The following is a 72,089-nucleotide window of genomic DNA, read 5'->3' as shown; positions in this document are numbered from 1 at the left end:
GTAGCTGCCTGCAAAGAGCACGGCTGTCTCATCCTCCTGGCCATAGTGGGGTTCTAATCTTTTCCCCCCATTAGAATGGCACATTTTTGAAAACACCTTGGAAACTGTAAAATGATGTCTTGGGTTTTGGTTTGCTTATCTGATACTTTTTTTAAAGAATTTTCTTTGCAGAAAATTATCAAATTCTCCCTGGGGCCGCAACACTAGAGTTTTACTGGGTTTCTGTCATTCTGTTCCAAAGTTTCACAGTTTATGTCAGGTCTCCTACTTAAAAGTCATGAAGTTTAATTGAAAACCTATTTTTTGCATAGAAAAATCAGCCAATCTTCATAAGCCTAAACACACTTGACCAGGCTTTGTAATGAAAGGGATTCTAATTTGTCACTTTAAGTTTAAAGGGTTCTTCAAAACTCCCTAAGTTTTCTTACAACTGTGTACAATCCTAAAATATATCCAGCTAGAATTGTCTTAAATCCAGATACGTCAGGCTTTGAAGTAATCTTTTTCTCTGCCCTTTTTAATAGCTATATTTTCTAAACATTGATCCAATCACCTGAACAGCATTTCCTGAACAATAATCATTTGCTGTTCTGCTCTACCTTAACTTGACAATAGAATCTCCAGTTCCACAGTGAAATGCCTGTGGGGAAGATGAACCACGCAGGGCACAAGCCATGTACCTGACTTTAATTTGTGGTGGCACATGGCCATGGCAATCCTCCACCACTGAACACCACAGCCATGGCTCAGCCGTGGGCTCTGCCTGGACCCAATCTCGCAAAAGACCCTCTGCAAAGCTTTCATTTCTCCCTCTCTCCACAGGTTTTGAGGCAGGAGAATTTTATGGTTTTAGCACCAGGAGGGGTGAGGTTGTACCATATTTGGTACAGCTGGGTAACATGTAGGTAAGGGCACTGGAAGTGGGGCAGGAATTTCTGGGGATATGGTGCTGCAACAGTCAAAGCCAGATGCTTGGTGGATTTTGGATGAATTTGCAGGTAAGTGGAGAAGCTGCACTTTCAGACTGGTGTGACTGCAACAGAGAGGTCTGATTCCATTTCAGAGAGAAACACTACAGACTCTTGTTGCATTATGGGATAGTTGAATTTCCTAAATACTGGCTAAAAAATGACACTATCAATACCAGCACCATGGATATATTACCTAGTACATTTTCTTCATCACAGTTACAAGCAGTCAATGAGATGTAACACTGTTGGATTTCTGCAAGTGTAAAGGACATTAAAAAAGAGATGGCTAATGAACAGAATAATAGAAAGTAACTGCAGGATGATCAAAAATTGATTCGTTTTACATTTAAAATCAAAGAACAAATAGGAATAGTCTTTAGCTAAAGATTTGGACTTCAGAAAAGCAAATTTAGGCAAGTTAAGAAAACTGATTAGCAAAATCTGTTGGACTGAGATGATACAGCAGCTTGCTTATGGAAGGAGAAAGGAATTGATTGCTATCCGAAGAGCTGAAATAAGAGAAATCTTTAACCTCAGTTGAAATAAAATTTCCGGAAATGGATTCCGCACTTATGTAAATAAATATCCACCCTTAAAAAGATATTTTAAAATATAATATACTACCTACTATAAGGATAAAATTAAAAAACTTACAAGACCTAGAAAGGCAATAAAGACAGATATGTAAATAAAGCCAAATTTCACAGGTTAAGACATACAAGGCTATAAAACAGTAGCTGACAAAAAGTAACCTGAGCTGGATCCTGTAAGGGGTAAAAATCTGAACAAAAAAATTTGCTATTTGGAAATCTATAGCAGAAGGAAACAAGGAAAATAAATTTCATCTGAGTCCTGATGATTGGGTAACCTGTAGATTATAGATCAGTTAGGTACGATCCCAAAATAAACAAACAATTTACCCAGATTTCCAATAACCAAGGATGCACAGACAGCAAAGGCAGTAGATAGACTGGGAATGGCAATATGATATATAAACTTAGTTCCCAGGAGAGGAGAGAAAATTTAAGGAGGATCACAAATGAGTGTAGGAGGGGAAGAAGTGGGAGTAGTCTCCACATCAGAAATAAGATCTCATGCACCATGTAGGTGTGTTTGTGAGCTGCTTTTAGGAAATATTCCAAATGCTCAAATCAAATCTGGTACTTTCTAATTGAATCTGCTTACCAAAAAAAAAAAAAAAAGAAAGAAAAAAAAAGAGACAGAGGATGGGACATAAGATGAGAAAACTTCTCCACTAGGGATCCAAACAATTATCATTCTTTGACTTCAGTTATATGGCTTTGCAACACCTTTGGAAGGAAAGGAGAACACAGACATGGAGATAAGCACAAAGTGTCTTGCCCATACCCTAATCTCAAAAGGGAATACCTGCTAAACGTAAGTTTCTCCCACAGGTATTCTTGCTGCTCCTAGCTTTGCTCAAGTCCAGCTAACTCAGTGAAAAACCCAAAAACAAGGAGAGCACAGGAATCTAAAGCATTTGATCATGTAAAACACACAGTTTCTATTTGTATTTATAAAATAAAAACACACAGCACAATCAGCAATTTTTTCTCCATTTCATTAATCATTTTCTGTTCTCCTAAAGAGTATCTTGCTCTCTGGCTAGTTGGCCAGAATTTTTTAACATCTTCTGGGTTCCATTCATTTTTCTTGAACTGATGACAAAACTCTTGACTGCTGTATTTTGGAGGAGGGCTTGTCAGGTCATTGCCCAGTGATATTTAAACTTCTTGAACTTGGAAATATCTTTCCTAAAGAATTCTAGGGGTATGTCTGTCTGTCTTATATGTGACAAGTGGTAAGACACCTGCCATTGACAAGCACATTCAGGTCTACCTTAGTCACTTCTCCATGATCAGATTACAGTGTAAGTTTATAACGGAGACTTTCTTGTCCTAAAGGTCTCTTTTAATGTCCTGTACTCAAATATTTTTCAGCCACCTCCACCATCCTTCTCCTGTGCTGGTATACTCATTCTCTTCTGCAAGATGATGCTTCTCAAATCTGTCAGTGCTGCAGTCATCCTGTTTGTGTGAAGGTCATTAATGGAAATGAACAGGATCTGATCTTCTAGGAACATCCTGTTACCTCATCTTTAAAGCTGACTGTTTCCTGTCCAGCGAGTTCCTGGGTGTGCTCTAGTTCCCTATAGAAATTTCCACATCTGAAATAGACCGTGGTACACGAATCTAAAATGAATAGCAGTCAAAAGAGATACGGAGCATCTAAACTCCATTGAAACTATCAGATTAATTGTAGCCTTTATCAGGATTTGTATCTTTATCTGTTTCTAGCCCACATGAAAATCTATCGTATAAACTAATAGTGTTGTCACCATCAGAAGGGGAATGTCATCATAAAGTAAGTGTTGTCATCATTGAAAGAGGAATGAGGAAGATGTTTAAAGCAGAGACACCTGGCTGTTTTGTAAAGGAAATCTTCAACGTAAAGAGCAGTACACCTTAGTAAAGGTTTCAGAAATATGTCATATGCAGGCAAGCATGTAAAGAATAGGAAGAAATGCAGGGCCTTTCACTATTTTTCTGTTGCTTTTTATGTCCCAGTTTCCTGAAAATATTACCGCTTTCAGAAAAAAAAAAAAAGAAAGAAAAAAACGCCAACACATAAGTGCTTGGAGAAGAGTTATGTGCAAGAGTCTCTCTGGCAATATGCCTGGATAGAGGCCTGAGCATCCTGGTCTGACCTTGGCTGGCCCTGCTTTAAGCATGTGAACTCTTCTGATGCCTCTTCCAATCTGAATTATCCAATGACCCAGTGAAGCTAAGTTGCCTCTCTGCAGCCCTCTTGTACAGCAGGGTTGTGTTGGCTGCTCAAGGGCACAAAGTGTCTCAGGCATTCCTGTCTACTTTCCACCTCTCCAGGGAAGGATGCCTACCAGGTTTCTAAGGGGCTCCACCACAGCCCTGTGAGACCCAACCACAACGCTCTGTGGGGGCTTTAAGTTACACAAAGTGAGAAGTAAGAGCCATGACACCAAACAAAGCCAACATCTGTCACACACCTGCTCTTTGAGTAGAGCACACTGTCCCCCACAGGAAAAGCAACCTTCAGGATATTATGACTGCTATGCAGTCCCCTGGCAGGCAAAAAATAGACATGGAAAAGCAACTTGCAGTCATTCTTCTCACTGCAGATGTGTGCTCCCACCCCAGCACAGAAAGGATGATGATGAATGGTATACAGCCTGTCTCCTGCCTGAAACTGCCTTGCTGGGCCTGCTTTAGAAACCAGGAAAAGAAAAGGAATCACATAAACTTCAGATCACAATCTTACTGACCCCTGGCAAACAAACCTGAGAGGACTGCAGCCATCCTTGCCTGCTGCTTCTCCAGGTTGGCTGCAAGTGACCTCATGAAACAATGAAAAGAGGAAACATCACTTGGGTCTGTGCAACTCCCCTCCAGCCAGTAACCCTGCGTCTGAAGCATCCTCTAACAATTCACAAGTGTACATCCCCTTGATGCTGAAAGAAGGCTGAAGAAATACTACAATACACTCAAAAGGTTTAAAAAACCTGTATTCTGAAAGAGACAGTAAATTCTGCCTCGTTCCTTAGAAAGCCTTTAGTGCATGCATTCAATGAAAGCTCTCTTGGCTCCAGGGTGATGTCAAAGATTTATAAAGTCCCAAGGCTGTGTCCAAGGAATTGGGGAAAAAACCAAAGACTAAGATCTGTCTGATAAAGAAGTCCCTGACTATCTGTTATGGGGTCTGAGTCCTGGCACAGCCAGTGTTTGTTTGCCTTTTGAGGGTGGGCTGAAGCATGAGGGAGACTTTGTTCTCCTGAAGCATGACAAAGAAAAGGGTAACCTGCTTCTTAACTGAACAGGAAAAAAAAGATTCAAGCTAATTGCTTTTCCAGTGACACCTGCCTTCCACTGAGTTGAAAACTTCCTTAACAAAATTCTGGGTTTGATTTAGTATTTAAATTAGAAATAAAAATAGTTTATTTTATTCTTCCTATACCAGAAGATCCAAACAAAATAATTTGTCTGCATGGCTTCAGCATTAATATCTGTGGGGTTTTTTTTCAGCTGTTCTGTGCTTTGTGGCTGCTGTTGTCATCTACTTGAGATTCCCATGGTTTCTGGACATACTGCTCAAACTATATACCTGATGGCAGTGATAGCCCTCATTGCTCCAAAACTGCTCAGTTTATTTAATTTCATATCACCTTTGTGATTAAAGTTTCTATTTCACCTTTTAATATTCCCAAAGGTAAATACCAAACACCAAAATACTGGAAATTCCTTCCAGGTAAAAAATCCATTTTCCCATCATCTCTATTTTCAGTTGGATAAACAGAAAATTAAAATATCTCTTACTTTGGCACAAAGGCAGGATTGAAGGCATGCTCGCTTTGAGTTTATTTTATTCTTCTGTGGGAGACACTGCAGAACAACACAAGTCTCTTCAGGTTCTGTTCCTCAGTGGGGCTCCTCATTACCGTGTCAAGCAGCACCTACAGCCCTCAGGGCAGCAGGGTTAGCCATGACTGGTGGCAGCTGTTGGGATGTCTGAAAACAAACAAGCTGTATAAAAAGAACTATCAAGGAAAAAAAACATAAATAAAAGAAATAGCTTGGCACCACGGCAGCAGGCCAGAGCTCATCCCTACCCACTTTGATTAAACTGTCAATACATATTTTTTGTGGTGTCCCAATGCCACAGTGTTTGTCTAGGGCTCAGTGACACTGGGAGGAAAGGATTTAGCTGTCTGCAAAACAAACACAGAAACAGAATCACAAAGCTAGAGCAGGTGAGACCAAAGGCACAAAACTCTCTTTTTCAATCAATAGCTTCCCAGCACTCTCAGACCTGAGCCAGGAGCCAGGCTATAAAACAGATGATGCCTGTGCTACCAACAACACCCTGGATACGAGAATCATTCCCCTCTTGTCGACAGAAGGGTAAATCAACCCCACTGATTTCCACAGAGGGTTATTCCTATTTATGCCTCTATTCATCAGGAGGCCCTTGGGCTCTTGATGTGCCCTGGACATCTTCTGCTGCCTGTTCCTCTCACTGAGTGTACCATGGCTATTCTCACATGAAGGAGGGGGTTTTTTTGGTGAAAAAATTACAAGAAATTGAATTAGAGGTACAGTTCTGACCCTTGGCATACCCCCACACTCTCCCCAGCCAGCAAGCACCCTGATCTTGAGGCTGGCATTGGAAGGCACAGCAGTGCTGAGGGCAGTCTTGCTATATCACACAGCCATGGGGACCAGGAAAGGGGCTGAAATTGCTAGTCAGGCTGGAGTAGCTGAAGTGGAGCCCAGCCAGGACACAAGGGCTGAAACTAAGCCCATAGGAAATGTCATCAGACCTTTAGTTATTGAAGCTGGGCAGCACCTTGATCCTTTGTTGTTCTGAAAAGCAGACAACACGTATGCTTGCAGAAATGGTGGATTTACCTCTGTGCACAGTTCAGTTGAATTCACAATAAATTTTAGAACACTGCCATCTGCTCACCACATTGCCCTCCTAGAGCCCCTAATTGTGTCAAGTTAAGAGATTTAGAGAGGGCATTGGGCAATTATATTCCAAATTCAAGCCTTATTTCTTTTTAAAATTTACAGGCTTGCCTTAATACAAAAATATTCCCTTTAGGGCTTCTTGGCAGAATTAGAAACATATAAAATTATTTCATAGCTGCAGGAAGGCATGCTTTCTGAGATAATACTGGTTTATGTAAAGAGATTATTCAAATACAGTGGCAGTCTCTTTCGTTATACTGGAAGGTTACATTCAGGAAAGATCCTAAGATTGCTTAACATGAATTTTGGCGAAGTCATGAAGTAAAGACTGTGACAAGTGGTAATTCTGATTTGGAAGAAATTTAGCTGAGAGGATAAAACCATGGATGGGAGAAACGCACAAAAAAATCTCAGGATGGGGCAAAACCCACAGAAACTCTTGGAGAAAAAGAGCCTGAGGTGATTGTCATGGAACCAGAGCTAACCTGGGAAGGCTATGCTCCACTAGTGTCAAACTGGTACAGCACGCCATGAGCAGGATTTTAATTTTTAAAACTCTTCACCAGGCCCACTCTCCTTACTCCACTTAGCAGAGCAGATCTGGGCTTTTTTCAGATTCTTCCATTACTTCCAACAAAGAAGTAATGGGTCCATTTTCCCAAAGTGCTTGTTCTGTTGTGGGAAAACTACAGCATTTAAGGCAATGACATGAAGTCTTATTTAGCAGAAAAGTAGAAAAAGTACAAATTTCTCCCAGTCGTGTCCTGAAAAGCTACCTTTTGTTTAAGAGAAGGGACAGTGCTTCAAGGGATGATAGCTCACTAAATCATTCGTGTGCTCTGGCCTGCTCTGCCAATGGCTTTCTAAGTGATGTCTTTTAACTGGTCCAAAGATTTCCTCACCTGCTAACCTGGCATACATTCAAGCAGATTGGTCTCCCACTCCTGGTTTTGGTGTGCACTATCCTTAAACCAAAGGATGCCTCAGTTTGCACATCAGCTGTGGTTTTGCAGATGGCAAATGACATGTCTGAAACTGTAGAAAGCGTTGCTTTATGCCTTGGAGAGATTCATAATGGAAAGCACCAAAATACAGTACATCAGGCACATAATCTTTGTTTTCCTTCTGCTGGACCAGTTTGTCAACATCCCTACATGAGCAAGTGCTGTTTGTTTAGAGCACATACCCAGAAATATTAGTTTCTGCATCCCTGTTTTGAAAACCCTTACCCTTCTGCAGTGAGCAGCCTCCTGCCCTGATGTTTACAGCAAAGCCATGCTCTTTCCAAGCTTTTTGAAATGGTTTTATGGCATAATCCAGAGTGAGCAAGCACAGTGCTGACAGTATATGTGCAAACCAGAATGGAACAGCAGCAAATGGACTCATTATCATCCTTCAGCCCTTTGCTTCCTTTTACTTAAGTGATGCCTTGGACATGTTAAGTATGGAAATGAAGGATTGCAGGTAGTCTGATTCAATTTTATTAAGTATTAAGTACATACTTAAGGCAAGCCCTTGTGATGTTAAAACATCTTTTGACAGAGATCCTTCAATAACTGAGAGCAGATTGATCAAGTCACTAGATGAGTGAACTAAAAATTGTATGATTATAAGGAAAAAGACATGGTCTTTTGTCTCAGTTTAATGAAATCATAGTACTTCTTGTGGGTGTCTCTATGAAAGCTTTTTTCTTCCTGATCTTCTAGTTTTACCACTAAAATGTGACCCCTTCTTTTTATGTATGGGCTTCCATTCATGTACTTCTTCTGCAGCCTTAGTAGCATTCACTGTTGTTGTTATTTATTCAAAAGTAAGCTTGTGCAATTCAGGACATGAAGTGTTTTTGTGGTGCAACAGGACTTTTAAATAAGTGATGCAATGTTTAAAAACATACTTAGCTACGCTGTCGAAAATATTTATTACGCATTTGTCATTATTTTTAAAGGAGGTTAAGGTGACTTTGTATTAAAATCTGGGGGATTTAGAATTATGAGAATAGCACATTTAAATGATAAAGAGTTGTGTAAGTTTATCTAGTACCTACATTTGCAATCTAAGCTTTCTTCCTGGGGGAATGAGAGGAATACAAATATTTTTGGTATGAACTTCCTCTATAATTTTTCTTTTACTTCTAGACCTTCCTGTTGCTATCATCACCTTCCACATACAAATAGATGCAGAAGTTAATATGTCTGGAAGTAAGCAATTAACCTAAGGTGTTTTTTCTTAATTAGAGTTGTAAAGATAATTTGTTTTAAAGTTTGATGCTAGTCATCCATGTGACCTTAGAAAAGCAGATAACACTCTAATTCTTCATTTCTCTGAAGTCTCCCAGGAAAATGAATTTCATGACTGAGTGCCAAGATCAAAGCTTATCTGAAAGCATCTGAGTTACAAAGATGCCAAGTTCATCCACATCTTCCCTAAATCAGTTTCCAACAAATATCTGGCCCAGCATTCCCCTTTCTTGAAAGTATAGCCAAATGCTTAATTCCTGGAGTGAAAAATATTTCTACAGATTTGAACAGTATCAAGAGATATGGCTATCTTGCTGCTTGTCAGAGGCTGGTGTTGACTTTGGATGGATAGATAATCTTGGTCTGCAAAGGAAATCACAAGATATCTTGCTTAGCATACAGAAGAAAGATGTTGAACTTGGAGAGACACCAAGGCTTCCATGTGGGGGTCAAATGCATCCCAAGGAAGCTAAGGGAGGTGAATCACCTGGAAATACTCAGGGATGCAGTCTCATTATAAACTACTAAACACTACAAAGCTCAGCAACACCCCTGCTTTATGCTGCCTTCAGGCCTTGATAAAATAGCTTTTCTTCTGCTCACATCCCTCTTTTTATTTCCTCTTGCCAATCACTTTCTCAAAGGCAGTAAATAGTAGATTCTCTTTTCTGAGTTGCATGCTGATCTGCTTACCTGCCTACATTTGTTTTTTGAAAAGGAGAATCACTATGTTTGAATGGAGTGCAAATTCCCAGGCTGTATGTATATGCTGTGTGTAATCCCATTGATTACATTCAGTGCTCTTTACATAGGCAGTAAAACATGAAAACAGTAGGTCTCTTTGGACTTATAGGTGTGGGAAGAAAGTGTTAGGATGCCTGATAAGAATTCTCAAAATGCAGCCAAACCACATTTTTTATAGGGCCATCTGATGGGAAAGCAACACCACCAAAGCATTTTCAGCTGGTGTTGAGATATCCAAGTGACTGGTACTGAACAGTTCAGAAGGAGAGGTTTTTCTTTTCTGTACTGGAGAACATCAGAATAGACAGATATCCAATACCGGAGTTTGCCTTGGTCATTGTGGTCATCAACCAAAGTTGTTTATGAAAAATGTGTGTTCAGGGGACAGATCATTCCTATTAAATTTGAGCTCAATCATGCAAGACTGAGGAGAAGCCAAGTCCCTTTTGATGATTAAGGACATTGTGGCCGACAGTTCAGCCCCTACCTTGGTAGTGCCTTTTCACACTTCCTATGAGAAGTCAAGGCTCTAACATGGGAATTTAACAGGTTTGGTAAATGATTAAAAAACTTATATTAACTAAGGGGTATGTAAAAGGCTAAGGCTATTAACTAAGGGATATGGAAAAATTTGCTTCAATATTTTTAATGTAACTATCAAAAGATTGAAGTGGCTTTTGAGTTTAGGTTGGACTAAAATTAACCATTGACTCTCCCTTTAAACACAGCATAAAATGCAGAGTTCACTTAGTGGACTATCCCAGATCCCGTGGTGAAAGGGCAAATGAGGCAAGAACCTTCCCCCTGCAGCTCTTCCAAACCTCTCTTGCAGAGTTTGTATCCAGTCCTTTATTTGGGATACAGCTGGTCAAGCCAGACCCCAAAGTTTTGCTGCTCTTGATGTGTCACATCCACACAGCAGCACAGCCCAGTTTTGAAGGCTCCTCTTTGCAACTCAGTGCTGTTCATTGTTCCCTTATTGTCTGCCCATACACAAACTGCAAATAAATAATGAGACAAAAAGATGAATTCTGGGACAAAAAAGTACTTCTTTTCTCAGAACTTATGGATTCAATCCTACAGCAAGCTCTGAGGCTGCATGATCATTTCTCCCTTCAAACAGCAACACACAGTTCTTCACACTCTGCCTGATTTATTGCCCACAAATATAAGCCTGTGTGCAGGTCTTGTCATCTGATACACTTGTTTTAGTAGTCCATATAATATGAATTGACTAACAGAAAATGCATATTTGTTTCACAGCCAAGATGAAATACAGAATGTATTTCCAACTCCACCATTTCCCCCCCTGTTTATTGATATATAAAGCCAAATGCTATTACTCTTACTGAAGTCAGTGGGATTAGTTGGACTAAGGAATGCTTTCATTTACGTGAGGTTTCCATTGTGCACTTTTGTGACCAGACTAAATTTAAAAGAGAGAATTTAGCAGCAGACAGAGCAAAGCAAGAAGTCAAAGATGCCAGGAGAAAGTGGTGCTGCTGGGTGGCACAGCAGCAGGAGGGGCAGAAAGCATGAGAGAGCCAGAGACCCTTGAAAACTGGCCTTCAGGTGTCTCCTTAGGCCCACCATCACTCAGGATTTAATGATCCCCTGTTATTCTGGTCACTTCAGCTATGTTTTGCTTCAGTATCCCAGCTGTAAATCAAGCATGACAACAGCAGTCCATTTTACCTGGTTGTCATGACATCAAATGAAAGATGCATTCAAATTATAAGATGAGCAACCCAAGAAGTCCATGAGGAAAACAACACTTCTGCCTTTAACCCAGCACTTAAGTGGGGTGCAGGAAAAAGCAGAAAAATACTGAGACCTTTCCTTTGGAAAATGGAGCCAGAGACAGGAATGCAGGAGGATGTTGTGTATGTCTCAGGGAAATTGATCTTCACAGGAACTATCACACCATGGCTGTCAGAAAACACCTAAAAATGTCAGCTGAGGGCTGCTCAGAGCTTGGGAACTAGTCTAGTCTAAAATTAAACTGGTCAGAGAACTGAACCCCACTCAAGCATGCCAAGAGAGATTACAGTTTGGAGTTACACCTTACTGAAGAGATTACAACAAATACAACAACACAGAGAAAACTGGTTATAATCCCCAGTGTCAGAGTTCAACCTGGCACCTGTTGTTCAGAGTCATGGTACAGTCCTGGGAAAATTCTGATCCTCCTCTGGATCTGTCAAATGGTGCTGTCCCCATCCCCAAGCCAAAGATTTACGCATACTAAGGTTCAGGTGGGAATGCTCAGTACCTCCCCCAGGGCAGGTAGTTTCACAAAGGACTATGTAACACTGTGAATCATGAGATATTTTGGGAGTCCTTGATGGTCTCAGCCATTGCAGCTGCCTGTTCTGCTGGTGCCACTGAGTCCACCACGGCCCATGAGCAGAGATGACCCCTCAGGCTGGGTGTAACTGTGCTGGAGCTTCCCCACCAGGGAGTTATCACAGCTGAGTGATTTGTGAAGAAAAAGAAACATTAGCCTGCCTTGCAGGGTTTGCCTCTTTATCTCATTTAACATCCAGCTTGTAGCCTGAGGTGTCGGGTGTGCATTGGGCAGCTCCTGCAAAGGACCCATCCTTTCCAGTTCCTCAGAAATGGTGTGGAGGGGAGACAAATACACGGTTTGGTTACAGCCACAGAGGGCTAAACTGGCACCCTTGCCCTGTAACCAGGACAGACTGCCGCCCTCCGCACAGACTGGCTCCCAGGGTGTCAGTGTTGTCCACCGAGCCAACAGTGCCACGTGCACATTTAGGTCATGCAGGAATCAGAGAGATGATGGGGACAAGATGGCTTTAACACGGAATACTGGTGGTGCTGACACTTGATGGTGCTTGGATTAGACATGAGTTCTCCATGATGGTGAACCAGCAACTAGGAAGAGACAAACAGGCTGCCAGCATAGTTCTTGAGTGTATTAATGCTAAAGAGATCTTTGTTTCAAAAACTTTGGCATGCACAAAAGCAAGAGGAGTAAATAACAACACCAAATCACCTGCTGCTCAGTTCCAATGAAGTTAAAAGCCTGTAGCTAAAATTTTTAAATCATTTCCACCAACATCTCATTAGCAAATAACTCCAAGCCATTGATATGAATAGCAATTTTAACTTCAAATACCAAGCAACTTTTCTACTGTTTGATTTCTGGATGATGTAAAAGCCTGCCAGAGAGAGACCACCTGGTAACATAGGTGAACCAAGGTGCTGCTACAGCTCTGAGAACCTGAGGCTGAGATTAAGAAAAGAAAAAGAATAAGCACACACGAAAGTGAGAACAAATAGGAAAACAAGAAAAGTATCCTCCAGTTTTAAAGAACACAAGCCTTGTTTCTGGCCCCAGAATCTTTTCTTTCTTTTCTGGGACACCCAGAGTTAGCCCTGACACAGGAAAATTTCTCTTAATTCTAGGAGTTGCCTTGTACAAGATTAAAATTTGTAAGAGGTCTAAAACTTTAAACACTATTTGTGCAAAATTTATTGTCTCTTGGGATCTCACTGAGGAAAAGAACTGCCTCAGCAATCAGGAAGGATCTGTTCCAAGATATGTTTAAAGACATTGCTGGGTTGATTTTTTTGTGTTGTATTTTTTTGTTTGTTTGTTTATTAATGCCAGATATCATTGACAAAATAGCAAATAACAATAGGAATCTCCTCCTTGATTTTTGTCTTCTCAGGTTTCCCTGTTTTAGGAGACCAGAGGAACCTTTTATCTCCAGGAGCCCTGTGCCCTGCCACTTATGGTTCTAGTGACTGTAGTTAAGTAACCTAGTGATGCAGAACAAGTTATTGTGCTGGTTTGAACAAATGGGTAAATTCAAAGTAATTGCAAAGTACTTTTACTAAGAGAATTATTGCATAGAGTAAGGAATTACATCATCCACTAGCAACAAGTAAAAATTCGGGTGTAAATATATAGAAAATATGGGTTTGAATATATATACATATTTATATTTAACAAGGAAAGTGTTATACATGTAGCAGGGAAATTACACTACTATTTTTGAATAAGAGAGCCAAGCTCAGAGCCTACAAGAAGTTTTTTTTGTGTAGAGTTTTCATACTGTTAAATACACTGTGACAATAGAAGAACAATCACATTTCACAGGAGGGGACCAAGCCAACAGGTTGGTTGTGTGTTTACATCACCCAAGTCTCTATAGCTGGGGCATGCAAATGTTATAAAAATTTGCCAAAGTTTTAAATGCCTTTCTAAATGAAAATTTAAAAAGCTACGGAAAATCAAGCTCAACCTGCAAATGTTTCCCATAAACTTGTTGAAGAGAGCCATTTTCTGGCAAAGCTGAAAAAAATGTTTCTGCCTGGTTTAGGCAATCCATGGAGAATTCAACAGTGAAACGGAACTTGTATTTATTTGGGGTCCTATATTAGCACAGAAGCAGCAGTAGAAAATATTTGAATTTCAAATTGTATTTGAAGCACCTAAAATGTTGTCTTGATATCTGGGTGACGGACATAGCTGTCACTCTGGTGAGCTGGGAGAGATGAAGGACCACATTGCACTGGCAAAAGTCAGGGTGATCATCTGTAGGACAAGTATTGGGAGCCAGGGAGCTTGGACAATTAGTTGTCCTTCTCATGGATCCTGGCATCATCCCTCAATACACACACAAAGCAATCTGACTGCAAGGATACCCAAACTATTAACATTCAGGTAGTTTTCAAAATCTCAGGTTCACCATCAATCCCTCTTGCATTTTATTTCTATTGAATTTAAGGGGTTTTTTTCTGCCTTAGCCTTTTCCTTTTGTGTTTTTCTTTTTCCTATTTCAAACTTAACAAAGACAGGCCAATTATTCATGATACCTGATTAATACAAGCGTTCACTTGGAAAGATCCTGCTGCAGCCTCATAGAAAAGGTGTGATGAATTAAGAGCATATCTTTTGAAAAACTTCACAGAATCTGAAACTAGAGAGAAAACTTTTTCCAAAGAAATCTTACTTTTTTATTTTGTCTGTTTAACTTTCACCAGTATTTATATAGGTCTCTGGCAACAGAGGAGGGTGAGAGGTGGTTGATGTCCCTGTGACAGGATGCCCAGATCCACAAGAACCTTTGGATCTGATCCTGCATTGATCAAATTGACCCCTTTCTTGAGGTTAGGGGACAGGATCTTATTTTGTGTTCTATTTTCCTTTTTTCACTTTCCTAATTTTCTGGCCCAAAGAATATAATGTAATCTTTCCACATTCCTGAGAAGTTTCCTTCTTTTTAGGTGTTCCTATTTGCTCCAGCATTACGTACTTACCTAGGTGAACTTGCAATACCATTTTTAATTGTGGTTTCAGTTCAATGAGACACTCAAGAGTTGAAATGCTTTCCCACACAGCAATACCTTAATGTGCTAATGGCCAGCCCCTCGTGTTAGGACTTCCTTCACTGAACGCTAGTAGTCAAACCAACCAACCCAGAAAAGCAATTTTTGCTAAGGCAATAAATTGCTTTTCACCTTGCTATTAAAATACAGCTAAAAAGCAGTGGTGAAGAATGGTAATAAAATTACATTTTCCATAGTATTTCAGGAGATTTATGCTGATAAATTTTAACTCCGAAATTTGAAGTTGCCTGAAATTTTTCATTAAAGGTTAGGAGACTGTCAGTAACGTCTTTTCACTTGGAATGGCCCAAATCAGAAAATTATCCTGAAAGGTACTATTTAATTTATTTTCTTCTCTTCTAAAATCCCAGATATTCTCATTTCTATGGAAAGGACTTCAATTAAAAGTTTATCTTCTTTCCTAATAATAAAAATAAACCATCAAGAGCACAGGAAAATGCAGCCCTGAAACCTCTTGCTCAGTGGTGAGATAGATGTCTTTTATTTGCCTAACATTCTCACCATGAATGGCTGAAGTCATTTAAAGATGGTGATCAATGACATACTGCTATCCACTTGTTGTTGGAAGGAATTGGGACGTGGAAAATAGAATTTACCAGAAATTTAAAATGAGAACAAAAACAAAGCCAGAGAAATTCCAAGTTCTGTATCTCAAACTCACAAGCCCAGACAGAAAGAAAAGCATTCACTAGGAAATCACCATGCAAAGTCCCATTGTCTTGGTTTTACTCTGTGAGACTGAGAAAATCAATTGCTCTCTGTTTCCAGCACACTTCCTCTCTTTCTACATTGCCCCTTCTCCAGTCTGTATCTCCTACCAGATGCCACCCAAATAACATCCTCCATCTTCTTTGGCAACTTCCTTCGGGAAATAGAAGTGGCTCACAATAAAATACTAAGTCAAGTAGTGCTTAAAGGATTTTGAGTCAAAAAGGACATGAAACAACTCTCATCTCACTTGTGTGAGTGATGCTTAAGAAATCAATAGCACTCCACCAGAAGAAAATAGGTACCACTGAAGAAGACACTTAGTGGTCCCCCTTTATCCTGCTCTGGCTGTTCATCAGTTAGGGATACAACCCCTGGCCCTCACTCCTCTGCACTCTTTTCAAGAGAGACACAAACCTAAAGACACCTTTGAGAGGCGTTGTTAGCTCTGTTTCAAAAGAAATGCGAGAAATTAATGTTTTGGGTAGTTCTTGTTTGATTTACTAAATAGTTTGATTTTTTCCTTACGCTGAATTTTTTTGAAGGGTGCAAAAGCATATGCTTTTGTTTGCTCCCTTTTTCAAGCAGAGTGACTGAATTCATTCACAGTCCACTCACTTGAAGCAAAAAGCCTGGTTCTTTTCACAGCTCTTTGTCTTGTTTTAAAGCCAATTGTTTGCTTCTGCCAACTTCTAATTGCACAGAAAACCTGACGTCTGTGAGTGTGAAAGGAGGTTTTCCATCATTATGTCTGATGGCTGTTCTGCTCTGTTGGTGATTATTCATTTACCTCCCATGTTTGCTGCTCTTAGTGGCCTCTGCTACAAAACTTGCAACAGCTCGGTGTTACTTCCTATTTGTCATTCACAGAATCATTTGTTTTCTGTTCTAGGAAAATATCAACATCTTAATGCAATTTATTCTTCTGATTACCCAGAGAAGTAAACCCATATGTTTTTCTAGTTTACACCCATTTTATTCGATGAGCTACAGTTGTAGGTATTCAAGAATATTTGAATTGAAAGCACACCGTGAAATTTTAATCCTCATGTGGAAAAGAAAACATTTTAGCTGATTAGTCTCACTTTTTCCTATCATCTACTACAGGAAACAGAGATATTAGGGAAACAAATTTTGCAATAATCAAGTAAGCTTGGCAAAGCAGTATTTTGTTTCCATGGGCTCACTGTGACCCATGAGGAGGCAGCTGGTTTTTATCTGCCATAAGCAGTAAGCCTGTCATTGGGGAATATAAATCCTGATGTCCTCTTTGTGAATCTCAAGACTATGCCCAAAACAGAGACTAAAATTTGCATTTCCTAACTAGTCCATTTTAAAAGTCCATTTAGACAAATAGTCATTTTCTATAAAGGCTTGGGAATTAAATTGTTTCTTAGTTAAGTGTGAAACCAATCAGAATTAGAATCATATCATTGCCTGGTATTCATGGAGGCAATGCCATGAACATCAGTGGACAGATATGTATTTACAGAATATACATTTGATCCAATCAGTACTGGTGGAAGGTATGAGAGTGCATTTTAACTGGGATCCTGACTCTCCATGAACTTGGTTGATGGTTTGAAGCTGTAAGAGGCACCCATCACCCCACCCTTGGTTTTAGTAGACAGCTTTTCACTTAAAAGGAAGATAATTTCTTTAAGCCTTAAAGACAACGCTTTTTGCTTGAAGTTTTAGCAGGAAGAACTTAACTGCCTCTTACTGAATAAGTAATGATTCAATACATCTTAATCAGAGTACTTGTCCCTCAGAGACTGAAATTCTTGGGAAATTTCACCTGCAGCCCACTTATAACACAAGTTTGACAAAGCTCAGCACTTGTTTGGTACCATAAAAAAATGCAGATGCATTTCATCATCATCTCCCTTGTGCTTTCTCTGAAGGACATAAAGTTACCAGCCCAGACCTTTCTGGTAAAAATAGGAATCAAATGCATAATTTCTCACAGGAGGTGTTATTTACCACCTCTCTTCTTTCATGGTCTGGTGTGGTATGGGAATGGGTTTATACTGTCTTCCTTCACAACTTTCATAGACCTTGGTGTCTTTGACCCCATTTTTCCATGACAACAGAAATACCCATTCAAGTGCAAACTCTGCTGCAAAGTTTGTAGAATTAGTGGTTGAAAGAGAACTCAGTTTTCAATCTTTTGTTTGTTTTGCTGTGAGTGGCAGAAGATGTCAGGGTACCATGGATATGGGCACCATCAACTTCTGAGTCCAAAGTGCTGCAAGAGAATCTGAGAGCTCAGCAGCCCAAAACTTTCTTTGAAAAATAGCCAGTTCTGTATAGTGAAAAAAAGCCTTGAGCTTCAGCTGGGGAGAGTAATAGATTTGCTTCTGGGTGAAAATTTTCATCCTGCAAAATGTCCCCCAGGACTAATTCTGTGGGTATGAGTAAGAGGCTTAAAAATACAAATTTTACCGTGCAGGTGAATAATCTGTCACTGGCCTTCCATCAGCTGTACTGCTGTTAGTGGGCCTCATATGGGTCTTGCTGATATGCAGTATAAGGTTCCAGTAACTTTGAGTATAGTTTCCTAAAAGGTTAGATTATTTTGTGCAATCATTGCTGCTTGGCATGCTGAAATAATAAGGGTAATTGAATATCACTCTTCTGGGTGTATGCTAATTGCCTGCAGGGCTCTGGAAGGATGTTTCATCCCTGTACACCACACAGCATTATTGGATAGGTAATTGGCATTATGGGAGCCTTCCACCTTCCTGAAGAATATCAGTGCAGAAGGCAAAATGTCAAGTTAGATGAACAGAGGATTTAATACAGTCTGGCAAGCCCTCTGCTCCTATGGTGCCGTGGTGAGCAGCTGATTGAAGGGTACGCACCTGCCATTGTGTAATGAGGTCCTGAGCATCCCAGGTCACCATTTTTAACCTGAAACACCAGCAAAAAGCCCCAAACTTCTCAACATGCTAATTTCTATGGCAAACTCCATTAAAAGTCATGTTCAGTTGTGAATTAAAATGTATTTATGCTTAAATAAGAATCAGGAGTGACTATTCCTGGTTTTATAAACACACCATCCCCTGAATCCCTTTAATCTTCTCTATGTGCTGCTGAATGTCAGGTAATGGAGGCACAGTGTGAGTTCAATTAGTTTAAAATCTTATCATTGTAATTAGGCAGGATGAGCTGTATTATCTTGCCAAATAGGACTCAACACTTTGAGGTTATTTACTAATTTTTTATATTCTTCCAAATGCAATTAATTCCATAGCCTTTAGAAGTTAATATTAATGAATTAAAAGGGTTCCTACATAATTGTATGTGATAGACATGCCCAAATGAGTCCTTTGAGATTTCTGGAAGGTAGGGAGAGGTATTGCTACCATGAATACCAAATCTCCTTGGCAGACTGCTGACTCACCTATAAATGATGCTCAGGGACGATTGGGAAAATGGCCTTCCTAAAGATAACTCTAGAGCATGCACTGCCACACACATGGCCTCAGCTTAGAGATGCAGCAGATCATTAAATCAGAAAAACCTTGGTGAAATCAGGACTCTTGGAAAGCTGTGTGCCTCTCTAGTTTCATCTGCCTTAAACAGCATTTCACTGACTTCAACAAATTTCTGTCTTCAAACCCTTTTTCACTTGCTAAATATCCTTCCCTACAATTTCAGCTAACTGGGGCTGAGAACTTTCCATGTAACAAGCTATTTCCTCTGGGGTTGTTCACCAAGGACCCCTGCCCATTCTTGCCAGCATGCTGCTGCTCTGCTTTCTTCCCTTCACCACCAAAACAGCCTCCTCCCAACAAAAGTAGGGACATTGAAGCAATGCTTCTGGGCCACTGTGCTGGCTGCCCTGTTTTCTTGCAGACAACAATGAGGAAGCCACATAAAATTATATCACTTACCATCCAGTTGCTGAATTAAAGCACTGTTGCTATACTGCCATTAGAAGTGCCACTGTTTATAGCAGCTGTAAACCCTGAATGCCTGTGCTTATCTCAGGTGCTGAACTGCCTAGCTAGAAGAGGCTGTCATGATCCTGACCAATTTTCTGACTTTGTTTTCATTGTGCATGAGCAGGGTACTTCTGTTATGGTCAAACTTTCCTGGAGCAGGAATTCACTCACTGCTCCTGACTTGGGCTGTCTAGAGAGCCTGTGCTTCAGCAGGATGAGTATGTGAATGGGGCTCCACCAATAGCCACTGATTTTGTTGCAAGGACATTGAGCACCTCTGAGAGTCAGAAAGCATGTACTACCTAAATAAATTCAGAATAAACTAGAAATTTGTGGGGTTTGATCAAAATACTAGCTATAGAGTATGACAGGCAAATCAGATACCTTCCACATGGTAACTGTGATACAAACAGCTTTGAACCAGGTAAGCAATGAGATGAAGTGAAATTTCTTGTCAGGAAATTATTTCAGTTGAATATTCATTTTTTAGCTACACTTTTATGTAAAGGTCCCCTGCTGTTTCTGCTGGATTCTGCTTTGCTTCTGTCCTTCAGTCCAGGACAGGGTTGCTATACACAATTAAACACATATCCAATTTGTGCTCCAGAGACTGTGGCAGCTGTACCTCAACAGAGGGCCAAGACAGAGCAGATGGATAGAAGGTGAGTGCTGTCAGTCCATCGGGATTGAAGATGCCACAAAAATGCAAACAGGACTTTTAGTTTATAAAAGAAAATAAATGTCCTGACAGCCTGATGAAAGACTAACTCAGAAACCCTCATTCCCCCAAAAGTTAAGATCAGCTGAGATTGATATGGTTGCACTCTGCACTGTCAAATGCATCATCTTTTTATCCTTTTTTGTCTTCTTTTTTTTTTTTTTTTAATGAGAGACCAGACCAATCTAATCTGAATGAGGAAAGTCACCTTCCCTGGTGATCCATTTAATTTTCCTCAAGCAATAGAAATGAAAATGAAAATTCCATTTCAAAAACATGAAAAAAGGAATATTCTCATGAAGGTAGAAAAAGACTTCAATAGCCCCACAAGAGAAACTTCAAAACTGTCACTCACATCCCTAAAAATGAAGTCCTCCAAAATAGAATGTTCAAACCCATATGTGGGTGCTGCATTTTTTTTTTCCCTCAAAGACCGATAGAAACTGCAGTGACTTAAAAATTCAATTAATGCCTAGCAAGGGAACACTTGAGAAAGGAAGAAGAGGGGAGACAGAGCTGAATTCAAGTTAATTTGGAAGACACTTTCAGAAAAGAATATGAACACTGCTCTGGAACTCCCAGTTCTGCACAACAGTCAGTAACAAAAGAAGGTGCTGATGCGTGTATCTGCAGCATTCACATTCTCTGAAAAATCTCCTTCGCCCAGGCTTTTTCTCCTGGGAAGCTGAAAGGCATTGAGAGAGGCCTCAGAGAAAAGGAAAACAAGTCTTATCTCATTTGCTTCTCCTGTGTTGTGCTCATGTGGAATGTGCTTGGAGCTTTTCTACCCAAGGTGATTGTTTCATTGGATTCTGGTGTGAGTTGTTTGACTCATTGGCCAATCAGGGCCAAGCTGTGTCGGAACTCTGGAAAGAGTCACGAGTTTTCATTATTATTTTTTTAGCATTCAGTAAGTATCTTTTATGTATTCTATAGGATAGTATAGTATTATTTAATATAATATAGTAAAACAAAGTGATAAATTAGCCTTCTGAGAGCATGGAGTCAGATGCATTATTCCTGCCTTTGATGGGGCACCCTGCACTTACGATATGGATCAACATTTAAACCCGTAATATTTTAAACAAAGTCCTGTGAGATCAATGAAAATTTTCACCTTAACCAGAAAGCAGGATATCAGTTTGTTTTCATGTGTTAATCTTTGTGATCACGAGCAAAGCAATCATCTGTGGCAGGGTATGAATTTCCCAATCCCAGTGGAAGTGACTCTTCACCTCACCAGCTCTAGCCCAGCCAGAAGCAATGAATTTGGTATCTGCTCCCCTGTCTTTTACTGATCTGCCCTTTGTGTTTGTATTATAGCAAAATTTACAGTCAGCCAGCTTGACATTTTTCTATGAATTGACTATGAAATGCTACAGCTAAAGGGCAGTATGCCATGGAATGACCAATTCAAGCATGGCAAATATTGACTGAAACAGAATATTTCAGAGTATGAGGGGCTCACCTGGATTTTTCCATAAGCACCTCAAACATACTCAGTATTTGCATTCTCAGAATTTCCACCCGCTTTACAGCCGTGCCTCCACACCCAGCAGCAAGAAGGGCTCGTCACACTGAATGCTCTGTAGATAGGGAACTGAAAAAATTGAACCAGCCCAAAATAATTTTTAAAAAATTTTTTCTACAGGTACATATTTTTACCCAATTACAGAGCAATAAAAGAAACAATGGAAATAAATCCTGTATTGCTGAGGTCAGTGACCTGAAATCTCCCAGGAGAGAGGATGAGCAAGGATGGAGGAAGCTGGTTCTCACACCACGAGGTGCCCTGAGGACACTGAGTACTGGCACAGTCTAGTGCACTGTCAAGTGAGATCAAGACAAAGGCACTTCTAGGTGGCTCTCTCAGGATCCTGCATCCTCTACAGCAAAGTGTTTTCCCTGCAAAGTGTTGTTGGAGCTCCCTGAGGTCTTTTGTCAGCATGTCCCCATTAGAGGGTTAATCACAGAAATTATGGGATATGTGAAGTAAACTGTAGGGGAGGTTTGTCCTTCCTCCATTTCACACAAACTTACAGATATTTTAATGTGAAATACCAGGATAAGAGAATGCACTTTTCCCTTGGAGTATCTTGTGGGGAAGTAGAAGAAAATACAGTATAAGAAAATTTGCCTGTTACAATTTGGCTATGTGCAGGGTAAATGCCTGCTTTGACCAAGTGCAAAAGCATTAAGACACAGAAGAGAAGGACAGGCCCACAGCAAAGGCAAATTAATCACCAGAGAAGGTGGTATTAAAGGATCTTCTGAGGATTCCTATATTTCCATACTTATTTCACGTATGTCTTCCAGTCAGTAAGTCACAGAAGAAAATAAAACTCCAAGAAACAGCGCTCTCTGTTTGAGCCCATGTGTGAACAGGAGATTTTTATGTGTATGTGAGGGACTTTTTATTAGGATTCTATAAACATAAGAGGCTGTAAATCTAGACCCTTTTTTTTCCTCTTACTTTTTTGGGGATGATGGGAATATCTTGTCAGAATTGCTAACCCACACACACACACCCATGCACCTGGGTGTTCTCTCATAGTTTCTTCTCCTGGTGTATTTTGCTTCACTTTCCAGGTCTCTCATTTCCTTTCCAACCTGGTTTCTCCAGCTAGCCTGTTTTTATACAATGAAACAGCAGTTTATCTTTGTGTTTTGCTCTGCCTGCCTGCCCAGATAGGTGGTGGGGCAGTGGGGTTGGCAAGCAGGAGGCCTGGGCTCTCCTCTGCCCTCTGAAACATGCTGGCAGGTGGCTGAGCAGGATTTCAGCACCATGCCTCAAACACATTTTGTGATGACTCTCAAAACCCTGCTCCTATAAAGAGGCTGTTGTGTGGGGTATTTTAAGCAGGAGTCTGTCTCTGGTTTTGTGCCCAGCTGCTGGAGCTGGCATTGCCACAAGCTCTGCTGAAGGGTTGTCCCCACATGCCATGCTGCCATGCTGAGCCAGGGGCTCCCTACCATGGCTTTGCTCTGCTTTCCTCCCTTCCACTCCCCCTGAGGTGTCCCTGGCCAGGAGTCTGGACTGCCAGAGTCCACAGCACCACTGCAATGGGCACCCACCAGCCTGAGCCCACAGAACCTAAAAATTGTCCATAGCTCAGAGGTAGAGGCCAGTCCCTGCTGTAAGGCTGCCCTCAAACCCCATCCTCTGCCACACAGACACGTCCCTGCAGGAGGGCATGACCTGTCTGGGCACAGCAGAGCTCTCCCAGATTGTACTGCACTCCCACAGCCACCAAAAAGCCATCCCTCACCCTGACACCCACTTTCAGGTCATGATTTTGTATGTCCCATTTTCCACTAATATATTTCCTGAGGGAATTCAGCCTAGTTCAGAATTCCTCCACTGTGGCACAAGCTGTTTGAGAGTGGCAGGTGAAGGCTGTTGGAATGGCTGCAGAGACACATGTCCTTTCCCTTTCCATTTCCCTTTCTTTTTCCCCTACATAGCTACCCTTGTTGGAAAACCACCAGTAAACTGGTGTTTTCCATGACTGCTCTTTCTTAGCAGATTGTTTTTCCCTTTAAATTATTTTAAAAATTATTTTGCCATTTGGGGAAAAGAAGAAAAAGACAACAGGAAAGCCAAATTTTTTACATTATAAACCTATAGTATTTCTGCATTCCAGGTGCAGCTTTTGCTGGCAGTACAAGGATGTCTTATATGGGCTAAGGATGGGAAGAAAGCAAACATTTCTCCTTTGGTAAGGCAGCACACAAACTTTCTGTCCCCTTCTATTTTTTTTTGCTAGAAAATGTTGGAAGTTGTTGAATGAAACAGTGATTGCACATACACACTTTTTTTTATCATTTACAATGGATGACAGCCAAAGAAGGAGCTGACATTCCAAACCCCCTTAGATTCTGGGGTGATGATGGTGGTGCCAGCATAGAGCATTTCCAGACCTTGTATTCATCTGCTGCCAGGGCTGGGATTTACAACATTGCAGATTCCTTAGTGAGCTGAGGCTTCAGAGCACAAATATCATTTACATTTAATCTCTTGGTGCTGATGTGAACATATGCTACCACTTCTCTCCTTTCTTCTGAAACACCTGAGATTATGGGGATATTTTAGGCATAATAGCTTTCTTCTAAGAATGCTTGCTTTGGAAGTGAGCATAAAATCTGCAAGTTCCTTTACCAACATGTTCTAGGCCAGGCTGTGGCATGGTGGGATCAAGTCACGCAATTCCCCCCAGCATCATGCCAGAATGCAGAACAGAATTCAAGTTTCATTGAGCCAGAGGAGGAAGGCACAACAGAGATGCTGATGGTGGGATTTGGAGACCAGGATGATCATGGTTGACAAGGAGCCCAGTAGTGTCCTTCCTTCTCTCCAGGATGGTTTTGGCTTGTTAAGGCTCTTCAACATAAATTTCCTTCACATGCTATACAGCTCAGCATTCAGGGCCACATCCCGGGAGACACAGTTGTGAAACATTTTGGGCAGAAAAGAGGACTAAGCCTACAGTCCCGTTTTCTAGGCCAGTATTTTAAGCCCCGAATAATTGCAATGAGCACTAGAGCTATCACCCCTGTCCTGCCACCCTAAAAAACAAGCAGGAGTCAGTAAACTCATTACAAATAAGAGGTGTCTCCTCCAGGAATGATGCTATGCCCTATATCCCAGGCATGTTGAGGTGCTTATCAGAAGTTCCCCCAAGCTAGGGACAGGCATCAGATTTGCCTCTGACCTCTGATTTTCTATTCAGTATCTCCAGGTGACTCCTCTGTCAGCATGCAGGTGGCATAGAGGGGCTGGGACACCAAACAATATAGCTTCACCTGGTCCATAAAAGCCCTAAGACTTATGTGGTTTGATGAAGTTTAAGCTGGTAATTAAAAAAAAAAAATACTAAGAAACTTCTTGGTGTCTGCTCTGTAGCTGGGCTATTACAACTGCAGGTCACACACTCAGAAATAAATCTTTGGGGAAAGGGATGGGGAAAAGGACTTTATGAGGCATTAGTCATAAACATAAGGACCCTTCTTCCTCTAAGTTGTCCTCCATTACTTCTAGGTCTTTTATGTGTGCATATATGCATCAGAATTTTTGCAAATAAAATAAATCACGAGAATTACATTAGCACAAGCACCAGCAGAGCCATATAAGCAATGCTAATGTGATGATTGCTTCCACTTGGTTGTTTAAGTACCTAGAAACAGAATTTGGTGCTCACAGGAGTTTTACATCTTCAGGCTCTGTGGGATGGCCAGATGAGTGTAGGGACTCATTTCCTTCCTTGTGCTGGTGGCCTCTGACCACAGCAGAAAACAAGTGGATATCAAAGGTAAGAAATAGTTAAGAAAATGAAAGTTATGTGGGAATGGCATGCACACTTCATTTAATTACTTAATAAACCAGAGGGTTTTTGAGGCAGCAGATAACAAGCAGGGATGGGGGGGAAAGTTTGTCTCAAGGAAAGAAGAGATTTAGAAGGGACATTTTAAAGCTCTACACATAAATGAAGGTTTGGAGCAGGGAGTTCTGCTTTAAAGCAGAACAGAATTAGTGTAGCTCAGCTCCACAGCAATGCTGTCAGAGCTCCCAAGCTCAGCAAAGCATTTGCAAGTGAGATAGTGTTTAGGTTTGGGCTAAGGTTTTGTTAATTCCCAGTGGAGTTCATCAAGTGCTTAATATTCTGTTATGTGTGTGCTTAACAGAGCCCGTGTTCTCAGATGGAAAGGTGGAGAACAGATTAATTATGCTCTGACTCTTCCCATATGAAAACCTTGGAACAGGAAATGCGCTGCAAAACAAACAAAATAATGTGGTTATTCCTCCAGCATGTAGCAGACTCGTGGAGTTTCTTCCCAGAGGCTGCTGTGAATATTTGAAGCTTATGCACACTAAAGACAGCAGCAGGACTTGAATAGAGATATATTCTAGATTACTGAACAGAGAAATTACATCAGCTCTGGAAATATCCTGAGCAACTAATGCTCAGAGCCTGGGGGCAGCAAAGTGCCTTTGATGCTTGCCCTGGTCTCACCCTGCCCTTGGCTTCTGCTTTCATCCACCATCTGAGTGGGGTGTTGGGCTGGGGCAAACCTCAGTGTGACCTCATCTCACTGCTCTGTGCAGCTGTGGCCTGTGGGAGAGCAACTTCATTAGAAGGACTGAGGGAAAATCCTGCTCAGGTGTTAGATCCAGATTCTTCCATAGGGAGATTCCTATCTAATTGTTATGATTTCTGTACATCTCTTGTGGGTGATTCAAAGCCATGCAGAATCCTCACATAGTTTTGTGTTTCTCTCCACTGAATAAAAGCACTATGAAGAAACACAGGTGAAAAGAAGCAGCTGTGGCACCAAAGTACGGTATAGTATTGCTCTGTTTTTTGGCAAGTCTGGAATGAACAGTTACCAAGATAGAGAACAGAAGCCCATGTTAAAAAAAATTTCCACAAGTCAAAGAATTTTCCTCAAAACTTCTGTGGTATGAGTCATTTCAAATGAGAGGAATAGCAGGGGCAGAAATTAAGCAAAAAAGTGCAGGAGTAAATGGGTACAGACTAGAGAAAAATGATGCTCAGGCAAAACACAACAGCAATATTGCTGAAAAATGCAGAGTCACCAAAACGCTGCAGAGCTTAGTTGAGTTTCCAGCCACTCATGTACACCTCCATCCTTTCAATTTGCAGTATTGAAAACCCTGATCTTGGGTAGGTTTGCTCTTCATTTTATTTATGGTCCAGGGAGGCATGTGGCATATGAACACAGATCACCAGAAAAGTCTGCTGGTGTGCACAGCAGATATTGCCAGATATTGTTTGCATAAAGAAGTTCCAACACTTATTACCACCCAATGTCTTGAAAAATGAAGTGATTTCACTTTGCCACCTTACACATCTTATCTGAGTCACTGAGTCATGTAATGAGAGCGTATTTATCCTTAAAATCATGGCATTTCTGGGGGCATTTTAGTTGCAGCAACAAATCATTTTTTCATTTGTTTCATCAAACATCACAGTGGAAAATGCAACCAAGCACTTGGGCACCAAGTGTAAAGAAATTACTGTACTGGCACTTAAATTTCCACAAGCTGTGTGTATTTTGTTAGATCAATTTGTATCTAAAGGATGTGTGAGCTGAGCAGAGTCTTTCAGAGCACAGGAGGAGAATCAGCTCATCACCTGCCCAAGTCCACTGCTGAAAAAAGGGAGGAAAGGTACACTGATCTGTATAGGCATGTTCTCTCTTTAACAAGTTTTTCTAAATAATTTTCTCTCCTGCCTTGCCAAATAAAAAGCAGGTTCAGCAGGATAACAGCAGATTCTGGTAAATACTGCATTTCTCATCAATGTTTGTTTTATAGGTGTGGGGGTTTTAACAAAAATTTTAACACAATGAACCTTGGATTTTCATAGCAACACAAAAACATAACAGTTTGACACATAGTTTTATATTGTCTGTGCTATCCAAGAATATATTTTAATCAGGAATACAAGACAGTTATAAGTATATAATATAGACATTTGAGTAAAAAAAGATAACCGTTCTATGTTTAGTAATACCCCAATAAACCAGATTTAAAAGCACAGAAATTATCCTATTGATATAATTTCCATCAATTCCAGATACAATTCTTCGGGGGGTAGTGATTTTTCTTTTTAAATCAGAGTGCCACCGAAGGATACCTTGAAATTACAGCTATTCAGGAAAGCAAAATAAAACCTTGTTTATAGCTAAAATTAAGTTACTGATTTCAGCTCCATAAGCAGAAATACACAAGTAGAGAGCTCAGCACTTTCTAAAATGTACTCAAGTCATGTTCTCAGCAATCAAGAGAGACCTAATCAGATTTTTTTCCTCTCAAAAATAATGATCCTGGCAGATTTTGTTAAGGAGCTTGCCAGGCTTTGCTGTTCCCAAGGGTGTTGTGTGCTCACGGTGATTGCTGGGTGCTGAGATGCATTTGAGCCTCACTGCTGTGTGTCCTCAGCCCCCGTGCCTGTGTCTGCTAACAGCTGAAGGAGGTATTTCCAAGGGCTCTGAGACCCAAGGGAAGATGGGAGGCTGTGGCTCTGCTGCCCCCAGGGAGCAGGCTCTGCTCACACCTCAGCCCTGAATCTGTGCCCTGGAGTTCATCTGCTTCCCAAGCACTCTCGGTTCACACAGCTCTCCCTGTCTGCTCTCCCTGCCCTCAGCCTCTGTTGCCAGCCCCTCTTGCTCCTCTGCTTCTTCTCAGGAAGGAATGCCACCTGGCCATTCCCTCTGCTTCATCCCAGCAGGCTGCTCATTTCTTCAGCTCACACATTTTCCTACTCCTGTTTCTCCATCTTCCTCTAGTATAGAGGAAGAGAATTAGTGACTAGTATATCTAGTTATTGCCTTACAAGACATTTTGCAGTCCTTTGCATGAAAATTGCTGCAAAACAATGCATTTATTTTACCATATAGGAAGAGTGGAAGACTTCAGAAATTAGGAGCAGCACTTTCTGCTTTAGTTGCCAATGGCTGAATAGGTCAATTAAGCTTAATTAAAAAAAATAAAAATAAAGATAAACAACCAAACAAAGCCACCTCACAAAGAAGCTTTTCAGTGATGCTGAGAATATTCTATCTTGACTGCTTACATTACTCTTTGAAGAGGGCACTAGGATGGAAGGTGACATTTTTGAAAGGCACCAAAAAAAACTACACCAAGACTGGCTAAAGATGACAGCATCTGTTCATGCCTCCTTGTTCAAGGTGAGTAAGACATCTCAGGTTGGAAGAAGGCACAATAAGATCCTGACTCTTATGGCTAGGCTCTGAGCTGCCTGTGGGTGCCATCAAGCTGCAATACACATGTGGTAGGAAAGTACTTGGGGGTCATGGACAAGTAACTCTCAGTGAAATTTGAGGTGGTCATTTAGACCATATTGACATGGAGTTCCAAAGTACATGAAATACTGTCTGCTTGAGTGCTCACAGCACCCCCACAGCCACTGTGACTGGAGGCACTGGGAGCAGCAGTTCTGCCATTTAGCTATGTGTTGAGAAACAGAATAACTCAAGCAGAGAGATTAAATAATCCTTTTCATCTGCAGAGTCGGGCTGGTGTCAGGGCCACTGCTGCTACTGAGGACTTCCCACTCTGGCTCTCTGGCTATAAGCACAGGTGTTGCAGGGTGGGACACATCTGAGAGGCTTGCTTGTTTCAGCAAGACATATGTGAAGAGAAAGACTCCATCAAGGTGTGGTTTTGTTTAGACTTCACCTGGAGCTATAATTTAAGCGTGCTGTAAGTGGTGCCCTTCCCATTAGCTCTTCTAAAGCACAGCCACATGGATCCTATTCCTGAACCACACATCTCCACACAAAGGATTTATGTGACTGCCAAACCACAGGGCAGCAGCAACCATTTTTGTGCTCATGAAGCTTCCCCAGCTTGAGTGCACTGCATGAGGTAATTGCCCAGGAGAAAGTATCCAAGTGCTCTGTGTTCTTGAAAGCTTACCCTTCCACATTTCTTTTTTTAAATACAGCTAAATATTGCAAACTGCATTTTAAGCATAAACACAGTCTTTCATTCTTAACCTCAGTGTTTATGCATTTTATTGAATTTTTGAAGATTGGATTAATTTTCAGCATTTGATTTGTTGCAGTGACTTTGGGCTGGCTGCCCAACTTAACCATGGCTGCTACTCTTGGATGATGGCCTGACCATTAATTATTTCCCTGCTGAAACTGCATTACCACAAAATAAATTTTGTTATAATAACATTAAGTAAAGGCCACAGAAACCTGTCCAGCATTAGAAATTTCTTCTTGGAAGCTTTTTTATGCTTTTTCTTCACATTATCTGAATCGAGAATGAGATATCATTTAATATTTTACCAGCTTATGAATAAACAAGCCTTTTATTTTCCTTGCTGTAAATATAACAGCATCAGTTTTGAAGTAATTATCAAATCAAGACATTATCCTGCAATCTTTATAAATTCAATTTCCCAAATAAGACAATACATTTAAGCATAAAAAGACTGAATCATGTCAGGTTAAGTTAGTTACCATCTTTAGTTTACAGGATATAACAGTTCTTACTTCATAAGACAAGTCTCAGTATGTAAAAAGGGTTTGATAAAATACTCATTACTCATTCTTACAAATATGGACATTTCCAGCCACAAAATTAAAAAATAAAGTATTTAAGACTCTAATGAAAGACCTTGAGGTGAAAGGAAGAGCAAGAGCAAAATATGTCTAATTAAGAATGAGCACCCCATAGGTTCCCTGTTAGCACAACTGAAGTGCCAACAATATGTATTTTGGTTACTTGTATCAAAATCCTGCAATAATCCTAATATATGGTAGTGTCATTGCCCTTGAAAATACTGCTTTCCTGTAATAATTTAAGAAGTGGATCAATTATGAAATCATGTGGTTTGGTCTTGCTGTTGGTGATGTCACTCTGTTGCTGAAAGACACAAAAATTGTTAATTCCTTTCCACTTCTACCATTCCCAGTTTGCTCCATCAGAGCTGCCCATTACCCTTTACATTAGATTCATGTGGAAAATAAACCACAATTTTTTTCAGCAGAATACTTTTTAAGAAATATCTGCAGAGGTGATTTACCACTGAGAATACAAATAGAGTTGGAGACTTTCAGCTATATTTTGCTGCATTAATCCAATTCCATTTTAGCTAACAGTAGCCTGATGTTCATTATCCTTCCAGAAGGTAAATCTTGCTTGCCAAATATATGCTTTTCCTGTAGTTATTATACCTCTAAGTATTTTCTCATTGTTTTCTGCCACACAGTGTATTTTTTTAAAGATTTTTTTTTTGTAACTTCATCATTGATTTGAAACATCTCTCTGCAATTTAATTATGAAGAATAAAAGGAGTAATAGGCTAATACACTTAGAGCAAATGTCTTTGGCTACTTTAGTTTTTTTTTTTTCTCAGTTACAGACCAGTAAATTCAGTGGGTTTTGTAGATCAGACCTCAAAAAGTCCATCTCGATAGGTAATGGAATAAGTCTGACTTTTTGCATTCTTGTTTTAAATAGGGATTTTTATTACCTGCTCCGGCACAATCTTCAGCCTTTTTCCTTTCATTTGTCCACGTGGGCTTGACTGGCAGTCTCAAATTTTAGTTTCATTCCAGAGAAGAGAGACTGTTTTGCACATGATTTTGTGCAGCACATACAACTCCGCTGCCAGATTTGAGGCTTTTCAGCCATGAAGAACATCCTGGTAGCAAACCTGCAGCCAGAGCTTTGTTGTGCTTGCTGCTGTTCTGAGAGGGAAAATCATAAACTTACAACATAAGCAAAGGGATCAAAGTGCAAAGTGCAAAATAGCAAGTAAGGACTAAGGGAGAAAAGAAGGTTTTCAATAGTCACACCAGATACACCAGTTCTCTTTCATCAGCTTGCATCATCAGTCTAAAAATGTCCTGCAGAAGATTGTCACTAGTACTTTTGTGACGTCCAAAGGAAAAAATTCACAAAACTCTACCCCTCAAAGCCCAACCCATCCCTCAAGGAGCTGTGTTTGTGACAAAATCACTTGTAAGAGAATTGCTTAGCTCCTTTATGTGCATAGCCCTGGGAAAGAATGCATACTCTTGTTTGGCCTTATAATGACATTGAGACACTCTAACTACCTGGAATTATAAATGTTCCCATTTCAAGCAGCAAATTCTTTAATTTCATGTAGATAAAATCATGCCTCTAAAAGGGCAGAGAATACTGATGCTCACAGCATCACAGCTGTTTTCCCCAACTGATGCTCTTCTGTGATGAGGTATCAAAACATTTTTACCTGCTTCACATTATTATGGGCTTCTTGGGCCCCCTCCAAAATAACCATTACTGTCTATCTGATTCTAATTCTTTTAATAGGAGTTCTTTTTCTCTAAATTTTGTAGTGCTTTAGGACTAAAGTAGCAAGGAAAAAAAGCAAGTACATAAACAAGAGCCTGTCTGGATCCTTTCAGCCAAATTACATCAAGAGGCTAGCCTGTGGAAAGAGCTAATGATCCAATCAGCATCAGAACATATTACAAATTTGAAATCTAGTACATTATCTCTAGATGCAGATTTATTATGCAATTATACATTTGAAGAAATGGAATGTTTTTATATGTTTGATTTTTCTGTTGCCGTAGTCTCTTGCAATGACCCCTTTATCATTTAAGTTCCTAGTTGCATTCCACAGAAAAGTTTTGAATCAATGTTGCTTGACAGAGAGGTCTTCATTGACAAAGGCAGGAAGGTAGCAATGAGGGAAAAAAAGGATGCCACAAATAGGTACAAAGGGACTACAAGCCCCTGGGATCCTCCTGGGATCTCCTTACATTCTTTGTTAGAGTGATGGCAAGTTGCTTCCATGCAGTTCATGAGCTAATGCAATCTCCATGATGTGTGCTCCCAAGCAGTTCAGCAGAAAAGCAAACTGAAGTGGCAATAAGCAATGAATCAACGACCCCTTGCTGAATTGACAGTAAACAATGAATTAACAACCTGCTAGGGCATCCTTGAATCTGTGACTCCTGTGTCTTGTGGATTCCTGCCCTACAAATGAAACATCAGCCTGCTTCCATTGCCAATATAATATGAATTAGGAAGTAGCCAATACAGAGTGGCTGTACTTAATCATATACTCACTTGTTTGTGCCATGTTATGCACTGCTCAGTCCCAAGAGACTTAAAACTACATATATCCATATATATATGCACATTACCCATTGAACAAGAATCAAATCTGAAAGTATTTGCCCCAGCATTTTTTACAAGTTGCATCTGGAGGAAAGGGCTTCTGTCAGGGATGCTTGGAAACACATTTTAAGCTTGGGGTTTCAAATAAATCTCAGCAGAAATGTAGAACTTAAGCAAGTTGTACTCTCTGTTTCTCATGCCATTCTTCTTCTCTCAGTGCTTGATTTTGAGGAGAATATGGTATCAAAAGCTCACCAATTTTACTTTAAACTCAATCAAAATGATGTAACTCCTGGGCAGGCAGCTGTAGCTCTGCACATTTGCATGTGAGCCCAACAGCCAGCCAGGAGCGTTTACACAGCCCCTCTTCTCTCTGCTCTGGGCTAGGAGAAGAAACACCTGTTTTAGTCTTTGAAGGTACCAGAGGTGTCATATGGTCCACACATCTTTAATGTGCTGCTTTTGGAGATTTCCAGTCAAACTGACACAGCACAAGACAAAAAAAACATGAGCTGTTACCATTAAAGTGGCTGGTTCCACTTCTATAGAGAAATATTGGTTATGACCCTTTTTGCTATTTGTAAAATTGGGAGACAAAGACACATGACAAAATGGGCTGCTCAAATAGTCATTTTTTCTTTATTTTCTCATCCATTTTCTAAACAGGCAATGTTATTTCAAAAAATAAGAAATGAAGTCATGGTCAAAACCACACATAGAATAACTTAAATAAACATTTTTCATTTCAAGATGATTGAAGTATAGGATAAATAAAATATATTATTTTGGACATTCTCCATAAGCAGCTCATATCCAATAGTTTCTCCATTAAGTATTCAGAAAATCAATATTTATTACTTAAACTACTCTGTCACTGACTGCATCTTTAGAGGAACAAGTTGGCTGGGAAAAATGAGATTTCACTGAAGAATAAACCTATAGAAATTATGTTTCTTAATCTTTATGCATCCTTAATTCTCTCTTCTCTTGAACTCAATCTACATCAAATTGGTTTCCTCTGAGTGGAACTGGAAGCTGTTGGTGCTTAGTTTAGCTAAGGGACCAAGCAGCAATGGAAAACATTAGGGATCATCCACAAAGCTAATACTGAGGCTAAGCTCCTGAGAAACCATCCTCTCCAGAGCTGCTCTTTGTTCCTATAGAGGAGTGTATTGACTTCATTCAGCCCAGAGACAGCCCAGCATTAGCTTCAATCAGCTGAACCCAGCAGACACTCACTGCTTGCACAAGGAGAGGCTCTTGCTGTATTGAAAATATTAATCTAGGTCAACAGCCCAGAGGTTGTGGTGCCAGTCGTGCACACTGCTTACCACACAATTCCTATCAGTCCTGTCTTACCCAGTCTTACTGCTCAGACTGACTCGGCACCTAAGGGAGCCCCTGTTCAGCACTGCATGGACCAGAGGAGCAAAATGCAACTTCATCTCACAGCCTAGGATAATGTAACAAACAGTGGTCCTGCCACAACAAAGCAAGGCTGTCACAGCTGGAGCTGTGTCCTTTCTCCATGCCACAGCCCAGCACAAGCCCGATGTCATAAAAGAACACAGTTGGAGGTCATAATACTTAAAATTAACTAGATGGACAAAGAGAAAATCTTAGTTCACTGCATTAGATATTAGCTTTTTGTTTTTAAACACTGAGTTGAAGAACCAGTTTCCTTCTGGTCTTTCTCATCAATACCACTTGTCTACAGAATTACTACAAAACACTGCAACAATCTAATATCTGCTTAAAATAACTGAGCAGCTTTGGTGATGATCTACTCCATCCTAACCTGAATCTTAATCAGTCAATCTTTGAATTTTTTTCTTGTCATTTTTTATTGCCAACTCTATTTCACCTCACATCTTGTTTAGTGTCTACGCTAAAACCTCAGTTCCTATAGGCAAGTAGTTAAAAGAGAATTTTGTTTCCCTTTGCAGTTTCTAGGTCTCATAATTGCACCAAAATACTTGAAAACATTAACCATGTCAGCTTAAGGAAAGCAAATAAAAAACCCTAAGGCACTTTTTAAACAAAATTCTCATTACTTTTACAAGAAGCTTATAATCTGAAGAGGTGAGGTGGGTGCCTGAGTCACAGAAATTTCTAAATCCTTGAGGTTCAAATGTAAGGATTCCTCTTCACCTTCCTTTTCTTCTTCTGCTTTTCTACTCTTGTATTTGATATGAGGAACGAAGATGCCCAAATTTCTGGTAGAAATCTTCCTCAGCACGATTCAGAGCTTCCTCATCTATGTAGACAGCTGGTCTCCGGGAAGCCAAGAAGTACTGCACTTTCCTCAGGCTCCATCCCACCACGTACCTCAGCCAGCCACTGACAGCAGCTGTAGACCTGCCAACACCAGCATTGCAATGGACATAGACAGTGTGTCCGTTCTGCAGCAGCCCGTGCAGGAGGCAGACAGCTTGGGGCAACATCTGGATTCTTCCTAAGGTTAAAAACAAGGCACGTTCATTTGCACTGGTCAGTTCGTGGCTGAGATTCTGCCTGTACAGCCTGATGAATTGTGAAATATAACGGCAGACCTGACATATTCCACTTTTTTCTTTCTTTTCCCAAATGACTTTCTAGGCTAACTTGTTTTTTTTCCTTGCAATATAGAATCAGATCACACAAAACTGTAAAATGCCCCAAGTCTTCTCGAAATATACATTCTGATAACATCAGATGTGTGTGGCACATTCATTTTCAAAGGAACTGAGACAAGGCAGCACATTATAGAGAACAGCACAACTTACATAGTGTTCAAGTCAGCAAGCCAAAAATGAAATTTCAACTTTTTTAATACCAGAGGTTTGTGAAGGTACCTACATAGTGCTGATTTCCAAAGCATTTTAATGAAGGCCATCAATTCAGTTAGTGAGGGAGGGAGAGCAGAAGAACATTTTACTGCACAACTTTAAACTGTTATGATTTCACTGTGTACTAGGCATACAGTCAAACAACACAGAAGAGCCTTTCTCACTCTCAAAGGGACGAACATACCATATTTTCTGTCACTTTTCTTCTGGCTATCCTGGGAAACAGAGCCCAGAGCAGCAGAGCCCAACTTTTCCTCATGGCACATACGAGCACTGACATTAAGCCCTCTCAAACCCCTGTTTTAAGGTCTCCTGTCTTCCCTGATGTCCTGTTGCTGATATGACAGTTACCTATTTGGGGCAGTGATATTCCCCTGTGTTGAAAGCACTCTCTTCTGCAGGCAGGCTGCTCACTTGAAAATACACTCACTTTCTAACCTTCTGGTTGGAAACAAGACTTTGAACTGAGCATTCCAACCAAGGACTTAAAAGTACTAGTAATTGATGTTACAGCTCAGGTGCTATGAGTATTTTCAGTTAATTGCAAACTATTATATAAATGTTGCTGTGGGGTTTCATCAGAGTGGGATACTACAGTTAAAGAAAAAGTGTTTGCTGGGAAGGGAGCAGCAGACACACCGCAATGTCTGTCCATTTTTAATCAGCAAAGGTGGCAACCTGCCCTGCTCTGCAAACTTGCAGTCTTCCACCTACACAGCATAATTTCATTATATAGGCTGAACTCAAGCTGAAAGTAAAAATAGTCAAGCAGTTATTGATGCCAAATGACTTTAAACACAAATACACATAATACTGCCAGACACAAAGTACTTCAGATGGCCTCTCTGCCCACAAGAAAATGTGAATAATTTGTTAAAGACAGCACACAAAGAAACTATACCTTGTGTTTCAGCTATATTTTTATGCAAAATGTGCACAGAACACCTCCCCCTGCCCCAGCCGTCATGAAAGTGACAGATTATCAACTGCAAGTGTTTTTTGCTATTAACTTACTGCAAGAGTGGCATGAGTATTACCTTCAGTGCTCATGTCTGCAGTTGGCAGCCAGACATAGGCAAGACCTTCCTCCTTATACAGTTTCATGAGGATTTCAGGGCTCATGGGTTCTGGGTAGCGGTTGCAGCCCCAGGAATTTTGAACAATGTCAGATTCAGTCTGGAAGTTCATCACAGCTGTAACACCCAGCTCATGCTTCAGCTTGATGGTCACGTGCTCCAGCTGCCGGGGGCAACTTCCCAGCCAGATGTTTGGCAGAATCCTAGTATCGAGAAAACAGTGAGGTTGAGTGCAATATCTTAAGGAAGCTGCCAAGTTCAGCAGTGTTCCTGTTCCAAACCTGCTTGACTTCATCACACAAACACTGCTGAGCACAGACTTTTCATGTCAGGCAGTAAGGAACTTCCTGTTTGATTACAACTGATCACAGTTGATTACAGTTGGGTTGGTGATGTCTGACACTGGAGATCAAGCTCCTAGGATACACCAAAGAGCCAGATGTACTGAGAAAAAACTTCAGAGCACAGTTATAGCAAAGGTCTCCAATGCATCATTCATCACTAAGCTTGAAGTAGAAGCTTACTAACATCAGGAATTAAAATCTCTGAAGATTCATGCAATTTGCACACACACAGAGAAAAAACCCAACAACAACAAAAAACTCAAACCAAAAAAAACCCACCAAAAAACCAAAAACACCAACAAGAAAACCTAAAGAATTCACAGTATCCAAATCTGCATTACTTTAGCAATAAGTCAAACTGAAAGAAGTCTTCCAACTCTTTAGCTACCATTATAATAAGGGAAGTAGGGAAAAAAGCATTTTGAACTTCTGTGATGAAACTTGAAAATTAATGACTCATTTTCTTCTAATTTTTCTCTGATCTCTTAGAGGCTACTGGGAATCAAATACAGAAAACAACATGTGTATAGCTTCCCTCAAGGCCTGAAGGACCAGAAATTTTTCAGGAAAACAAGGTTTATGTAGGACAGGAAAGTACCAGAAATATGGTTTTTTATCTAAATCAAACTTCAAGGCTTCTATGGTTTTCCCATTGCTAATTATCATAAAACTATTGTATACTTCAACAGATGTTGACATTATAAACTGAATATTTAGAAACTTATTTTCAAATGAGGGGTTTTAATATGCACATGCAATTAAACTGATGGCATCTACAATGGATTATTCAGATGGTCAAATTATTAGTGATCTACTAATTTCTTTATACTTCCATTAACTTCAATTTTGAATGTGTAATCTACAAACTCAACAAAATATCCCTGCATTTAACATAAAGCTTTGTAAACCTTATTAACTGCAACAAATCTGTAGCACTACTAACTACAAACTTTGCAAACACTACTAAATGCAAATCTACAACAAAAGCAAGATCCTCAAAAATAAAATGTCAGCCATGCATGCCTTATGATCTTTCCCAATTTTAACCTCAGCAACAAATAAGGAAATTTTTAATGTTTTTTCAGGAGTCTACACACTACTCTTAAATCATCAGGTAGCCATTTCCATTTCACTGTCACAGTAATAGGTACTAGCATTTAATTAAGACCTATAATTGACTTTAATTATTAAATCCTGCTATATTAGTACTGCAATAGTATCAAAAATAAAAATTCAGATCCAAGAAGAACTAATTATTATTGTTTCCTGTTTGTAATTATTGTTATAACAATAATTTCTATTATTGTTTCCATGGTGAGTTGCATACTAGCCACACAAACACAGCCTTTGGCCTTAGCAGCCCCTGTTTCAATGGGACAAAACACTTAATCTCAATATATGGTAACTGAGACCAATTAAAACAAGTATATTACACAGCAAATGACCATTTCAACCATGTTCCAACAGTGAGATCACTTGAAAAGATTTGACTTAGTTTTTGTTTCAAGAATTGTCCAAAATCCAACATACCAGCTCAAGCATTCCCCCTGATCAGAGGGATGGGTGAGGCTCCACTGCAACAACTCCTTCACTGCCCCCCTACCCATGTGGCAGCCCCACAGCAGCCCCCATCCCAATCTGAGTGAGTGAATGCTGTCAGGATTCTGCTACAGGAACCTGCCACCATGATTAGGGCATTTCAAGGTGCTGAGTGTGGGCTACAGTGCCCTAACAGATGCTGACAAATGGCTGGAGATGAGCAATGGCCACAAAACTCCATTCCAAGGACAGAGAAATGGCAATATCACTAATAACTTGTGACAATATGAGGATATTATTTCAAGAACAAGAACATTAGTACCCTTCCTTCAAAGGCTTTCCTGGAGACTCATACATATGTAATTCACTTGATACTTTGTGAAACATCTAATGCACTAAATTACCTTGATGGGAGGAAAAAATGTGTGTTTTCTAGGATTTGATTAAATTAAAAGTGACTAAAGCATTCCTGAGATAAATAAAATTCTGATTAGTACTCTCGCTTACTGATAAATCAATGCTATATAATTTTTTCCCCAATGATTTTTTAGTGGGTGAACATCACAGCTGTGCTATCTGCAAGATTCCTGGGATATAGACCATTTGTTTATTTTGCTCTTGCAGCCTAACAGGTCTTGTACATGACAAGACCTCCTGTATTGCACAATACTAATTGCATTTACTGAACAATCTGAAGAATTTACCAAATTTTTATCATTGTCTTTCCCCACAATTAACTAAACTAGCAGAGGCATTCAGAGAACGACCTAAGAGATGTATTTAGGACAGGGAATTCTTGTGAATTAATTTTATGATCAGGTCCCAAAGTTTAGCCTTTGAGAGGATCAACATGTAGCCTAGACCTTGGTCTGCAAGCCCTTTATCTACCCACCCACAAATATCTGTAATTCTTGGTCTTGCTGGCCAAGGCTTAACCACCCTTTTACCATGCAGAAAACAGTACTGCAGAGCTGTCCTATCAGCCAATTTATGTAAAAGTTCTAGGATAATCCTACTGGATAGTGCCTATATTTCTATTTGGCTTTATCTAGTTCAAACCTTACCTTTTTCTGACATCAGAAGGAAGGAATAAAAGGGGTTGGTGCATGTGTGAGTACAGAGACTAATGGAGAGTTTAGCAGCTATATTTTATGTATAGATTTTTTTGATAGCCCTATTGAGGGTTTCATTATGCTGAGGATCAGGAAAACAAACATATTGAACCAAGCAAGAATGTGGGAATTTCATTTTTGCATCTCTTTCCTTAATGATATAACTTTTAGTTATATCATGAAGTTAGTTGTATCATTATTTAATTATATAAGGATATAACTTTTAGTTATATAATTAAGTTAATCATTAATGCCTTTCTTTAAGTTGCCACTGAACTTCAATAGGTAGCTAGATTTTAGCCACAAGACCATTTGGCATGGGAAAGGAAGTTATGTTCCCCTCTAAACTGTCAAGTTATAGTGCTCTGAGCTCTCTGACAGCTACTGCTTTCCAGCTACCATGTGGGTGTATTCTAGCAGCAGATTATGTGATCCCTAAGCACATCAAAAAACATTAGGAAATTATTAGTGATAATAGACCTTTAATCTTTTCAGCTGAACTTCTTTGATGTTCCCAAAATATCAAAACAGGATGGTGTTTTAGCAAAATTCTACTTGAAACTTTGCTTTCATATAAAAATGGCACTTGGTCATTGTACATCTTCACTCTCTGCATCAAGGCTAATATATCATGGCTCCAGAAGACATGGTCAATTCAGTCAGAGACAGTTTATCAATGAAGAAATCACCTAGAGTGATTTAAACACCAACACTATTTAGTGATCTTCTGAGATTAAGGCTTATTGTCTATAAGCCCTTTTTTATAGGTAATTTTTGTCAGCTATTTTCAGCCTGCCCTACCAGTTCCCGACCAGCACTATGGATGCAATATTTACTTACCTTAAGGGGACTTTTAGGGGTCCAATGGATGAATTAACGTGAGAAGTTTGAGGTTGTGGCAACAAGGACTAAGTGTCAGGCAAACGTTTTTCAGTTTATTTTTACAGAGCCCAGACTGAAGGCTGACATATTTAAAACCTGCTTTTTGCCTTATAAAATGAGAAAACCAACAATTATTTATCATTACCCCTGAGTAAATCCGGAAAACCCTGCAAACACTTGTACACTTCTTGTCCAGCACAGTTAAATTATTTTTAATGATGTAGACATATTTTGTGTTTGTTGGCTTCCCCCCAGGACCCTGCAGTCTGGATTAAAATGACAATTCAGAGTGAATTATATATAACATTGTTATATTATATACAACAATTCAGAGTGAATACATTTAAAATACCAAATGCACTCCACTTAATCAATGCGTATGCAAATGTTCTTCCCCATCCCTAAGGAGAAAATGAGTCTGAGGCAGTGAAAAATTAGCATTGAGAATTTTTTTTTTAATGGTGCAGACTAATTTTCAGGCTGGTTCACAAAGCATGGCACACCATGCCTCTCAGCCTTAGTACAGTACCAAACCAGCCCAGCAACAGTAATTGTAGGGATGTGATTTCCAGGGAAGGTGACCTGACCAAGGGGCAGACACCAGGTTACTGCATCAGGCTGTCAGCTCTTCCTCCATGATACCAATGTCTACTCTGCTTCTTCAGCAATCCAGTTTTACTTTTGCTAATAATGCTTTGAGACAAACAGATCCTAAATTGAAATTTCTTTAAAATGCTGAGTTGCAAGCTGGGATGACTCAGGTACTGCTTCCAGATCTGAGCAATCATCAGTGTGCTAGGAGAAGGCATCTTAGAATCTACCCTAAAATTAATCAACCCTGTAAGAGTCACAGTTCTTATAGAAAAGGATAGGATATGGCACTTCAGGAACACATTTCATAAGAATATCAGGTCCTGACAGGTGTCCTTTTATCCTGATAGTTGCCAGCTTTAATCAAAAGAGAGGACTTTGCAAAACTATGGAAAAATAGCAGGGTATTTGTCATTGGTTACTGGCAACAATGATCTATCAACTATTTAATTTGTTTATACCAGTGATATTTTTGACCAAGGTCCAGTCTATTATTTTAAATGAAAAGTGATAGATTGAATCATTCCTCAGTGCCAGGTGAAGGGGTAGCCTGTGTTAAAGCTTGCACTTCACTTTTCTACACCAGACTTCCTTAGATCCCATTAAGCATCTGATGACAGTGAGATAAGTACTAAAACACACATATAACAAAATAGAGCCATTTAGCTGAAAAAACAAACAAAATAATTATTTAATTGACTCTGTCCTCCCTCAAGACTCCTATTTCCTAGTAAGGTATAGTGTGCAACCTCAGCTACATGGAACTTGCAGAAAAACTTCTGCATTCCCAGAAGAGCAACGTATATAATTCAGTCAATTTACCCCCAGAATTTTGTGTTGCTTCTAGGCATACAGAGCAGGTTTTTTGCACCAATGTAGTGCTATTACCCTGATACCACTACAAGCAAGCAGCCCAAAGGGAATATAGGCCTGAAGTACAACTCAGTTACAGACAATTTTTGCAGCACTTGAACTGCTAGAGACTTTTTCCAATTACACTGCATTCCTATTTCCTCCCCTGATGGCATTGGAGTAGGAACTCATTCAGAATTTTTTATAAGGTGGAGTTTTAATCGAAAATTATGATCTGCCTGAACCAAAAACCTCATAGAAATTTTCAACTTTCAGCCAAAATTAAACTAGTTCAGAGACCAGATGTCTGTTCCCTGTCCCACACGACACAAAAAAGAGATTTCCAGAAGTATTGCTTTGGACATATTCAAAATGAGAATATAGGAAATCCTCAGCTATAGCTGAGATGCTCTTTCATCTTTTCTGTATTCTCTGCCCTGTGACAAGGCACATCACTTCAAATGGCAATACCACTGGATTATGATGACCCAGAACTATCATCCTGCATGTGCTCCTTCTTTTGCCTGTGGCATCCTTCTAGCAACATATAGCGGCTTGTTCATAGGTCTGTGTGTGCCTTCCCTGAAGTACCAAATTAGACATCTCTCTTCCAGGCCTTCCTTGCTCTTTTCTCTGAACTTGTGACAGTGAGCCCTTCCTAGAAATCAGATGAGGTTCCTTTACTTTTGTCAGAGCAGTCTGGAAACATTACTTAGATTGCTGTCTAATGGCCTGAAATGCATTCACAGACAGAGGAGAATTTTCAAATGACCAAATTCTGTTCTCCAGTGGAAGATCTGAGCATGTTCAAATATTCTTTGATATGTAGAAAACACACTGATTACTATCCTCACCTCTGAAAAAAATGGATTTTGTCCAATATGAATAGTGCAGTCACAGGTCACAGGTCATAGACACACCTTCTTGTCTCCACAATGGACACAAAGAACAGATTATTTCCTTCCACTTTGTAAAACCCTTTTACTTCTCTCTAAGTTACTAACACACTCCAACACATCTTTGCATTCTTCACACATACACACACACACACACTTGTCACATATTCAAAGCAACTGATCACTCTTGTTTGCTTTTGGACTCTCTCTCTTGGAATATGTTATGCCCAGTACTGAAAAGAGTACATTTCTGAGAAGAGCCAAAGATTACTTACTTGTGCTTCAAAGGCTTTATCCCTCTTTAAAGTTGCCTGGCAGTTCTTCTACAGCATGTCATTGCTGACCTATATTCAACATGGGATTCCTTTTTCAAGTTAAGATCTTTCCAAAGAGATGAACCTACTCAACAAGGAGAGACCAGACTTTGCCCAAACCATTATTAGTTTTAATTGGCAGTGGTGTCAAATGAAACTAAATGAATATGCAGCAAAGGAGCAGATGAGATTCACAGTTGATGAATGCATCTCTGCAATGTCTTGGAATAAATAATCTCATGCACATCACTGTATTTTAAGCTAACCATAAGCAAATAGAAAGGGAAACAGTACCTGCTTGTAGTGACACTTGGTGAAAGCATTGCTTTATAAGGAGATCAAAGTAGAAATATGAGCCTTTACCAAGAAGTGAACTAAAAGTAACAAAAAATTTATAGCAATGGTCTAAAAATATCTGATCCTACTCTATGCACTCAAACTTTGAACTTTTTACTAATATTTTATTTTATCAAGAAAGATACAGAAAAATTAAAATATTAAAAATCAATTCAGTAGATACCGGCAATTTCCTCTGAAAATGCTTTCAAATGAGGGCAGACTAAGGATTTAACATTCTTAAGAGGGAATTTAACAACTGTTTAAAGATCATATGTATGAAAAGGGCAAACCAACTGGCTTTATCCAGATAAAAGACATAAAGAATATAAAATTCCATATAGCTTCACCTATAAAGTAACTACCAATAGATGAGAAAAATGGTAACATTTTTGAAATAATTTTTTTTAGTCTTGTGTCCTCCTCCAAAATGCAGACAGCATGGACAGATACCAAAACAGAGGAGTCCCTTGTTTGGTCTTGCACAGGAATTCTGGTTTTACTATAGTCTATTTAAACAAAGGACAGAAAGATCTCTCAGCAAAATGCCTCCTTGCCAATGAAATAATAATGTAGGACTGGGGGGTTACGACACTGACATTTCACTGCATATTGCATAGGGCACCAGGGTAAATGGCTGTGATCCTAATCCCTTCTCTGTTGATTTACTGATAAAGTCTCCTTGCAGAAGACAAACTGATGGACCCTTCTTGATGAGAGGCCTGACTTAAGCAGGATTGACTGGGAACAGTCAGATGCACTTCATTTCCCAGCACAGATTCAAGCAGTAGTAGCCAGACCAGGAGAGCAAGGTTTGATGATGCTATGGTCTGACTCCAAGATAGAATAAACAGGCTTAATAAGCTCACTCTTATCAAGAAAGATGGAATAAATGGCCATAACCTTAGCAGAAGCCACCAGAGAAAAGCACTGATTCATGATAAAACTATATCCTACTGAAATGACACAGCTGCAGACCTTGTAGAAACTACTTATATTCTTGAACAAAAAATTGCTCTTACCTAAATGTCAAACGAAGAAGGAGCACAAGTCATTGCTTATAAATTTGTTCTGCTTTACCACTGAAAGAGTGCAGTTTATTGTGAAGTTAAGATTTCTACCTCAGGGCTTTAAATGAGGAGAATTAAAGAGACTACAATGTAGTTCCAAGGTGTTTTTTTAACTTCTCCTTCTTATTTGGAACTCTGATGAAAAGCAATTAAGGTCTGGCAAATTTTCTACTTAGATGTAATTTGAACTACTTATCTAGCCTCTCACATGGGAGCAGACTTGGAATGTAGAAAGAAACACCTGCTTTTATCACTTTAGAACAACACTTTGTCAGCTTAGCAATATGCAAAATTTCTCAAGCCCTTGAATTCTGAGTCTTATGCTTAATAGTATCTTACTTATTCCATGTTCACAAATCTGCGGCATAAAACTACCTCATTTACTGATATGCCAAGCAAATAAGCCATTAAGGTTTGACCTCAAGCTGACAATGTGCTAAAAGTAAGTCAGGTAAGAAGAATATCAAACCTGTGACTGAAATACAGTATTACCCAGACATTCAGCTACAAAGTGGTTCCAGTGTTGCACCACCCCCAGGTTCTGCTGTCTCAGGAAAGGATTTCCATAGCATCAGCTTGATGGTCCAAAAGGGTTTGATTGTGCTCTTTACCCACAAAACTGCTCTTACAGCGGGCACCACGGTGCCTTGAGGTTTTGAGACACTGAGAAACTGTGCCCATGCCTAAGCACAGCCCAGCTCTCCTCCTTCACAACCTTCTGGTGCATTCTGTGTGTGCGTCAGGATTGTCCCGGCTTTGAAGTCACCAGGAGTACAGGATAAAAAGGTCCATGTGAGAAGAATTAAAGTCACATAAGGCTTTAGGCTACGGATCCACAAAATTTTCTCTTTATGGCCCATTTTCCCCTTCCACAGCAATCCCAAACATTCCCTTACAAGGAACATAAGAGCTTTATTAGAAGAAACTCACAAAAAACATCTCATAATAACAGATGCAGAGATTGAGAACATTCCTGACATCCTACACTCTGCCAAAGCAGGGAACTTATTTGATGAAAACACTTAGACAACTGGGAAGTAAACCACATCCAAAACTGCAAAAATGACAATAATACTTGGATAAGCAGTAGCACTATGTTTGAAAGTCAAAATAATCCTTCTGTTGCATTCAGTACTTGTAGACCATCATCAGGAAAAATGGGATGAAGGAAGAGAAACATCTGGAGAGCCCAGCAGAGAGTGCTGGAACAATCAAAGTTCTAGAAGACAAGTTCTCAGAGAAAAGACTGAAAGATCCAAGGACTAGCATCAGAATGAATATAGTGAGATATTCCAAAGTCAACCACTCTGATTCTGGGAAAACAGGAGTTTCCAAGCCTATATTAAAGGGCTATAGAGAGGCAGGATACTAATTTGTTCTCCAAGTCTTCTGTGGAAAGAACAAGAAGAAATTAACTTGAATCGCACTAGGAAGACTTAAATTGAGATTAGTAAAGCTTTTTAATGGTTGGAATAGTGAGGTAATTGAATGGGAGAGTAACAGGCCTATAGAGTCTCATCACTAAGATGAGATCATATTTTAGATCAGGCTGGATAAACCTGAAATGATTTAAATGTAATTGAGATTAAGTTGGGGCAAGGAAATGGACTGGATACTTTCTGAGGTCTCTTTGAGCCTATGATCTATGATAATATAATCATAAACTTTAATTTCCATTTCTGGAAGCACTACCTATATTCATTTATCAAGTTCCATCTTGAAATAATTTAGGTTCCTTGTCCTTCCTGCCCTGTTTGAAAGGTCATGCCAGAATTCAGACATCATTCCTTTGATGACAGAAACCTTGTTCTAATTTACACTCCAAATTCATTCAGAAGCAATTAATATCCATTTGATCTTAAAGAAGGTTCGATTTCAATAATTCTTCTTCCCCCTTTGTAGTAATTTCTGAATGTCTTTTACAAATAGTAATAGATCCTCTTTCTTAGTCTTCATTAAACTATTCTGTCTATCCCAGGAGTAGTCAAACTATGGTAGCAGCGTTCCTTTCAAACCAGTTTATTTAGCTTCAACTCCAGAGGCATAAAAGTTGCACATCCTGTGGAAACCACTCTCATTCATTGCATATTTGTTCTCCAGACACAACAATAGATTAAATTTGTCTAATTTTTGTCTCTAAGATCACATACTCTAGTAAGTTCAGTGGAATTGCTGTTATCAACCTTGCAATAGATTCAAACCTATACAGTGAAAAGACCCATAGCATGAACTTTTCTCTCTTCTTCACTTCATTCCATTAAAAAGCTTAAAGCAAATTAATTTCTCTCTTATACTTTTTGAATAACATATTTTGTCTCTAGTCTAGATATGATCTAAAGTAATGTGGTCACACAAGGCTTTACGTACACAGCCAGAACTGAAATACGGGAGATTAAATGTTATTCTCCCTGCATTCAAAGTGAAATATTTTATGTCACATTTTTCTATGTATTTCTGCTGTGAAGATAATAAAGTAACGATTCACGAGCACACCAATGGTGTGGGTGTCACCTAGGACAGGGTATCCAGATCTAGCCCTACAGGACTTTGCCAGAATTTATTTTCAAACATACACACAAGATTTCAATGGATGCCTAAGGAGCACACTGTATGCAACAGAACGCAAAATTTGCCTTTGTAAGGAATGACTCTTCTTGCACTTTCATTTTATAAATATTCTCTGAAAGCAGACCGTGTGCCAATTACAAAAATACAGCCTGAGAAGAGAATCAGGTTCCAAGGCTTGTACTGAGCAACCTGGAAAGGACTCCTCCATTGGCTTGTGAGCATTAATGCCTAAATGCTCCCAATAAAGAATCTTGTCTCATGCAACCATGCTTGCCAGTGGTTACTTCCTACATATGTCTCCGTTAGATTGCCAACATTCCCATTTGTTTTGAATTAGAACGAATACCCGGAAACACAAGAACAACAGGCTGCTAAACTCAGCCAGACCGCAATAAACCATGAATCTCTTGGCATTGGGAACGAGAATTTCTAACATCAATGCTTAGCAATGGGAATGATGCCACTGCTGGCACCTGTAAGTTAAACCATCTCAACAAAATTGACTTAAACTGCTACAAATGAACTTTAGGTTAGTGCCCGAGAAGACTCTGGAATCCTTAGTAAAAATACATTTTGTGTTCTTTCAGAGTTTGCCTATTAGCAGCTGCTTGGGAATCTAGACTGGGAAAACAATAAAAGATAAATCCAGTTTTTTAAATGTAGCGTTTCAGATCCAATGGAAATACACTCCAATGCTTCAGAAACAAGTACATATTAATGAAAATTGCATAATTGCAAAGCACAGATTATTGCTAGGTGGCCTTGTAATCCACATGGCACCATATGCACATGTACAAAATAATGGAATCTCTCAGAACTCCAACAGTCAGAGAAAGATGTACATTCATCCCTGTGGTACCATCTGCAAACAGCCTTGATGAGCTCTGTATATTCCAGAATTTATCCAGAATTTCTAAACACACATCAGCTCGTTTATTTGAATTTTAAACAGGGACACATACATACTTGAACAGCACAGGCTGGGGGAAACATCTTAGAAATATGGAGAAAAATGGGATTAGCCTCACCACATCAGTTACATAAACATCTAAAGTTGTTCTCACATGAAAGTCAAATCAAAGGAATAACGTGTATAGTGCTACCACAAAAAATTGTCAGAAAACTTCATTTTATATAATGTATCTGGTTTCCAGATTCTAAACATAAGATTAATAACCCTGGTGGATAAGTAGCCAACATCAAATATTGAGGCTGGGATGGTAATGGAGCTACTAAGAGGCCCCAGAAGAACCTATGTGTATCTTTTTAACACAAAACTACAAAGTATAGTGGAATGCCTTGAAGAAGTCTTGGATGACAAAATGGGAAAAAATCATGAGAGTTAAATTTATGAACAATCAATGTTACAGTTTTTATTGGAGTGCAAAGACTGACATGAATTACCAGGGGTTCTCTATTTTTTAAAAAAGTCTCTTTTTTTTCCTTTCAGATTTCTTTCTTTTTCTAGCAGTATCATTGAACCTGCTTGGAAATTGAAATTTCCAAGCATTTGAACAAATATTCTAAAGTGACCTACTGTTACTAAAGTTTGTTTAAATGTGTTTACATTATCAACTGAAGCTTGACTTTGTACATTTGTTAAACATACTGGATAACCTTATTACCAAGACTACAGATATATTTGAGAAGCTTTTTCCTCCTTTTATCCCTCCAGATTGAAGCAACTCATTATTAAAAGGAAGCTGAGAAATTCAGTTTTCTTCAGTGAAAGCAGTATTTAACATTCTTTAGGACTGGTCTGCACACAGCCAACCCTCCAAGCTGGCAGCTGGACCACAGAAGGAAGGAACATTAGAGAAATTATTTTATTAGGAAAGCTGCATATCCTCCTTATCAGATCATCACCTTGTTAAAATGAAGGCACTGGATAGAACTGTTCTGAACTGCTTTTAAAAGGCAGTCCTGGAGAAGTTAGTTAAACCAAAAAAAATAATTAAAAAAGAAAAGGCTCTAGAAGGCCACCAACATCCATCCCCTTGTAGTAGTGCCCAGCATCCAGCCCTGAATTGAGTGATAGTCATAGAGAGCCCCATTGCTGACACACAGCTGATGGATGGCAGGGAAGAGGTGGGAAGGAAAGGGGAGAAAGGGAGAAAGTAAGCAACTACCTATTCAAATATTATTTTTTTACATATTCCACATTTTCTGGTGTCTGTATTTAAACTGAAACACATATTTTGCCTTTATGCTCTTCTTGATGCTTAAAATCATATATTCTATTACTAGGTTTTTCACATCAAAGAAAAAAGACATTTCATTTAAACTTATAAACCATGCTGTCTACTGAACCAATAAAGACATACACATTTCTTAAAGCTTGGCAATGTCTATGACATTTGACTCAATTTTTTTCACAGTTCATGAGAGGACACACATTAAACTTCTGAACAACAGCAGGGATTATGTACCTGACTCTCTGAAATTAAATTTCCCAAAGTACAAGCATTAAAGGAGAGAGAAAGAGATTTTCAGTTCAGCCTCTTAATATGTTCCCTGGGAAGACAAATGCACTTCATTTCTTTGTTGTTGGGTTTTTTTTTTCCCTCACAGAGAGAAAATTATATATGGGAAAATACAGCAACCATTTGAAAATCTTTATTTACTCTTGAGAAATAAAATACTTCTGTTTCTGAGACACACTTCAAAGGAAATAGAGCTATATTCCAGTTTCCTTTCTAATAAAAAATTTTTATCCTTTAAGTAGGACTCTCCATATTTTCACATGGAGGTTCATTTTTTAAATTATCTTGTAAACATCTAGAGCATTTAAGCATGAAAACTTGCATTTATATCTCTCAGCATTTACAAAAATTATTCAAGATGGAGGTAGAATTCATAACCTAATAGCTATGGCTTGCTACTGTTTCAAATGAAGTATCTTTCATGTTTTCCCCATTTCATTTAAAATAACTATGCAGTTGTTTATTTCAGATTTTTTTGACTTTCAGATCACCTCTTTCAGAAATATAGTATACACTGAGCAGGTAAGTAAACACCAAACTGCCTGATGGTAATAAAACATCTGATGGTATCCCTTTTCAAATTTGGGGTGTAAAAACCCTCTTGCTCTGAGACTTTTTTTCTGTAAGAGTCAGCCTCAGGCTGGCTGGGCCAATCTGCCCTAGGAGCTGTGCCTGCAAAAAAATCACAGGAAGGGGAGGCAAAGTGGGTTTACTCTGCAAACACACATCCCTGGCTCAACAGGTTCACCAGGTGTAACTTACAGAGTTGTGTTAGTGAAGTTTTTCCAACAACAACCAGAAATCTGAATTTACTCCCTCTTGGTAGGCTAAATAGCAATTAGGATGTGCACACAATCTCTGCTTTTCAGAAAGAGTTCTGCTATCTTTGGATAAACTGCATTAAGAAATGCCAGCAATTACCCAGCACCTAATAAATGGATGTAAAAGCTAGGAGGAAATAAATATCTGCAAGACATCTGGAACATCATCTTCAGTGAGAGAGTGACACTGCCCCTTCCTCGTCATCCCAGCTGTGAGCTAAATTGCCCAGGATTTCACAATCTCAGTCAATTTCATTCACAGCCAGCAACACCAGCAAATTGCTTTCTGATGGAGACAGAACTTTACTCCCTCACTGGCAGCCTGAATTTCAAAGAGTAAAGAGGCAGGAAAAAGGGCTGAAAACCTCCAGAATAAATATGAGCAAGCAGCAGGGAGACACAGTAAAACACACAGACAAATAAGAAGCAACAATAGTTTCTGCTCCCTAACAGTGATACCCCACAGAAAATTCATACTTACTGGACTATCAACATTTTTCTGTTATATCCCACGGAGAAAAACAGAACTACGTTTACTCCTCCAGGTTTTTCCATGGAGGGTTCCCAATCTTCCTTCTGTTTTTTTTTTTTTTCTTCTAGAATGACACAGATTTGTAAATTTTTATCAAGAAGTAAGGAAATAATTTTGTGCAGAGGCCCACCTATGAAAAAATCCATTTTAAAGAGCAACAGTGGCTTTAAGTAAATATTACCCATTACCAGCCAACTGATTAAAGGCCTCATCCTCTTATCAACAGCCAGACTCTGCTTGCTGCCATTTTACTAATGAAATACTCATTCCAGAACAATCATCCTTCTAAATAAAAAATTCTCAAACACCCACATAAGAATGGCAGAATGGTAAAGAAAACTACAGGAAAAAACCTCCAGAAAAAAAACTCACAAGACTAACCAGACACCATGCTAAGATTTTCTTTAGCTTATTCACATAGGTAGTATACTGTTCATCAGACATTACTTCAACTCCATCCCAAAGCCTAGCCAAAAATTTGTGTTCCTCAGCCACTGAAGGAGGCAACAAACCTGGCAGCCTGCTGGCTAATAGCCACTCATCAGTGACTTTAGCCATTGATAGCCACTCTCTGTGACTTTTTTTTTCTTCTGGCAAAATCACCTTTTCTAAAGGTAGATTTCCCTTTCTACCATGGCACTCACAAGAAATGCAATTAGAAATGAGTGACATCCAGGAGTTTCCATGTCAAATTCCTTTTGGGCGCTCAGGCAGTAGGTCACAGCAAGAGAACCAGAGCTGTGCTGGCAACAGCCATTTGCTAATGGTCAAAAAACCAAAATAACTGAAAAGAGAGTTCCTGCCATCTACTTCATCCACAGTATTCCACTTCATGGCATGTGACTGCACTGCTGGCACATCCTAACTCTATTTCTGAGTTTTCAAGACTGAGATTTGTAGCTAACTCAACAGTAGCCCAGATTGGGCTATCCCAGCCGAGTGCCATCCTGCCTAAGCAAGATCACAAAACTCAGAAAAATAGAATACTTTTCCCTGTTTTAAGCCATTATTATGTAGGGCACAGTGTGAGGAGTTCACAAAAGGAGAAGTTTTTGGTTTGGATGGACAACAAATGTGGAAGAAAACTGCTTTTTTACCCAATACAGAGATCACCCAAATTGCACACATGAAAACAAATAAGGACTAAAACCAGATCGAATTCTAGCCTCATAATTTGTTTTCTCACTTCTGGTGCTGTTGCCTCACACACCCTCTTCATTTTCAAGAACTTAAATAAAATATTGCTTAAATGTCACTTCTTACGCTGATTTGAAACCCATTTTCTTCACAACAGAAGCTAGTAAAGGCATTTCCCAGCTCCAGCTGGGGGTGATGTAGAAAAAAATGAAGACAAACAAAGGACAAAAAATGGAATTAATCTTTGAACCATTCTATAAAAGGTGATTCCCATTGGTAAGTAAACAATATTTTCAATTCCTATTAGTTTCAGACTATAGCTCAGTACAATAAAACAATTCAAAGGAGAGGTCAGATATCCTAGTTTATGGGATAAACATATAAAAAAAATGTGCCTTTGAATATTTTCATTACTTAATGTATAAAATGAGCAGATAACTTCACAGTTAGAACCCCAAGTACTGAAATCAAAGGATGAACTCTTATTGATGTTAAGTCCTTTTGATCAGGACTATTTTACTAGAATACAATCAATGAATTTTGTTCCAGAGCTCATTATTTCTTATTCTTTTCTCTAATATCACAAGTATTCTTGAGGCACAGGGGACAGTTAGCTCTCAGCTTATAATGTTAATTATGGTAATCTCTGTAGACATCATCACCTCTTAATTCATAACATAGGCATAAAATATCAGTGCAGCTTTCTATTATGGTAGCACATGTCACTGCACTCTAGGGGGTTTTTTGTGACAGCTTACTCTCTAAAGCCTTTTTTACAATTCAGTAATAAAAAATAGCTAAGAATTATATTTAAAACAGAAAGGCGTTTTATTTCGTGAATGAGTTACAACCAGTAAAGAGAGAAATTAAAGACTAAAAAAAAAAAAAAAGTGCTCTCTCTTGTATCTTTTTCAAAGGCAATTCTAATTTCATACTAAACCAAATATACTCAACCAAGTTCTTGTTTACCACCTAATTAAAGATGCATATCAATCAAGTAAATGCTCATTTTTCCCATAGAAAGAAATTCTGTGCTCCATCAACAAAATACTGCTCTAGTGCCTCCAAAAGGTAAAAAAGAAGCATCTCCATTTTGCCCTGGATCATTCTTCATTCACTCACCTATCTACATTAGCATTTACTATGAAGCAGGAACACACAACTTATGTGACTCTCCTGATCATCCCCACTCAACACCTAACTTAGGTTATAATCTATGTTACTGGCAGTGTTGCAGGAAACTGTCTCACCAACAAGCCACAAAGCATTTGAACATACTACCTCATAAATTGTGTTTCATTTGCAACCATTGAGAAACAAAAATAATATTTCCAAGCGTGGAAGTAAATTTTCTTTTATCGTTACCTTAATTTTGTCTTAGGGAAAAAAACCACTGATGATAGCAACACATTTGTCAAATTCCCAATCACTCCATAAATGTGAAATAGTAGTATTTAATAGCATATATACATATACATATACATATTCATATACATATACATATACATGTACATATAATGCAAAAAAGGTACTAAAGAAACTTGTACCTCAAAAAATTGTTGTCAGGACTCATAGCTACTCTCATGTAGTGACTCCCCTGACTATGGATTGTTAATGTGTATTTTCCTCCAAAATGTTTAACAGCCATACAATACCACAGTTACAGAGGTTGTTGTCTGAGGAATTCACTTACACATTCCAGTTTATCTGCATTTTACAGGCAAAGCACACAAAAAGTATTTTTTTTTGTCAGATTTAAGAAATATGACTCACAGAAAGCACACACCTAAAATTAGTCTGGGAATAGGAAACTAACTATATGTGTTTTCCTATCAGAGATATTCATTTCCATAGCACCTAATTCTGCCATCAAGCATCATTGTCTTCAACATATTATTTAAGGATTTTCTAATTTCAGATGTCATTCCCTATCTTGCTCTTATGTAATGCCTTTCTTCTGAGAAATGCAGATGTTTTTATATAAATAATAAGATATACTACACCTACAAATTAGGAACTTCTGCCTTTCGCGGATGGAACTGAAACAGAGATAATATGACCCAGATTAACAAATTTTCTGAAGTCATCTTCTCTCAGAAAAGATTACAATAACTCTAATTTACTTTGGAAAATTATTTCATCCTAAGTGAACTCTCCTGCAATTTGAAGCCATCTTATTGCAGTAATATCTAGCACAAAAGAAAAACCAATAGTTTTGTTTTGTTTTTTTTCCTGAATCAGATTTTGGTTAAAGATGTCATTACATCTCCAAACCAAGTGAATATTAATGCCATGAACATTTCAGTCATGACTCCTAGCCGTGATAAAGCTCCATTTCACCTTTACAAGAAATGAGAAATCAAATCCTGCTGTGCTTAAAAACCACTTTATATACTGTCCTACCTAAATGACCAACACAAAATGAGTTCTCTAAATATAAGTTTAAATGTAAGTTCACTAAGTTATGAGAGATGCATCTACATCAAGTAAGAAAAATCTGATTCCTCTGAGCGTTGTCGTCAGCCTCAGCACAGTGCAAAATTTATTTTGGCCCCAGCCAGAGGCAGGCTCTTCTCATCCTGCTGCAGCCCAGTTAAAGCAGAAGCTCGTGTTTTATGAAGAAGCAAGACGGCAACAAAGCTCAGAGCAACTGTTTCTAATTGTGATTCAACAGAGGTTAAATAAAATCAGTCCCAGGGCTCATGTGGGAACGTCCTTTGACAGAGGAAAACCTTCCTTTCTCATTAATTCACACAGGGCAGCCCTATTAAGGGGAGCCACATAGAGGATAGGCTCCCATCAAAAGTTTTCATTGACAGATCACTTCTTTCCAGCCTGCATCACTGTAAAGATCCTACAAGTGGTGACAGGACACAGAATTTGTGGTCATAATGTTCCCTGCTGCCTTTAGTACAGCATGGAAAAAGGTAATCTTAGCTGGAAAACCAAAACCTGATCGATCTGATCATACTCTGAGATTTAACTGTACAGGCAGAAGGACTGCCTTTTTGCTTCTGTTTGAGTTTTGGTTTTGCTTTGGGGAGTATAGAGGGTATATGGGTATTTTAAAAAAAATTGTATTAGGTTAATCTTCATAGTACTCCTCTGAATTAATAAATCCATTTCAAAATAAAGGCATTTTTGTCAGCTCACTTCAGTTGCTCCACCAACAAGAACAACAAAAAAATCAAAAAATAGCTAGTATTTTTTGGCTGCTTTGTATAACCAGCAGAATGGTGAATCTGCCCCCAACTGTTAGTAATTAAAAAACCATTTAAGGCTGCATATCTTCAAAGTATTAGAAATAATTATGTGACAGGGCTGGTACAGAGTACACTTACTTAATATAACTCAAAGAAATGAGATAAGAGTTACTAAGATGTACATATAAGGTTGCCTTTCAATGAATGTATGTGTGTGAGAGAAGGGAATGAAGGAGAAGACCCCCATCTGCAAAAGACTACACAGCCCAGAAAATTTTCTTCAAATATCCTCTAGCAGAATCTGCAGCTTTTTACCTAATCTTTGAAACACATAGTAATGCAGATAAGGCTGCATTAAATGGATCACTGCTGCCTCTGGAAAGGAAGATAAGTTAGCCTTTGGTACTTAGATATTTCACTTTCTGACAGCTGTTCTTCTTTCTCAAAAAATGTCTCTGCCAAGCAAAGATTACTTGGTATTGACAAGTCTGTGCTTTGGAATAAACAAGATCTTTTCTCTGATAGGACGTAGGAAACAGATGTTTCAGATCCACAGAACACTATAGTCTATCAGGCGTACTACATAACTTGAGGGGGTCTCAGGAGAAAGGTCCCACAAATACCTACATGTGCCTGACAGTGTTCATGAATCCCTGCTATTCCAAAAGATACCAAGGGGAAGAAATCTTTCCCTCTCACACTGCAAGTCTAATGAGGAAAAGACAATTCTTCTTCCTACCCTGTGAGAGGGTGGAGATAAAGAGGACAAAGAGGAGACACCATGGTGAGGTTGGTGTAGCTGTTGAAGTGGTCTGGAGAAATTCACACAAAACAATGCTAAGGCCTAATGAAAGCACAGAGTGGTTTGATTTCTTAAAAAAATAACATCCCTTTGAGATAACTAACAGTTCTGTAATGCATGTGGCAAATCAGGACTGCCAGCATTTACACAACAATTATCAATCCACAAACTTCTGCTTTATCAATTGACTGGAGATGGGGAAAAAAGCTACACAGGGTTCCAAATTCCTCAGTGCCACTTAGCTAACCTGCAGTGCTTAGCCTGTTGCTCTAAATACAGCCTGTGCTTTATCAGCAGCCCTAAAGGTTGGGTGCCCTCCCCAACCTTTACTGTCTCCTTATTCAAACCAGGATGCTTCACCAGTGGGACAGTGGACTCCAGGGAACACTATGGGATACAAACATTTTAATGCTTGTCTAAGTTTTAGTATTTTGTTAAATACATGCCCAGAAGCAGAAGTCATCAAAAGTGGCTGTCACTAATTGCAGTGGCTGCCACACAAGAGCGACGACATGTCACAAGTCAACTCCGCTGCTGGATTATATTATTTTTGTTTCCCAGGACAAGTTCTTCAGTAAAATCATCCCAAACATATAAGATGAGTGCAATTTTACACATGTATATAGACAAGCATTTGAAAATGACTATCCAAAAATTGCCATAAAACTTTTTAGACATGATGCCACATAACAGACCCGTACAGGTACCCTTGAACTTAGGATCTGCTAAACTGACATTTAATTGCAAAGAGGTGCTCAATCTTTGTGAAAGTCTACTGTTACATACATATAAATCAGATGCAGTTTTCAGATATGCCAGTTCAGATTTTCTGTTTGTAACATTTGACACCAGCCAAGCTCTGCACATTTCTTTTACCTGGAATAATGGATAGCTTGATGTCCTGCAATATTGAAATAGAAATCGGTTGTGTGTTTCATCTCATCAGTATGTCCAGAGACTTCAATCCAGTGTGCTATTGGGAGGCAGTAAACTCCATCTACTATGTTGCTCTGGTTGTAAACACAACTTCGATCATGATGGGGCCCACTACCTAGAACAGAAGAAAGGACAGTTGCAGGCTATGTGTCTGGATAATCTTAAAAAAAAACAAAACTGCAGGGAGATTTGAACTGAGCATTCAAGGCCAGGAGTGATGCTTCCTGCTTCTTCAAACTGCATTATTAACAACTGAAATAGTTATATTAATAGTTAAATTAACAACAGAAGCACTGCCACAAAGCAAATGTACAACATTAAAATAAAATTTTGTAGATTACTTTTTAAAATGCATTTTAATTTATTTGTTATTTTAAAACCCCCACAATATTAAAAACTCCTAAATCACCTACAATGTAAGGAATAATTAATTTCATTTAAGTTCCTCATTTGATGTCTCAAAGTATGTGACCTCAGTGGTTAATATTCTTGCTCAGTGACCTCTCCCTAGGGTATCAATCTTGCTGTGTCTCAGACATGCCATGGCAGCCTGACCTTGGTTCAGGCTGACTTCTAAGGAAGTTGCCAAGATATGGGAAAGAGCTCAGAGAAGGTTCAGAGCACAGCCATGCACGTTCAGAAAGGTAAAACCACCAAAAAAGGTAGGACTGGTGACACAGGATTTGCTACCAGCTTAAGGATTCAAGAGGAAAAACATCAATGTGGAAAGGCATCAAAGCCCAAAGAAGGTGGCAGACAGCAATGTAGAAACAAGGCCAACTTGTTTAAAGGGGGAAAGAAGGGTGGCCCTATTCCACCTCATTCACAGCTGCCTGGCCAGCAAAGACTCATCAGATTCCTGCTGCAGACCAGACACATTTGGATATCTGGCCAAGGAGTTCATTAAATCCTCTCTGTCTTTTATGTTTGTGGACCAACAAACACTCACTTTGTTTTCTTCAAATGTATGTCTCACTTTGAGAGTCTGTTCATACCCAGTAGAAGCTGCCCAAAGTGACCCACAGAGTCACAATTGCAATGGTGAATGACCCCAACTACCTTAAATGGCCTAGTTTAAAGCAAGATTCTTTTTCTTCAATTTTCCACCAATATTTATTACCTCTTCTTCTTCTCCTACAGCAATAGTGTGAGCTTTAGTCAGAAAACCTGTTTTTAATACCATGCCAGAGTAAGCAACTTGAATTGAAATGGGTCGCATCATCAATCAGAAGGTTATCTAGCCTCCAAAAATACAGTGCATGTACATTCTCCCCCCAGCACTGCTTTTACATACTTATTGTAATGCTAATTGCCTTGTAGGAATAATTATCGTGCAGATCAGAAGTGACCTAGTCTATGGCTTGCTTAAGCCTGTTACACTTATACATTATTAATGATGTTAAAATATTTCTGAGGAAAATTATGCCCAAAGGAATATCTTCAATTTCCCATTGCACATAAATGCATGACCAGTTTTCAATCACTACAGTTAGGGAAATTTGCTAGAGCAAGAGCATTTTGGGAGATGTATTAATGCAATGATTAGAGAGTAAGAATAACATTTAAGAGGAAAGCTCAAACCATCTCCTTATTTCCAGATGACATGCAGGCCATTTTATCATAATTGTGAAATATTGTTATTTACCAAAATGAAAAATAAAATATGAGGCAGAAAATTATTTTCTCTTTCACATTGCTGATCAATTATGCATCACATAGTTTTTGATTATTTTGATTATAAATAAGGTAAGCAAGATCAGTAAAGTTTCAGAAGCTACAAATCTCACCACTATATTTTTATCTCATATTTATAATTGCTTACATATTCTTACCACTTTTAAACAATACAAGAAGACAACAGCATACATCAACAAATACAACAAAATCTATGGATGCTTATGGCATTTAATTAATGACTTCATGCATTCAGCAAAATACAGCCACAAACAGCACACCTTGCCTTCCCCATTCTACTCTCCAACAACTGTTTGTAGCGATGCACATCACTGTGGCCACGTCCTGCCATCTCGAGGCTGTGTCTGATCCTGACCCCCACATGCCCACGGGCCCATGTCCTGCCCCAGCCTCAGCCTGTCCCCAGGGAGATGCCTGATGCTCGGGGCTGGGGCTGCCCTCGTGCCCCTGGCTGCCTGCTTCTGACTGCCAGTCCCATGGGGTGTCCCTGCAGTCCCCAGGGAGTTGCTAGCCCTCACTGTGCCCTGGAAGTTTTGAACCACGGATCTCTGGCTTTTTTGCTACTCCCAGCCCTGTGTTTCCTTGTACACAGGTACCCACCATGTGCTTCCAACTACCCCACTTCCAATGGCTGCTGCTTGAGGTGCGTGCACTTCTGCCACCTGCCAGTTTTACAGTTCATCATCCTTCTCCTTCTCCAGCTTTAATTCTTGTTCCTTTTTTGCCTTCTTTCCTTCTCTGTGACCTTCTTCCTCTTTGCCTTTTTAAGTGCTGCAGCCTCCTTGCCTTGTAACCTTACCACCTTAACCATCATTAATTCCCCTAAATAGCCTAAAACCACAAATGGAAACGGGGCCAAGAGTAAGTTGCCACCAAATGTTTATTTTATTTGTTCCCTCAAACAGGTTTGGTCCAATCTCATTCTGAAACACTTTCTTCTGTAATAAATATTTATCGCTGTTGATTTTTGTGCACCACTGAGCCTCAGCCTTCCTGCTGTGGCCGACAGTCAGACCTGAATCTCAAAAGGTATGGTTCTGATTTGCCTTTAATAATCAGGTAAACAGTAGCAGCTTGCATTCATATAATATTTCATGAGAATTGCCTAGTTCTTCACTACTCCTTATGTTAGATACTGATCTATGAATTAAACAACTTTCCTACTGAAATAAGACATCTGTGCAACAGAATGTACATTAACGTATTTTTAACATATACATATATATTCACACGTGATATAGCTTCATACAGGAAGGAAAGAGCGCTGCCATCTTCAATAAATACTAATTTAAGGAACAGTATGATCAAAGCCGACTGTCTTCAGAAAACTGAATCACAATACTTCTTAAGGGAATTATGGAAATCTGCAATTACCAAAAAAGATCAGGTTTCACTACCCAGCTAATATCCACATGATTACACAAGTGCTGCTCACCTGAGTTTGCTTCACAATATGCATTTAACAAGGAAGTTTCAAAATGAGAAAAAACTATTTTCTCAGTCCACATCATGTTTCTGCTAGCACAATCTGTCTCAGGAAATCCACCCTATTTTGGATGCCATAAGACAATAATGCAATTTTTATACTATTTCAGCTTTTCTGTTTCTAGAGACAATAGTAAAGACAAGAACATCAAATGTTTCGTTCACCTGTTCATCTTTGAAAAAAAAAGGAAAAGAAACACAAATGTCCTTTGAGAAAGGGCTCACACAACAGCAAACAAACACATGGTTTTACAGCTAAACCCATTTCTATATCAGTATTTTTCTTCATCTTGTTTTTATTCATATTCCAAGTGGAAAAACACAGGTCTAATTATCTATCATTGAGAAGCAAATACACAATCATCTGAAAACATGTAAAATTCAACCATAAAAAGAGGTAAGTTAAATATTTGAATAGTACTGGTCTTCCCATTAATTGATCATGTTGGCTTTCCTAATTAAAAAAGAAAAGTATTTTGGAAGAGTTTATTAGAATATACAGGTCCTAGTTTAACTCTTAGGATAGCATTTTATTTCCTAAAATAAGCTCCATTTTTTTTTAATTTAAAACCCATCTTTGTGAGTCTTCACAGCAAAAATGCTTATCTGAAAGAGAAAGATTAAAATAAGTTTCTAGGCCTTAAATTATGAAGTTTTTCATTGCTTTTGCACTGGTTGCTCTGTACTGCAGATGGTTTTGCACAAAGTCCACTGACATAGGGAATTGCCAGAGAGCAAAGCAACCAAATAGCCCCACTTACAGCTCAAGCCTCACAGAAGGCTCTTTCAAAATCTGCATGACTGCAGTTTATGGCTCCTTGTTTAATGCATATGAAGGATGATCAAAGGAGCATAAGAAGTGGCTGTACAAATAAATAAACAAAAGAATAAAATCAAAGATCTCCATATAACTATTAATGGCACTGGCAAAAGGATGAGACCAGAATGAAGCAAAGGAAAACTTTGGTTTTGATTGTCCTTGAGCAGGGAAGTTGGACCAGATGACTACAGTGGTCCCTTGCAACCTGATTAATTCTGTGATTCTGTGAAACCAGAAGCAGATATAGGAAGTGATACAAGATGTGCAGAGATCTAGGACTGAAAAAAGGTAAGCAGAGACTAGAAGAGGATGTTCTGAAATTCAGTCTAATGAGGCACAACCGCAAAGCACAAAAGCCTGCAGTTACTATTTTATTACATCTGTACTGCAGGCATGAAAGAAGTATAATTCAGCAGTCTGCCAACAGCACAGACTCATCTTGACACAGAAAAGAACTGCACACAGATTGCACAGAAGAGTCAGAGTGGAAAAATTACCAGCTTGATCTTAAAAGATAAACAAAATATGGGTCAATGAAGAGTGGGGAACAAAAAACACACCAATAAATGAAAAAAATGAGATTGCTTCTCCCACTGTCTCTGCAGAGCTCTTTGCAGCAAAGGCTCTGCTCAGCCACTGCTCTCGCAGTTACCAGCTTGTTGAACACCTTGCTCCAAGTTTAATTTTTTCTATTCTGTGTTATGTAAAGGAAGGTATGCAGGAACTACAGGGCACAACAGCAGCCATAGAGGCGCTGGGTATCTCATCCCTGCCTTAGCCTGACCCTAAAACACAGATATGCAACTTCCAAACCTCCAAACCCCAGTAAGATGAGGTTGTTTCTCAGTTCACTGCTACCTCTTTAAAAACCAGAGGGCTACTTAGATAACCTTAGTGAAACACTAACTAACACATTAACTAACTAACCAACCCAAACCACAAGCATCACCTACTCACAAATCAGTCAGAGGACTGTCTAACTCCTATAATCTTTGTCATAAGTTTTGCATGAACCAGCACACTTTAAGTGTCAATTCAAAATTGACTATGTCAATTTTAACTATGTCTAAATATTTTAAGTAATTCCATTTGTATCAAATGAGGTCCTTTAACAGGTAAATGAGTATCTTAAATTCATGCTTAGAAATTCCCCTGGAAGAGATTAATATTATAAGCACTCTGGGGGCAGATAAACAGGGAGGCGTAAAGGAACAAAAGACTTTTATAAAAAAAATAGTAGTAGAACAGAAAGTAAAGAAAACATACAAAAAATCTCAAAATTAAAGCATACTAAAGAATAAGTTTTTGCTAGCTTTCTTACCTTTTATATCAAAATTACAATGAAGAAAATTCTCAAGTTCTATTTTGGATACAATTTTCAGTTATCTGAATGTGCTACTGCACAGTCTTGTTATCACACATCACTCAAACTGAACTTCCTTCTGTACACTCACAATATTCAAATTTACTTACCCTTCACAGCAGATTCTGTCACAAAAGTCTCCCTGCTGCCTGTGAACAAAATTCAATCTCTGATGTTTTGAAATAGGATCTGTCTCAATCTTGCCAAGACTGAATTGCTATTGATTGTTGAAAGACCAGAGGTGGGAGTGGGGGGGGATGGGGGGGTGGTTTCCCTCATTGAAACTGAGCGAGGTCAAGTTTTTGAGAGTTTAAGTCTGCCACAGGCTCTGGAGTCCCACCTTCCTCAAGTCTCAGCAAAGCCCTCAGCAGCAGCCCTTTGTTTTAACAGCTCTGACAAATATCTCCAATTCTGTATGCCATGTATGAAGCCTTACCCATATGCCTAAGAAAAGCATACTTTGACTTTTAATGCTATTTTTTTCTGCTGTCAGCAAACCATCTTCCCCTTAGATTCTGTAAGTGGCAGATGAATTCATTGTGTTAAATATCTAGTATTAATGTAAGACGAAATTGTTAATTTGCCACACCTAGTTAAGCAGCTCCTTAACTGGTCAGATTTTTAGAAATGTTTCCTTGCATTTGCAAGCCAAGAAGAGATACCCAAAAAGAAGAAAACCATGTGCATCATACACCACATGTTTATATTCTACCAGATTTAAAGCAGACTTTTCAACTTCCCTTTTGGTAGAGCTGCTACATAGAACCATAGAAACAAGTTCTAATTCTATTAAAATCCAGGCTGAATTTAAGACTTTTTAATCTATTTATATGTCCTAAGAAAATTCTTTGATGGAATTACATTTTGAAATTGTGCCTGAATTAAACCTAAATGGTTTACAAGAAAGCCGTTCTCAACACTTAATGCTGTTCATCACTAAGGCTTTTTTTTTTCCTTTTTCTTTTTTTAATCAGATATAGGAAAATCAGAATTTTCAAAGGCACCTTTCAAAAACATGTTTTATTTCTCTCTGTAGTTCTGCTCACACCTAGATGCTTTTCAGTGGGAACTTCTATTGCACTAAGATATTTTAACCAAATGCCTGATTTAATGATAAAGTCAGAGAAAAGCAACTAAAAGGAAATTTTCCTCATATGTAAGACAATTTCTATTCTGACAGATGCTAGACATGACACTACAGGAAATACAGATGAAAGAATAATGGCTGATAGCAACAAAATGTAAAATCTAATACCATCTTCCCATTTGCTTTGACACTGTTTACTGTACTGTCTACTACAGATTGCTACTGTCTATCATACCAGAACAGGCAGGAAACAAGCTACATCAAAATAGCAAGCATGGCAATACTTTAACCAAACTATCATCCCAGTTACTTATCACTTTGCAGTGTTTCTTGCCATTCAAAATAAGTTGTTGAGCCCTATTGCAAGCTACCATCCCTTGGAAGTGAGGGACAGGAAAAATGGTAAATACAAGATTTGCAAAAACAATGCATTCATTGTAAATATGCCATTATAACCACAAAGGCTTTAATTAGACTCTCACAGAAATCAGAACTGGCCCCTGATTATCTCTGTGGGTAGGAAAAGATACATACCTGCCAAACCCAGAGAATATGTATTTGCAAGTATATGTATTTATTTTTATTCTTGTTATTTTGCAGTTTCACATAGGCCATTCTACGTTGTTTTACTGCTGTCTGGTTGTCTGCTCAGTATAAGCTGGTTAATACTGATAAGCAACAGAAAGCAATGAGAATCTTGATGCCATTTAATTGCACCAAAATGCATGCTATGTGTAAGTCTTGAGCGGGTTGAAGAACAAAACACAAGGAGCTATTGTACTTTGTAACCAAAGGTTTTTTCCATTCCTTAAAGAAGTATTGGGTTGAAGAATTCAGTTATCCACTATTTAAGTTTTGTCACATCTGAAAGGTGTTAAGGTATCTAGCACTGCCCAGAAAGCAACAGCTTTACAGGAACAAAATGCCTATGATGCACAATTATTCAACTATCACATAGTTTGTGCTTTATGTCCATTTCTCATCACCACCTACTTCAGAACTGGGATTGGGAAAATAAGTAAAACTCCGGATTATTTTCGAAAGCAGAACAGATTACAGTAAATACTAACGAAACATGCAAGTAGCTGCAAGACGCTAGGCAGCCGCTGGCTATACACAGGGAATATGGCACCACCCAGTGGGAAGAGCAGCACATGAGACATCTGCATGAAAAGAGCCACGAAGAAATGTAACTCTTCAGGGTTCATTGGGTTTTTTTGTTTGGCTTTTTGTTTGTTTGTTTGTTTGTTTGTTTGTTTTAATAACGGAACTGCTACCTAGTTTGGGGATCTGTAGATTAGCTTTGGAGGGAAAAAAAAAAAAGGAAAAACCCATGGATCTCAGTTGCAGAAATTAATATTGTATCCAAAAGTACTTCTTAGAATGGCCTCGAAGGAATTTTTATTTTGCGTATCCTGCTAAGGCTCAGCCCCAAGTATTTTTCATTCTGCTAAAATCTCTCCATTGCAAATGGCAACTAGACTTTACTTCTCATATAGCATTAGAAGAATCCCCTTCTTTTAATTAAGAAATTACACCTATTTTATTCAAAGAGCAGAGGCCAAAAGTCAGATTGCTTTAAGTTTCAGCATACTTTAAAAATGAAATTTAATATGCTGAATTATCACCAATGTTTTCAATCAATCAGGCGTTCAACCCTTGAAACCTATGATCAGAATTTACTTCTGATATTTTCACTGATTGTATTACAATGATGTGAAAACTTTTATTACTCCATAAATTTACCGATCTTTTGGTTAATTACAAACAGGCTCACAGGAGCATGAAATGGAAATGTAATGTTGTAATGGTTGCAACATACCACAGGCTGAACAATGTAATTGTTTCCAAATTGCACTGTATTATATAATTTGTTTTGTTTTGCAAACAAGACACCTCCTTTTCTCTCCTCCTCCTCCCTCCCCAAAAACAGAGATGGGGTTTTTTTGGAAGGATTAAGGCCCTGCTGAACTGAACAAATTACTAGAATATAAACTCACCCTGCTTTGGAGCTTTCACTGGTGATACTGTATCTGGCAAGCTTCAAGCAAGCTCCATCTACACCAAATTAAGAACAACACAAAATCACAGAATAACAAAATGGTTTGGGTTGGAAGTGGCCCTAAAGAGCATCCCGTTCCAAGCTTCCCACCTCTTCCACAGGCAGAGACAAGTTTCAGTAGACCAGGTTGCTCAGGGCCCCATCCAACCTGGCCTTCAACCCTTCAAGGAAGGGGCATCCACAGAGTAGACCAGGTTGCTCAGGGCCCCATCCAACCTGGCCTTCAACCCTTCAAGGAAGGGGCATCCACAGCTTCTCTGGGCAACAAAGGATCAATACTACAATACAAGCTTGTGTAGGTACTACACGCTTATGTAGGTTTTTTATATAATTTATTTTTCTCCTTCCCAAAAATACAAAGTGTCAGCAGATTCTACTCCATCATCTCAAAATACAGTTTGGGGCATACCTCTAATAAATTCCATGTTCTTTTATGCAGCATGTTTCTTGATTATTACCTACACTTTATTTAGATGAAAGTATGGGGATAAAGGTACAGATGAGTGTTTCATCATAAACTCACAAAAACAAACTCAAGCATAAGTTTCATCTTGTATTTATTTAGTTTTGACAGTATGAACAAATACTTTTAGCTTCCAAGCTGAGAGATGCGAAGTCCAGTTGTGAAGAATCAACATCAAAAATAAAATACACAGACAGACACAGGTGCAGCTGGGGGTAAAAAAGGTACCTACATGACTTCAGTTTTTTTTCTAAACCTATTCCCAGATTCTTAAGCTCAGCACAACCAATCTGTTTCCACAGATACCACAGCAAATCACAAACCCTCCTGGATAGCAGGCTTCAGCTTTCACAGTAGGTAAGCAAGTACCAACCTTGAACAAACCCCACATAGCTCACGTGACCTGAGCAGAAGCACTCAATGGCTTTAAGTGACAGGTCCTGGGTGCAGACCAGCAACATCTCCCTGGGACAGCAGGGGCAAGTACCTGATCCTTCAGGAGCACAGGGGAGTCTCCCACTTCATCCTCCTAAGAAAGGGAACTTGTTCCCTCAAGGCACACGCAACAACCCAGCGAATCCTGCACAGGCCAAGCCTTCCTGAAAGCTTCCTACCAAAAGCCACAGAACACTGGCCTGTGACTTTGACTCTTCTAGCCCACAGAAATAACTACCCCCACTTTTACCTTTCAGTCTTCCCCACTGTACTGGAATGGCTGCAATTTGTACTCAAAATACATGATACAGTAGGTATCGTACTATCATAAAACAATATGCACTGCCAGCGGAATTCTCACACACATACAGGTCTTAATAAAAAAGCTGAAGTAGTTTTCTTAAATACAGCCCATGATTTCAACATCCCATATATGTAAACATCTGACATCCATAACTAGACTGATATCCCTGCACTACAGTTTCTCTGGTTACAGATGGATGTCTCAACTCATAAACTTAGAGCAAGTATCATTCTGCACTTTCCTCTGTCCCTCATAAACGTGTCTTCAAAACTGCAGATGTTCTGCAAGTGCTAAGTGTTTCCCAAAGCACAGTTTAATTCTAAACATGCAGAATACTAAAGAGACAATGCACAGCATTTGTTTAGCACAAAAAAAAAAAAAACCCTGTTCTTTTCTTTGCGAAGGGAGTTGTCTTTTCAAGTTGTGATTTTTATAAGAATAAACAGATGACAGCCAAACTTTCATTGATCAACAGTTATAAAGAAACAAAAAACCAAAAGACATTAAAACAAATTAGATTAAAAAGAACTGCAAGACTGCTTAGTTATTGGATAAGAAAACATCCTTAGGCTCTCTCATCATGTAATACATGAAGAACAATAAATTTCAAAATTTAAGCAAAGTTGTGCTCTCCAGTAAATATCAATTGAGGAAAAATTGTTGATATGAATGACTAATTTAAACACTTTTCTGCATTTAGATGATATGCCCACTTGCTTTCTATAATTCCTGCTAAGCACTGAGCATTCACAATGACAAGAACAAAATGCCAGCCAGGTTAATCCTAAAACTGCAAATCTGCCAAAACACAGTATGTTTATTATTTTGACTACATTTCCTAAACCTGCTCCCTAGAACAGACAATAATTTGAGCTACCACTACTTCCAAACCAGAGAATAACCATCAACGTTACAACTGCTGATTATCTGTAGTTATTCTCCATTATTTCTATAAAATTCTAATTATTTCTAATTCTACTATTATTTCTATAATTGCAGGGTGGGGACTGCTTTATATACCAGTATCATTGTCATATTATGCACAACTTGGCACCTTCAAAGAGACCCAATTCTGCTTCCTTGGACAGATGTTAAGATTTTTATTCCATAAATTCACTTTTCCTGCAATTCTGGAAAAGAAAAACATGGTTAATACAGGCAGAATATACTATTTGTTTTAGCTGCTAAACAAAACAATTACTACTGTATGATGTACATAGTCCTTCATGATGTAAACTTCTGTGAATGTAGCATTACACAAAGTCTTTTATTAGCATAAAGAAGAACAAACAAATACAACAGTTATGACAACATGCATGTTTTAGTCTACATGACAGAAAGGCAGTTCAGAAGTGTGGTATGTATTCTTAAAACAGGTGAAGAGCAACTGCTCGACAACATGTTATTTTGGTACATGGATTATTATGCTATGAGTTAAAAAAATGCCCTCGCAAATTACCAAGTGAGCTGTCTTCCTTTCACTAGGTCAGATCATTCCTCAGGAGGTATATTTAGAGTTCTGACTCAGCAGACGATTGTCTGAGTGTTCTCTTGTATTTAAGATACTGCAATACACTAGAACAGCACATGGAAACTGACTAGTTATTAAAAATTTGAAAACACATAGCAAGAGGAAAACATGCTGGAAGTACTACTGAAACAGCAAGAAGACTGGAAAAACTGTAATTGAACTTCTCCGTGTGTTTTTAAGAAATCACAATAGTAAAATTTACCAGCCGGAAAATGCCATCATGACATTTCACCCTAGCGAAATAAAAAAACAACCCACACCATAGTGCATAGTACGAGATGGTAAATTCTTTACTTCTGGGAAAAGGAAAAAACCAAAACAAAACATCTGACAATGGATGCCTAAAGTAAGGAGGGGAAAATGAAACCGTTTCAAATAACTTTTACCAACCTAGAATGGCAGCCTCCTTCTGCATTCACCCGCCTCCATCACACGGTTAAAAACCATTTTTGTTTGCGAGAACCCACGTCACGCCGCGACAGCCTGGACGGCTCTACCTGCAAGCACAGCCCCGGCCACCGCCGTGCCGCAGCACCGGCAGCTCCGGCTCCGGCACGGCCCAGCCGGCCGGGACAGCCTGCCGGCCGCGGCAGGAGCGGGCGGGGCGGGCAGCAGCCAGAGCCAGCCCCCGGGAGAGCCTCGCACCGCCCCTCCGGGCAGGGCCCGCACGTCCTAGCGGCCGGGCAGCGCCGGGCGTGTGAGGGACGGCGCTGGGTCCCCTCCGTTACCTTCCCAGAGGAAGTGGCCGCCCTCCCGCCGCAGGAACTTGTACCAGAAGGGGCTGGCGGCGTCCTCGTCCGGCAGCGCCACCTCCGCCAGCCACAGCGCGGGCTCCTGGGCGGGCAGCGGGGCGCTCGGCCGCGCCCGCCTCATGGGCACGGCGCGCCGCGGGTCCCACTCGCCCAGCTCCGGCCGCGACCCGGCCACCAGCAGCTCCGCGCCGCCCTCCGTCACCCGGGCGGGCAGCACCACGCCGAAACGGAACAGCATTTTACTGCCGCACAAAGAACGGGCTTTAACGAGGAGCTCTGCTATTGCTGCGGCACGGCCGGTAGCAGAGCCGCCGCTGGGAGGCCGCCCGGGCCCGCCCTTCCGCCGGGGCTGGGGGCCGGACACCGCCCCTGGCCCGGGCACCGGCCCTGCCCCGGACACTGTCTCGGGCACCGCCCCTGGCCCGGGCACCGGCTCTGCCCCGGTCACCGCCCCTGTCCCGGACACCGGCCCTGCTCCTTGCGGATCCCGAGAGGCGGTTCCGTCGGTCGGGGCTGTTCTCGGTGCGGTTGTTGCCAGCGCTCGGCTGCCGCACGCACGCAGCCGAGGGAGCTTCCTCTCCGAAAGCAGCGGCTAGGAGTTCAAAAAAACACCGACCCTCGATCGCCTCCTAAAGCGGGGAGGGAAAATCCTCTCCGCAGCTAAAGGCTGGCTCTCCTAGTTGCCAAACGCTACGCGTCACGTATGGTGACTTTAATAAGGATTATTGCTGCGTTAAAGGAAGCCACTGCAATTACTCCCAAGAGCCCGGGCTTAATTTGGCGCAGCAAAAACATCATTGAAAATTGCCATACTTGCAGCTACAAACAAGGACTGGCAGCAAATAACGCTTTAGTGTTCATGATGTTTATGTCTTCCCGGCTGACAGCCAGCCAGTCATGGTGAGAACAGAAATGTAAAATGCTGAGGGAAGTTAGAAAGAAATCTGGAGTCCTTCTAAAAGAAATCTGGAGTTCGCTGAACGCGTTCTGTTTACAGCTAGAAGGGGAAAATTTGGCAACTCCTACGTGTAGCAATACTCAGGACTTAAAAAGACTGAGGGAGAGGATGCAATCCAACCATTTAATGGGCGGTCCCTCCTTGAATACGCCCATTTCAGAAGCTTTTAAGGACAGAAACAGAGGAGTGGTAACTTTATTTAGGTCAAGTTCTGGGAACAGGATGAAGGCCTTTCAATGAGTCAAAAGAAATCCTACCTCAATCCTGCCTGTTTGTTTCCTTTATTCAGGGGTGATGACACTGAAGTGTATGTGCTGCCAAATTTATTTTTGAGTGCTTTAGCCAATTTTCACTGATACTCACTGAACTTGTGTAAGTGATATTCCACCACTTTTCCAGACATAACCAAAGCAAATTAAATTCTCGCTGTCCTCCATTTCTGCTGGCTTCACTGTAGCACTGCTGCTTTTGTGGAAGAGTGCAATACATTCTAATTTTTTTTCCTCAACCTTACAGTTGAGCTACCCATACCCTGTCTCATAATTGTCTTTCAAATGTCTATGTCTTTACCATACACCTTCATTTTAACAGTATGGATGAGACAGAATGTAACAACTTTGGAGTTTTATCCTAAAGTTCAAGCATGACAGGAGTCCTAAAACCACCCCAGCATATTGTGTCTACATAAAACCATATGATTCTGCTCATTCCAGTCACAGTCTCAGCTTAAAAATTGCAGGATCCAGTAGGACATCTGATTGACAGTTTAGTTCCTGGCTGTTGTCTAAGCCCGAGTGTAAAGAGAGACCAGCAATATCCATCTTTGGACAAATCTGAACTGCACTGCTTTATGCCTGTAAATATTGAGTCCTCATCTTAGACCTGTAAGCCTTGTGGAACAATAAAAAATTGTTCTGTAGACTCTGATGTGCCAAGTAGTATCTTTAAAAATAATTCAGTCCATTTCTTCTCCAAGATCTGCCTTAATCCATTTTGTGCCACTCAATATTGTGTGTTAGATTAAGGTTAAAGATGACAGAAAGTGGCCAGCTTGATTTCTTGTGGTTTCCTCAAAAGCCCTAGTGCAGATTAGGGTTAGGTTGAGAGAGCAACAGGAAGGGCTGAAAAACTGGATCTACTGATGGATCCTGAGATAAAAACTAGAAATGTAGATTGGTTTGGCACATCCCATGGCTCGGTATAGTGGGAACAGAAGAGCAGTTTATATTGGTGAAATTACAGGCTGAATGGGGGCTGTAGACAGGATAAAATTTATTAGCATTAGATCTGAGACTGAGGATCTAAAGGTACTGTAAGGTTTGTTTTTAAGGTCAAGAAACAAAGGCAAACGTATGGGTTTTTTCCCCCCGTTAGATTTGCATGGCCTATGAATTCGTCATCTTCTAAACTGGAATTTCAGCTGGAGTAAAGGCAGGGGAGGTGGAGAAGAATTCCATTTACTGTTAGTGTTTGGGATTGAAGGACTTCATGAAGTACTTCCACAGCTGAGCCATTGCCATAACCCTAAATTTAGTTTTAAGTGTCACCCTAAGCCTCTTAAGGAATTAACAGTAGTTTCCTTTGCCAAAATGACCTGTTATTCTAGTACTGTCTGGCCAGTGCTCTTCCTCTACAGTCCTTAACACTATTCTGAAATCTAAAAGCTTTCCCTATAATCCAGTGATCTTTTACTACCACAAATTAAACATGACTATTTCCTTTTTTTTTTTCCCCACTATAGTAAGTCCTCATTCCAACTTGGCAAGCCTTACTTTTCCCATTAAAAAGCTTTGGCACAAAGGGGCAAAACCCTAATAGTCAAGTTGTTTTTAACTGTCACAAAAACTACTGTCAATTGTTGATTCCTGTGGGAACAAACTACCATCTTAGTGGTCTGTCTGCAT

General features: G+C 39.6%; 1 protein-coding gene across 3 annotated transcripts; it reads right to left on the bottom strand.

Annotated features, from left to right (window-relative positions):
- Positions 1–33,522: 33,522 nt before the first annotated feature.
- EPM2A (EPM2A glucan phosphatase, laforin) lies at positions 33,523–69,708 on the bottom strand. 3 transcript variants are annotated; one of them, XM_059841743.1, is made up of 4 exons: positions 69,204–69,708; positions 57,171–57,345; positions 36,774–37,015; positions 33,523–35,363 (listed from the first exon to the last, which is right to left on the bottom strand). In XM_059841743.1, the coding sequence occupies exons 1-4, from the start codon at positions 69,463–69,465 to the stop codon at positions 35,083–35,085; spliced, it is 960 nt and encodes a 319-aa protein (XP_059697726.1). In that variant the 5' UTR covers positions 69,466–69,708; the 3' UTR covers positions 33,523–35,082. The 3 variants fall into 3 exon arrangements, with proteins under 3 accessions (XP_059697726.1, XP_059697727.1, XP_059697729.1); XM_059841744.1 differs by having other exon boundaries at positions 68,866–69,340; XM_059841746.1 differs by lacking the exon at positions 69,204–69,708 and adding an exon at positions 62,552–65,198.
- Positions 69,709–72,089: the final 2,381 nt, after the last annotated feature.

The sequence above is a fragment of the Haemorhous mexicanus genome, chromosome 3 (genome assembly GCF_027477595.1).
Source record: "Haemorhous mexicanus isolate bHaeMex1 chromosome 3, bHaeMex1.pri, whole genome shotgun sequence".
NCBI classification, from domain to species: domain Eukaryota; kingdom Metazoa; phylum Chordata; class Aves; order Passeriformes; family Fringillidae; genus Haemorhous; species Haemorhous mexicanus.
The sequence above is the reverse complement of the archived record's forward strand: the minus strand, read 5'-3'. Positions and strand labels throughout refer to the sequence as shown.

What these genes read in the sequence shown, in the direction of transcription:
- EPM2A (XM_059841743.1), bottom strand. Translation starts at nt 69,465, where the DNA reads ATGCTGTTCCGTTTCGGCGTGGTGCTGCCCGCCCGGGTGACGGAGGGC. An exon ending in CGGCCACTTCCTCTGGGAAG is followed by an intron (nt 57,346 to 69,203) that starts GTAACGGAGGGG and finishes CTTCTGTTCTAG; the next exon opens with GTAGTGGGCCCCATCATGAT. An exon ending in TGCAGACATGAGCACTGAAG is followed by an intron (nt 35,364 to 36,773) that starts GTAATACTCATG and finishes TTTTAACCTTAG; the next exon opens with GAAGAATCCAGATGTTGCCC.